The sequence below is a fragment of the Rhinolophus hipposideros genome, assembly GCF_964194185.1.
Source record: "Rhinolophus hipposideros genome assembly, chromosome: 11".
Lineage (NCBI taxonomy): Eukaryota > Metazoa > Chordata > Mammalia > Chiroptera > Rhinolophidae > Rhinolophus > Rhinolophus hipposideros.
The window spans coordinates 5,271,206-5,343,294 of NC_138057.1; the positions used below are offsets into that span (position 1 = coordinate 5,271,206).

Consider the following 72,089-nt stretch of genomic DNA (forward strand, 5'->3'; position numbering starts at 1 on the left):
CAGTGGATTTATTAAAAGAAAAGAAGATAATACACTCCCAAAATAGTGGAAGCGGGCAGGCCAGGCGAAGAGCAACGGCCTGGAGAACAAAGGAGCTTAGGAATTTGTTATCCTCAAAATGAGGGCACGAAATACTTGAAATTTAGGGGTGGTGTTATAGGAGTTCCCAGGTGAGTCCTCAATGACCACTCCTTCCGTTAGGAGGAGGGATTCTTTTGTCTTTATTTGGCCCTTGTCAGAACTGTCATGGCGGCACAGGGGTGGAGATTTCCCCTGCTCATCATGCTAACAGTACTATAGTCTGTTACAATTAGCTAAAATTCACCTTGAGAGGCAAGATGGCACCCTGGGTCTGTTCTCAGCCACTGAAATCTAGTTCTGGCCATTCTGGTAGCAGCACCTTTTCTGAATGATCTGATCTCCTCCTTCCTTTGTTTCTCTGCACATCTTCCTTCCCTTCCTCCCCCTCTCTGCCGGTGGCCTTATTCTTTCTGCCTATGGTAACATTCCTTCCTCAAGAAATCTGGGTCTTTATGATCTTACAAGGAATTTGGGGACAAAAGTCCATCTTCTGAAACTGCTTCCTGCTAACGGGGGCATCATCCCCCCATGGGCACCAGAATTTCTTGCTATTCTATTACAGCGGGGAGGGGGCTATGGAGGCTTTATAGGTTGGTGAAAGGGGTAGCCCTGAGAGAGTACAAAGACTGGACTGGCTGCTTGGTCAAACGGCTGCTAGCATGGTTTCTCCAATCCCAGGAGGGACAGGTTGGAATCCTTGGTGGACAACTCTGGAGATGAAATTGGTGTATTCTAGAGGACACTACTTAACAAGGAGATTGAAAAGATTGGGTTCAAACATTAACAGTAGTATTATAGTCACTAGAGGCCCTGTAGGTATCAGGGAGCCAGGTTAAGAATTTGGCGTGTCTTAAGGTGATTTCTGGGAACTCTAGTAGGAGCTCCTGATGTTTGGTAAGGTGTCCTTCCCTGAGCCAATAATGGCCTTTAGTCTCTAGGACTCCTGGTACCTGGTGGGGAGTCCTAACCTCTACTGACATCCCCAGGATTAACTGGGTGGCTCCTTCCACTAGGAGGGCTGTGGCAGCAGCCACTGCTCAAGCTTCCTAGCCATCCCTTGGCTATAAAATCCAGCTGTTTGAAAAAGTAAGCAACTGGCTGGAAATCTTGTCCCAGTGGTTACATCAGTATTCCCAGTGCTGTTCCTTGCTTCTCCGCAGTGAAGAGGATGAAAGGCATGTTGAGGTCAGGTATGCTTACGGCTGGGGCAGACATTAAGAACCGCTTGATACCTTCAAAGGCATTTTGTTGTTTTAAGTCCAGTCTAATGGTTCGGCGGCATCTGACCCAGCTAGGCCCTCAGATAGAGGCTTGGCCATGACACTGAAACCGGGATCCATGTCCCACAGAATCCTGTCATACCTAGGGAGATTCTAAGTTGTTTTTTTTGTATGAGAAGGGCCAAGCTGGGAAATGGCCTCCGTTTTCTTAGTAGTTAGAGCTCAGTGTGCAGGAGTTAAAATCTATCCAAGGTATTCTACCTGCTGTGAAGAAATTTGGGCCTTTTTCTTGGAGACTTTATACCCTCTAGGGAAGTTAAAACGTGGATGGTATTGGTATCTGAAAGTTTCTTAGTGGGACTGTAAATAAATACTAGATATGATTAAAAAATACAGTGAATGTTTAAATTTTAAAAAGATTATTACAGTAAAAGACACATTGCCATTAATCCTCCTCAAAATACCCCCCTTGCTTTGAACACACTTACCCCATCATTCTTGCCACTTTCTGAAGCAGTTCTGGAAGTCCTCTTTCGTGAGTGTCTTTAGTTGTGCTGTCGTGGCTGCCTCGATGTCCTGCATCAATTGAAAATGTTTACTTTTCATGGTCATTTTGACTTTGGGGAAGAGCAAGCAGTTGCATGATGCCAGATCCAGTGAATAAGGTGGACGAGGATACACTGTAATGGATTTATTTGACAGAAATTGCTATACCAGAAGCAATGTGTGACACAGAGCCTTTCCGTTGTGCTCACAAAATACGGTGAATGCTGCCGCCAAATGCCATCCAATGGAAAGGCAGGGATCTTCAATATGGGAAGCGGTGCATTAAACCTTAGTAACAGTGTGTGACAAGTTTCAACTTGTTCAGTGCAGTCAGTTGGGTGTGAACTGGTTGAAAGAAGGTGTGTTTTAAAGTATACTGTAGGAGCAGCCGGGTGGCTCAGTTGGTTATATCGTGAGCTCTGAACAGCAGGGTTGCCAGTTTGATTCCCACATGGCCCTCTAGTTGTACCCTCCCCAACTAGATTGAAGAACGACTTGGAGCTGATGGGCCCTGGAAAAACACACTGTCCCCCAATAAAATTTAAAAAAATAAAAATTAAAAAAAATGAATAAAATAAAGCGTGCTGTAAATCATGGATCATGAACAATGCCTTAACATGAAATAGGCAAACGGTTTCATCCTCCATCGTGGCAAAGTTCCATGTCTTTCAGGTTTCTGGCCCTGTGGTGGAAAGATTGGTATTCTATCTTAATATAAGCCTGGCTGAGACAGCATGAAGGTCAGGTCCAGAAAAAAGAGGCAGACTCCGGAGCCCCACCAGTAAGAAAAAGAGTAGCAAAGTGTGATTTTCAGCTGCAGAGGAAAGTCAAGCTTTCAGTTGGTCATTCATGACTACCTGAGATTTACTAGTCTACTAAGAGTGAGATAGATGCAGGAAAGTGAAAACAATTTGGACAACAAGCTCTTACAGAAGTGAGAGTGGAGATAAAGCTAGGAGAACTGGTTCCCAGGAGGCTGTTGCTGCAGAGAGGATTGTATGATTGTGGAACTGTGTACCTTGTTGCATGAATATTGTCTTCAGGTTGGTGGAGAGGCCTAGTGACAATCTACCACAATCCATGACCAACTCATCCTCTCACTGGAGACTTCAAGCTGCCGGAGCCCTTCTGGCATTTAAGTGTCTCACCCTCCCCACAATGCGGCTGAAGCCTTCCTGGAGTAATTGTACAAACAGAGGAAGTTGGAGGGAGTAGGTGAGAGGAGTGATCTCAGAAACAGAAAGAGAGCTGACAGCAAAAGCAGCCTCCAGCCTCAGAAAGAAAGCAGAGAGCAAAAGTGGCTTGTGACTTTGTTCTTACTGAGGAAAGTTCAGTCTAGATGCAGGCGAAGAATCATCACCTTCATAGTTGCTACGGATGTCGCCAAAAAATGGGTTCTAGTTATACACCACAGCAAAGAATTCAAGGATGCACCAAATAAGCTAAGCAAGCAGTGGGTTTATTAAATGAAAACAGTACACTCCCAAATAGCAGAAGTGGGCAGGCCAGAAGAGCAACTGCCCCAAAGAACAAAGGGGCATAGGAATTTATTACCTTCAAAATGAGGGCATGAAATATTCAAAATTTAGGGGTGGTGTTATAGGTGTTCCCAGGTGAGTCCTCACTGACCACTCTTGTTCAGAGGAGGAATTCTCTTGTCCTTATTTGGCTCTAATTGGAACTGCCACGAAGGCTCAGGGAGTGGAGATTTTCCCTGCCCATAATGCTAATAACATTATAATCAATTACAATCAGCTAAAGTTCACCTTGAGGGGCAAGATGGTGTCCTGGCCCTGTTCTTGGCCACTGAAATCTAGTTCTGGCTGGTCTGATAGCTGCACCTTTTCTGGAGAATAATCTCATCTCCCTCCTTTGTTTTCCTGCACTTCTTCCTTCCCTGCCTCCCCCTATTTCCCCGGGGGCCCTATTCTTTCTGCCTGCAGCAACATGCTCAAGCATCTAGATTTTTTTTTTTTCCTGAGTGATAGTGAATTTGTAGTTATTTGGGAAAAATATCAAGATTATCAATTTTTCTTATAGGTGTATATTAGAGCTTACTAAAGGATACCAGAACATGCCACCTCAAAATATGCTTCTTTGGCTCTAGCATGATTTTGAGAAAGAGCAGACGAAGTCTCTTTTTTTGTAAGGGACATTTACATTTATAAAGGAAATTCCACCTGTAGCTGGCTCCCTCTCTGAACCAGGAAGAGGAGGAAGACTCTAAATCACGAGAGAATCTGCTTGACAACCTTACCCTTGTTTATCCTGCTATTCCTGCTCATCCCCCAAAAGTGGCTGCCTCCTCCTCCAACATCTCTCTTTTGCTTTTAGCTGAAGATGGTATTTAAGGTGGTGGCTTGGGCCATACGGGGAGTTACTTAGTTTTCCTGGGTCTTTCCCATGTATATATGAAGTGTACGTGTTGATAAACTTCTGTTTGTTTTCCTCTTGTCAATCTCTTATTGTGTGTGTATGGCGGTGAGGAAGGGGATGGTCTCAGCCAAGAAATCAGAGGGTAAAGAAAAAATTACTTTTACTCCTGTACACTGCCACGCATGGATTTAAGTTCCCAAATTAGCTGCTAACTTAGTGATAAATATGAGCTTTTCCAGGCCCAAGTATCTGACGTCAAAGACGAAAGATGAGGGCTAGCAGCTCAAACATTTATTCTGTGCCTCCGTGAGCTGTGTGAGTTATGGTTTAACAGTCCTTTTTAATGAGGATGGTTAAGAATTCCCTTGTCCCCTGTGCCCATGGAATAAGGGATCCCTGTTAACTTCGAAGAATAACGGCAAACATTTCTCCTCCAGTCTTCATGAAGGACCCCACTATGGGAACAGATGGTGAGGGGTTAACACCTCTCTCCCCAACAGCTGAGGCATTCTGGCTTCATCTGTAATGAGCAGGGGTGATTTGTCACCTGCTCCCTGGCACTAATGCCCACAAGTTGATTGGCTTCAGGCAGCTGACTTCCCAAGGGGTGGAAGCACATAAATCTACAGTGGGGGCTTTGTCTTACTGACTCATCTGTGGGGTGTGTGTGTCTGTGTGTATGTGTGTGTGTGTATGTGTGTGATCCACACACCTTCCTCTTAGTCTGGGCTGGTAGGAGGTGCCTGGGGGCAGAGGACAGGGTTATTAGTCCTCACTTCCTCCTGGGGGAGGTTCCTAGTTTCCTTTGTTAGATCTTCAGAGTAGATAGAGATGCCTTTGGTGTGCTGTGCTCAGTTTGATATAATCCACTATAGGAGCCCATTTGTATCACCCAAGTATTTGTGAAGAGATGGCTCTACAGAACTCTGACAGGTGCTACCGGGGACACAGAATTTAAAATGAATGTATCAGGGGTTGCATTTGGCTGCATATAACCTCAAATAAGAGTGGCTCACATCACACAAGCTTATGAGAAAGCAGAGTTGGGAACTGGTGGTGACTGGTGGAGAACCACAGCTACACGTCCTGGCTGAGGGCTCTGCCTCCGGCTTGCCTTCCTGCTGGTCCCAACTCAGCTGTTGGTCTGCAGCAGACACATCCCGGGTATGCATCTCCTTTCCAGAGCTTTCCCAGATGTCAAACCCAGTAACTTCCTGTCACATCTCCTTTGCTACCACCAGCTGCAGGAACACAACGCCAAGTAGCTTCTAGTCAGAAACCGTTCCTTGTCTTTGGTTATTCATCGCTTATAATATCCTGGTTTTATTTTTTAAATTGCAGTAGAATACACATAACATAAAACTTACTATTTTAACCATCTTTAAGTGTGCAGTTCAGTGGCATTCGGTACATTCACACTGTTGTGCAATCATCACCATCCTTAATCTTTAGAACGCTGCTCCTCTTGCAAAATTGAAACTTTCCCCATGAAACACTAACTCCCCGTTTAGCTGCGTATTGTTTTATGGTGATATCTTAAATCTCTCCAAGTATGTTAGAGACTTTCTAACTTACAGATTGTTTCCCAGATTACTTTTTCTACCCCTGCCCAGCCATTTGTTTATGTAAGTATTTCTCTGGCAAACGGTTGGTTCTTTGTCTTTGCACAGTGATCTGTGGATATTTGTTGCATACGGGCTCAGTGGCTGATGGAATTTTGTGCTGTAGTTTTGAACAGAGGTCACATCCTCCCAGGGGTCTTCCCAGTGAGCTTTGACTAGGAAAGAGCTCAGGGGACCCCCAAAGGACCACATGCTCCACTTCAAGGTGTGTCAGCAGGGAGCCCGGGAAGAAGATGCCATTGCTCCAGGCAAGAGGCCTCGGAGAGGGAGAAGCTGGCACCTGCCATTGGTCTTCTGTACTGCACTGAAATTTCTTACATTTTTAAAAAATTACTACATAGTTTTCTACAGTATTAGGATGCCACATTTTATTTAAATTCCCCTTCTGTTGGACATTTAGGGATTTCCATTTTTTAATATGTCAGCAATACTTCTATAAACATCCATTATACACACATGAGTATTTCTCTAGGATGGCTTTTTAGAAATGTAATTCTATTATGAAATATATGTACACTTTAAATTTTGATAGGTACTTCCAAATAGTTCCTCTAAAGTTTTATACCACTCTCCTAACAAAAATGAATGAGAATAAGTCTTCCTCCCCATTCCAGATATGTACACAAGCATTTCCCTACACTGGATATTATTAATCTTTAATATTTGTGCCCACCTAATTAGTTGAAATGATATCTCACTATTTTATTACATTTCTCTGATAATTGTTAAGGGAAAACATTTTCATTAACCATTTGTATGTCTCACTATCTACATAGCTTACTCATGTCATTTGAACACTTTCTCCACTACTAGGTTATTGTACTTTTCTTTTTATGTTGTAAAAAGTTTTTGTGCATTATTTGCTTAACTTTTTTATGGTGTTTTGCTGCATAGAAGTTTAAATTTAAATACAACCGAATCCATTAATTTATTTTCTTTACGTCTTCAGTATTTCATGTTTTAATTAGTAAGCATAAGGTGTGGTAAAAAATACAGTGAATGTTGAAATTTTAAAACAAATGTTGCCATTTGTTTTTTTTAAAAACATTGCCATTAATCCCCCTCAAAATACTCCCCCTTGCTTTGAACACATTTATCCCATTGTTCTTGGCACTTTCTGAAGCCGTTCTGGAAGTCCTCTTTCGTGAGTGTCTTTAGTTGCCCTGTCATGGCTGTCTCCGTGTCCTGAATCAATTGAAAACGTTTACCTTTCATGGTCATTTTGACTTTGGAGAAGAGCCAGAAGTCGCACGTTGTCAGATCCAGTGAATAAAGTGGATGAGGGCACACCGTAATGTTATTATTTGACAGAAATTGCCGTATCAGAAGTGATGTGTGACACAGAGTTTTGTCATGATGGAGGATGAAACCATTTGGCCATTTCATGTTAATGCATTGTTCATGGCCCACGATTTACGGCACACTTTATTTTTATTTTTTAATTTTTAAAAAAAATTCTTTTAAGTCTGGCAAAGATTTATTAGGAAGCTTATTAGTCACAGTGAATAAAAAGCCATGAACAGAAGAAATGAGAGCTCCAAATTCTGGCACTTGGCTTACAACACTAGTTAGAAGCTAATAAACATTAAGAATGTCCCAAGGGGACTCTTACCTAAGTCCCAATCTTTCCTCGACCAGGATACCCACATAGTAATGATGCCCATGCTCTCCCCAGACTGTTGACCTAGGTAGGAGGAAAAAAGACCTTCTCCTCAAGCTATTAATTAAGCATCACCAGGAGAGTCCTGCTCTTCTAGCTATAACCATGGGACACTAATGCATGACAGACAACTCCAACCTGGGCAACTTGACAAGAATGCTGCCGGTGACGAGAAGGAGCAAGCTGGGACGTGAACTTCTAGTTGGAGACCCTCCTGATAGCTAATGCAAACACAAGGCTGAGGCTTCAGAAAGTTTACTGCAGCCCAGGAATAGTTTCCTTTTTTTTTTTAAAAAAAAAAAAAAAAAAGAGAACAAGTCACACACACAAAAAAAGAGAACAAGTCACACAAAAATTCTGCCACAAAACAAAACATTTGAAATCCCATGGCCATAATGACTGGAAAGGCAGGCATTCTCCATGACTGCAGATGCTGAGCAGCCCAAGACCCAATTTCTCCAGGGGCCTAGAGAACTACGGTTGCCTGCTGGCATGCACACAACCCTTCCTGGTGGTGTGGTATCTTCCATAGGCCAGGTTTCTGCAGCAAGCCCTAAAAATAAAGCTTGGCAAAGGCTGAGCAGCCAACTCCTCTGGAATCCCATCTCTTTGTCTTTCCCAACAGGTTGTCATATATCTTCAGTGACACAGGGCCTCTGTGGGAGCCTTGGCCAGCCCTTAGGAAATGAAGTGTGTCTGTGGGGTAACCTGATGGACCCTGTGGTCTGCTAGGTTGGCTAATGCTTCATAATTGCAGATGGTCACTTCATGTCGGCGAAGCTCAGTCCATTCTCCTCTCTGGCCAATATAGAAGACCTTTGTGGTATCTGCTCCAAAGTTTTTTGAAATATGAATTGAGAGATGATAGACATTGGAAAAATGAGAAATTTTTGTAGCATATTCTAATTCTCCTGTAAGATCCCGGTTCAGACTAAAGGTCTGATCTGGCTCCCTGTCTGTATCATCAAAGGACATCTGCGGAATGTTCTTGTACAGTCTCATCTCAGAGGGGTGTGAGTCATCATCCTCTCCCATTATAATGATGCCTTTGAGCTTGACATTGCCTGTAAATCTTGGAGCGGTTGGTCTGCTCCTCCCACGGCTTGAAGACGCCGTGGCCGCTGCCCTCACGGCGCTCATTGAGGCACTGCAGACGCTCCAGGTCGACGCGCAGGTGCAGATCATAGGCCAGATCGTGCTGCTTGCGTGGCTCCTCCTGACCAGCGGCGCACTGGCAGCCGCCCCCGCCATGGCTGTTTCCGTGAGACATATCAACACTGCCGCCCACGGTGGCACACTTTAAAACACACCTTCTCTCACACCTCTCACACCCCAATGACTGCACCGAACAAGGTGAAACTTGTCACACACTGTTACTAAGGTTCGACGCACCACTTCCCATATTGAAGATCCCTGCCTTTCTGTTGGAGGGCACTCGGCAGCAGCATTCACCGTAGTTTTTGATCATACTTCATACTTTATCTTAGTCTGTTTGAGCCATTACAACAAAATACTACAGATCAGGTGGCTTATAAACAACAACAATTTACTTCTCACAGTTTTGGGATCTGGAAGACCAAGATCAAGGCATCAGCAGATTTGGTGCCTGAAGATGCTCACTTCCGGCTTCATAGACAGCCATCTCCTCATTGTGTTCTCATGTGGCAGAGGGGAAGGAGAGCTCTCCAGAGTCTCTTTCATAAGGGCATAAATCCCATTCATGGGAGCTCTACCCTCATGTCCTAATCACCTCCCAAGAGCCCCACTTCCAAAAAACATCACCCTAGAAGTTAGGATTTCAACAAATGAATTTTAGGGAGACACAGACATTCAGTCTGTAACAGTACTTTCCCATCTAACAATCATAAAAACAAATTCTCCCTTGGTTTCAACGGTATAGTTGACTGTTGAGCGACATGGGTGGTAGGGGCTTAGGGAAACCAACCTCTTGAACTGACCTTGAACAATGTGGGTTTGAATTGCACAGGTTAACGTAACTACAGTTAATTGAAAAAAATCAATGTATTAGTGGACCTGTGCAGTTCAAACCTGGACTGTTTGAGGGTCAACTGTACTTTTATAATTTTACCTTTTTACATTTATGTTCTTAGTCAATACAAATTTCTAAGAATATGAGATTCTTAAACTGAGAAGACATACCAATTTTTCTATATGGACAGACAGTTGTCTCAACACCATTTACAATATTAATCCATTTTTTCTCTATTTTTTTTTTTTTTTTTTTGAGGAAGAGGAGGAACAGGACTTTATTGGGGAACAGTGTGTACTTCTGGGACTTTTTTTTTTTTCCAAGTCAAGTTGTTGTCCTTTCGATCTTAGTTGTGGAGGATGCCATTCAGCTTCAAGTTATTGTCCTTTCAGTCTTAGTTGTGGAGGGCGCAGCTCAGCTCCAGGTCCAGTTGCCATTGTTAGTTGCAGGGGGCACAGCCCACCATCCCTTGTGGGAGTCGAACCGGCAACCTTGTGGTTGGGAGCCCACTGGCCCATGTGGGAATCGAAATGGCAGCCTTTGGAGTTAAGAGCACTGAGCTCTAACCGACGGAGCCACCGGACATGCCCTCTCTACTCTTTTGAACTATGACTTTTTTCATGTGCTAAATTCCCACTGGTCAAGTTGCTTTCAGAAGTGCCAAAGCCATACTCTGTTTTCATTTCAAAGCCATACATGCGATAAGACAGTATGTCTCATTATTCTACTCCTTCAACATTTTTCTAGGCAGATTTTATATATTTTATCTTTTAGAAGAATTTTAGAATTCACTTTTCAACTTTCATTGGGCTTGACATTGGCTGAATTTACTAATTAAGTTTGGTAAATTTTTCCTAGTTTTTTGGGGGATTATTTTGCATTACAATTTCTAATGTTCCTGTGTATAGAAAAGCTAGTGATTATTGTTTGTTGAAACCTAATGGAGCTCTTCTACTACTTCCACTAGTTTTTCTATTGATCATTTTGAATTTCGTGTGTAAGATAATCATTTCATTATTCACACTTGCTAGTGTTTTTCTCCTTATCTTATCACATTGGCCAGGACCTCAACTACTATGTGTTCTTATTGTATTTGAAAATTTAATATTATAAAGTAGACAATTTTATTTTTTACAAAATCTTCAAAATAAAGTTCATAATTTTGAATTCTGAAATAGTCATTGCAAACATCAAAAAATAAAAAAGGAAAAAGAGAATACATCACTAATGAAATTACATATCCAAGTATAGAACATCTTGAAATTTCTTTTTGGTAGTTAAAAGTTTCCAACTCCCTCTGCCCCCACCCCCACCCTATGTTTAACATTCTAAATTCTGAAAAAAAAGAATCCATAGCATTCCAGGGCAAAAATATTTTCATAAGATAGAAAAATAATTTATTGGGATATAGGACATTTATCTTGTATGAAGCAACACAGCTATACAAAGCAGTTGAATGCTGTGTTTTTGCAATTGCAAAAAAAGCACCAATTTTAGATGAGACATAGTAGTCTAGGGTAGTACTTCAAAACAATAACTGTGGAAGCTACCAGATTGCTTACAGTGAAGATGAAACTCGGTGTCTTGTTCCCAGGACCCTATGAACAAATCTCCTTTGTGCATGGAAACGGCATTGGTAATTCTTGAGGGACAATAGTGACAATGTCACTATTTATAATCACAGGTTTTTCATTTTAGTCCATAACTTCTCAACTGGCTCCATACCTAAGCTCCTGGCCTCCCACGGTCATGTCCCACACCAGACACAGAGCTACTGTTGCTGCTGCAGGCTAGAACCGGTGCAGATGGCACTGCTCCTGGCAGGGAGTGCCGATCCTGTAGTGCCACCCTGCTCAGCCTCCTGACGACAGAGACCAAACTCCACACGTCTGCATCCAACTTGGGGCACATCAGGGGCTCCAGTTTGGAGGCTCTGCCCTAGAGGACAGACTAAGAGAAGAGTTTCTGGGCATGTGGGCAGCCAGCTGCAGCAATTACTGTCAAGTTGCTCCTCAAAGTGGTATACCGATGTATATTACCAATGCTTCTTTCAATCTGAAGATTGGGTCTTTCCTCCCAGCTTTAGGAAAGGTTTCTATTATTTATTTGATAATTTTCTACCCTTGATTTTTATGTTCTCTTTCCTTCTCTCCTCTCCTTCTTTGAGTGTGTCTCTCTCTCCCCCTTCTCTCCTCTTTTTCTCTCTCTTCCTCTCTCCTTCTCTTCGTCCTTCTCTTTCCTCTTTCCCTCTCTCTCTGTCTCCAACACTCCTACTAGTTAGGCATTGTACCTGGATTAATCCTGGTTTAATCATCTTTATCTCTACTGTTTCTGTCATATTTTGACCCCTCTTTTTCTCTGTGTTCTCTAAGATTTCCTAAAAGATATTTTCCATCTAAATTTATTATTTTATAGTTTTTACAAAACAATTTTAATTTCCAGAGGGTTTTTTTTTTAATGGGTATTCTCAAAGGGCTCATTTTTCATAGTGCTATGCTTTTGTTCTGTGGATGCAATCTTTCCTAAAGTCTCTCCGATGATACTGATCAAAGAGGTTTTATTCTTTTATGTTCTCTGTTTTATGTTCTTATGTTCTCTGAATTCCTTGTTTCTGTCTCCGCCTTCCACTCTTTCTTCAGAATCCTGGTTGCTTTCTTTCATGCCACAAGTTTTCCCTCATCTCTGGCGAGCCCATAAAGGTACCTCAACAGGGACTGCTGACTTGGACTGCCCTCAGCAGGAGTGGGCAGAGAAGTGGCTGAGGCTAAGTTGGGGCTTTGTTCACAAACAACCGCAGTCCAGCACAGAGCGGCCTTCGCTGCGCATCTGCACAGGAGCTGCCCAAACCCTTCCCTGACTGGGCACATTCCTCTGTGCCTTGGGTCAGTGCCTAGCCAATTGTCCTGGCAGCTCAGTGCATGAGATGGGGTGGAGGTGGGGGGATATTCACCGTTCTGTACTCAGATCTTCAGACAGTACTTTGTTTGCAGTTCCATTCTTCTCTCCTCCCCCAACTATTGATCCCTGGGCCCACCTTGCATTCTACAGGCGGAGCAATCTATTCCTATGCTGCCCCCCACCAAACAGTAACTCCTAGTCTAGTTGATTTTCTCTGTGATTTCCTCCGTCAGTGCTCTCCTGTCTGCATTGTGTCTCAGAAATGGGCTGTGATCTTTCCTCTGCATGTGCTTATCCATCAGCATTGCTCATTCTATCGGTGTTTGCTCTCAGGTGCTTATTTACACCTGTCCTTTTCCCTTCCCTTCTGCTCTCACTGGTGCCTAGAGGTGACAGCCAGTGCACACCACAGCAGACACCAAGATGCAAGGACACCAGAGAGTGGAGGGTAAAGCAGGGAGGTTCTGATGCAAATACTGGCTGCATATGCGTACATTTACCAAGTTGAATTGTTTTGGACATTTGAATGTTGATGGAATGGGGATGAACTTGAGGTGAGGAGAGAAAAGTTTTAGTCTGACTACCAGGTGAATGGTATGGCCACTTACTGAGATAGAGGAGAGGGAGAGAGGCAAGAATAGAGGCAAAATCAGAGAACTCTCTCCACGTTATATTTGAGAAGCTTATAATCATTGTAGGGGTTCAGAGCATGTCACCCAAAGATATGCTACTTTGTATAGATGATGTATTATACAATTGTACAGTTGAAACCTATGTAATTTTACTAACCATTGTCACCCCCAATAAGTTTAATTAAAAATGAAATAAATATGTTAAATGAAATAAAATGAAATAAAATGTGAAAAAAAATCTATGCCACTTTGGAATATTGATTATTGTGAATTAAAGTGCTTGAGAAACAGCTGGTGCGAGGACAGTCTGAACTTTTTTGTCCCCTGAAAGCAGGAAATAAATCTCCCAAGTGAATGGTACCTGCCATGGAACAGGAGGGCAGAACACATCTTTACCACCAGAGACAGGAAATTTAGGGCTGGGAAGGCTGTAAAAACAAAACTTTTTACTTTCTCACCAATTTACTACCCCAAGCCCAAACTTCTCAATTTTGTCAATTCTTCACACATTTATTGTTTCTTTATCTAAAAGGTATAAAAACTGCCTGTTTTGGTTACTTCTCTGAGTCTCATATTTTTATGGGGCTCCCATATGTACAAAATTAAATTGGTATTCTCCAATTTAATCTGTCTCGTGTCAATTTCATTATTAGACCAGCAAAAGAACCTAGAAGGGAAGAAGAGAAAAGATTTCCTCTTCTATAATTCATTTTTTAAATTTATTTATTTATTTATTTATTTATTTATTTATTTATTTATTTAAGGAGGGCGCAGCTCACAGTGGCTCATGAGGGGCTTGAACCAGAAATCTTGGTGTTATCAGCACCATGCTCTAACCAATTGAGCTAACCAACCCCCCCCCCCACACACACACACACAATTCAATTAATTGCTTGGCATCTCCTTGAAACTCCTTCTTGGTGTACCATGGTTCAGAGCCCCTTTTATCTTTCTGAGACCAGACCTCCATGAACGACAACTTTTGCACTTACTGCAAGCATTGTTTATTCACTGGCAAAATTCTAAACAGTTTTAGAAACCATTCAAAAAAATAGAACAACTATTTGTAAACCTCAAATTCACGTAATGAAAAGAAAATTTGTCCAGAGAGAAATGAATTAAAAGTCATTATTTTCCTCAGAGAAGGGCTTATAGGTAAGACACAACTATATGATTAAAGTGCTCCTTTGGGCAGGTTTGTTTTTTATCCCCATTCAGGGGTCCATCAGAGATTTCTTTGTCAAATCTAATAATTTTCTGACCCTGCATGGGAAATGAGAAATTCCTTAGGTCAGGCATCCAGTGTCTTGTGTTTTGACAATGTTTGGGACTAACTCAACATGGTATAAATAATGAGTAATGACAAGCTAAGATAAGCTTCAGAATAAGCACTTTGTTTGGCAAAAGAAATTTAGTAGATTTAAGACTGGAACCCAAACCAGAATGAGTAATGAATCAAGAGTTGAGTAAATACTGTTAATGAGAAAACATCCAGCCTAAGAAAAAACTTATGAGAGTTTATTTGAGCCAAACTGATGACAATGGCTGGGAAGCAAAATCTCAACAGATTGAAAAAATGCTCCAGAAAATAGCAAGTTTTGCTACTTATTTTATACATTAGAATCAAAGGAGGAGGGTTACATGAAATCTATTAGTGGTAGATTAAATGGGTGGGAGTAAGCAAAGTGTGGAAATCTCTGGGATTGGATAAAAAGTAAATTGAACAGACAGATACTTCTTTTACATTAGTGGGTACAGGATAATTAAGAATTCACTTTTTTAAAATGAAAATTTATTGGGGTGACAATTGTTAGTAAAGTTACATAGATTTCAAGTGTACAATTCTGTGTTACATCATCTATAAATCCCATTGTGTGTTCACCACTCAGAGTCAGTTCTCTTTCCACCACCATATATTTGATCCCCTTTACCCTCATCTACCACCCACCTCCCCCTTACACTCTGGTAACCACTAAACTATTGTCTGTGTCTATGAGTTTTTGTTTCTTTATTTGTTTGTCATGTTCTTTGTTGTTTTCAGTTTTATGTACCATATATCAGTGAAATCACATGGTTCTCGACATTTTCTGTATGACTTATTTCACTCAGTGTCAAAATCTCAAGACCCATCCATGTTGTCACAAATGATACTATTTCATCTTTTCTTATGGCAGAATAGTATTCTATTGTGTATATACCACAACTTCTTCATCCAATCATCTATCGAAGGACACTTTGGTTATTTCCATGTCTTGGCCACCGTAAATAAAGCTGAAAACAAACATTGGAGCACGTCTATCTTTAGGGGTAAATGTTTTCAGATTTTTTTGACAGACACCCAGGAGAGGTGTGGATCTTATGCTAATTCTATTCTTAATTTTTTGAGGAACCTCCACACTGCCTTCCATAGCGGCTGCACCAGTCTACATTCCGACCAACAATGTATGAGGGTTCCTTTTTCTCCACAGCCTCTCCAACACTTGTTACTATTTGTCTTGTTGATGATAGCCATTCTAACTGGGGTGAGGTGATATCTCATGTGGTTTTGGTTTGCATTTCTCTGATGGTTAGTGATGTTGAACATTTTTTCATATGTCTATTGGCCATTTGTATGTCTTCTTTGGAGAAATGTCTCTTCAGGTCCTCTGCCCAGTTTTTCAATTGGATTGTTTGTTTTTCTGTTGTTGTTGCATTGTATGAGTTCCTTATATATTTTGGAATAGCCTCTTATAGGAGGTGTTGTTTATAAAAATCTTCTCCCATTTGGTTGGTTGCCTCTTTATTTTGTCAATAGTTTCTTTTGCTGTGCAGAAGCTTTTAAGTTTCATATAGTCCCATTCGTTTATTTTAGCTTTTACTTCCCTGGCCTTTGAGGTCAAATTCATAAAATGCTCTTTGAACCCAAGGTCCATAAGTTTAGTACCTATGTTTTCTTCTATGCAGTTTATTGTTTCAGGTCTTATGCTTAAGTCTTTGATCCATTTTGAGTTAATTTTGGCACATGGTGACAGATAGCAGTCCAGTTTCATTCTTTTGTATGTGGCTTTACAATTCTCTCAGAATTATTTGTTGAAGAGGCTGTTTTTTCTCCATTGTCAAAAATTATCTGTCCATATTTATGTGGGTTTATTTTTGGGTTCTCAATTCTATTCCATTGGTCTGTGTGTCTGTTTTTCTGTTAATACCATACTGTTTTGATAATTGTTGCCCTGTAGTACAAGATGAAGTCAGGGAGTGTGATACCTCCAATATTGTTCTTTTTTCTTAGGATTTCTTTGGCTATTTGGGGTATTTTGTAGTTCCATACAAATCTGATTTATTTTGTTCTATTTCTTTAAAAAATGCCATTGGGATTTTGATGGGGATTGCATTAAATCTGCATATTGCTTTGGGTAATGTGGCCATTTTAACTATGTTGATTCTTCCACTCCATGAGCACGGAATGTCTTTCCATTTCTTTGTGTCTTCTTCAATTTCTTTAAAAAATGTCTTATAGTTTTCTGTATATAAGTCTTTCACATTCTTGGTTAAGTTTATTCCTAGATAATGTATTCTTTTTGTTGCAATTGCAAAAAGAATTTTTTTATGCTTTTTTCTGAGATCTTATTGTTTGTATATAAGAATGCAATGGACTTTTGTACGTTGATTTTGTAGCTGGCAACTTATTGTATTTGTTTATTGTTTCTAATAGCTTTTTGGTGGATTCTTTAGGGTTTTCTATATGCAGCATTATGGCATCTGCAAAAAGTGACAATTTAATTTCTTCATTTCTAATTTGGATGCCTTTTATTTCTTTCTCTTACCTGATTGTTCTGGCTAGGACTTCCAACACTATGTTGAAAAGCAGAGGTGATAGGGGACAGCCCTTTCGTGTTCCTGAACGTAGAGCAAAGGGTTTCAGTTTTTCACCATTAATTATGATATTAGCTGAGGGTTTGCTGTATATGGCCTTTATTATGTTAAGGTATTTTCCTTCAATACCCATTTTATTAAGTGTTTTAATCATAAATGGACGTTGTATCTTGTCAAATGCTTTTTCTACATCTATTGATATAATCGTATGATTTTTGTCCTTTATTTTGTTTATGTGGTTTATCACATTGATTGATCTGCGTATGTTGAACCATCCTTGTGTCCCTGGGGTGAACCGCACTTGGTTGAGATATATAATCTTTTAAATGCATTGTTACATATATATTCTTTTAAATGCATTGTTACATTCAATTTGCTAGAATTTTGTTTAGGATTTTTGCATAACATAGGATTTTTACAGCACAGACAGATGGTAATCAATGGACAAGAACAACAAAGAGGGACTCTGTACTTTTCCTGCTTTGGTGAGGTGGGTTGTGTCCCCTTATGGGGGTTCTAGAAGAACTGGTTACTTTGACATTCCAAGGGTATGTTACCTTAGGTGCAAAAATACAATAGGCAGGCTCACTTAAGATAAGATTGACCTTTGTCAAGGAAGCTACAGACTAAGTATCTGACTACGGGCAGTGACCCGCATTTAGTTAAGAATTATTTTTTTAACAGGATTTTATTGGGGAACAGTGTGTATTTCCAGGACTGTTTTCCAAGTCAAGTTGTTGTCCTTTCAATCTTAGTTGTGGAGGGTGCCGTTCAGCTTCAAGTTGTTGTCCTGTCAGTCTTAGTTGTGGAGGGCACAGCTCAGCTCCAGATGCAGTTGCCATCATTAGTTGCAGGGGCGCAGCCCACCATCCCTTGCAGGAGTCGAACCGGCAACCTTGTGGTTGAGAGGATGCTCTCCAACCAAGTGAGCCATTCGGGAGCTCAGCTGCAGCTCAGCTCAAGGTGCCGTGTTCAATCTTAGTTGCAGGGGATGCCACCCACCATCCCTTGCAGGACTCGAGGAGTTGAACTGTTATCCTTGTGGTTGAGAGCCCACTGGCTCACGTGGGAATCGAACCTAACTAGGGCTAGGAATTTTTATGTTCAGACTATTATATGTGTTGGGCCTGGAGGAGGCCAGGAGCAGAAACCATCTTAGGCCTAAAGAAATTACCCAGAATGTGCTGAATAGAAGCCATCTTATCTTGGAAGCCATCTTGTCTTTCTCCCTGGTTGCTTGTACCTGCTGGCTTGCATTTTTCGCACGGAGCCCATGATCAACAGACCTGAACATTCCTGGACAATGGCATGGGAACCAGGATATGGAGCAAAAGGACATGGTCATACCCTGAAACCCTCAGTTGTGATAAACAATGCAACGAAAAGCCCCTGAATCATTGAAGAGGAACAGCCTCGTTTACCTCCCCCTGTAAAACTCCATACCCCTACTTGGGGAGTTTACGGTCCTTTCTAATCTGACCTCTTGCATGTCAAACATGCCAAATAAATTCTAATAGACCAATTTTGGTCTCCCATGACTCATTCCTCTGGCCATGCCTAACGCTGTGTGGTTTATTTCAGTCTTTGAGTTTGTAGGGCCTGCTATGCATGCCTCCCCCGAGCTTGTCAGGTTTAGTATGTGGTCCTTTTTTCATCCACAATACCAATAAGATCAAAGATGCAAACTGTTGTCATTTTGAGGTGTTTTGTTTAGAAATTATGTTTTAAATTTTTTTTTTAATAATACTTAAAAGTTAGGCAATTTCTGGGGGCAACCAGTTAACTCAGTTGGTTAGAGCACAGTGCTCTTAACAGCAAGGTTGCCAGTTCAATCCCCACATGGGCCACTGTGAGCTGCACCCTCCACAACTAGATTGAAACAATGACTTGACTTGGAGCTGATGGGTCCTGGAAAAACACACTTAAAATAAATAAAAGTTAAAAAAAATAAAAGTTAGGCAATTTCTCATAAACATCCAAATTTAAAGGTCAGGCAATTCGGGGTATGTGTGGGCATAGGAGTGGCTATTCATTTAACAAGATGCTATGTAGGTTGTCATGGGGCCTGTCACCTCTGTACACGTGGACTTGGCCTCACTTGAATTGGATACTCCCTTACCCACATATCCTTGTATAGGAGGATTGCAAAAGAAAGAGAATTGACTATGAAAGTCTTCTAAGGAAAGAAGTTGAAACCAGCAGGATTTAGGCTTAGATTGAAAGTACAAGAGAAATTCACCCCACAAATGAGTGAAGAACATTAAGGAAATGCAATAAAATCAGGCACTGTAGGTGATTTCAAACCCTGAATATTAGATGGAATGCAAAATTTGTCAGACACTTTCATAGGCAACAACGAGAATAGCACTGTTCATAAATCTTATATAAACTCAATTCAATAAATAATATTTCAGCATCTACTGTATGCCTAGCACGAGGCTGAGCCCTGGGGATGCCACTATCTAGAAGACAGGCTCTGCTCCAATGAAGTCACAAAATAAAGAAACTGTATAAATGTTTAGAAATAAATGAATTATTTCTATAATAAAAAGACAAATAACCCAATTAAAAAATAGGCAAAGGACTCACATACACTACATAAAGAAAAATAATTCAACGTGGATTGAAGACCTAAAATAAGACCTTAAAATTATAAAACTCTTAGAAGAAAACATAGGAGAAAATCCATGATTTTGGATTAGAAAATGGTTTCTCTGATATGACACCAAAAACACAGCCAATAAAAATAAAAAATAGATAAATTGACTCAATCAAAATGAACAACTTTTGTGCCTCCAAGAACAGCATCAACAGAATATCAAAGGCAACCTGCAGAATGGGAGAAAATATTTGTAAATCACATGTCTGATAAGGGATTAATATCCATAACATATAAAGAATTCCTACAAATCAACTACAAAAATACAAACAACTCAAGAAATGGAGAAAGGATTTGAATAGACATTTCCCCAAAGCAGTTATATAAATGGCCGATAACACATGAAAAGATGTTCAACATCATTAGCTGCCAGGGAAATTCAAATTAAAACCATAATGAGATATCTGTGGGGGCTAAAAAAAATGAATACTTTTCCTCCTACCTTCTGAGTTCTTCTAGCTGGGCTAATAATAAAATTAACAAAGACAGATTAAAAGGAGAAAATTAAAATTTTAATACACACATGGGGAATTCACATAAGCATGGAAATTCCAAAGACACTGAGGCAACGTTGGGTATATAGGACATTTTTGAATAAAGGAGAAAGGAGGTGAGAAGGGGTATTAGATTTCAGAAGTCAGGATGGGCGATTTAGGAGGAAGAAGGAACATACGTGGCAGGAACATTCTAGCTAGGCAATTCAGAAACAATGTGACACAGGGGATATCTAGCTAATAGGCTTGGACTCTTCATGATTAATGCTAGAATGAAAATTCTTAAGGTGATTAAGCCAGGGTTCCCTCCTTAAAGTAGGTTTCTCTGTCTGAATCTCTTGGGCAGGAAAAGGGGAAAGGTTCTTTCTGAGGTTTGTTTCTTAATAAATAGTTAAAGTCAATATTCCAAAAGGTTGCTTCAGGATGGCAAAATTTTGGTTTCCTTTACCACTTTACACTCATTAGGATAACTATAGTAAAAAGACGGATAATAACAAGTGTTGACAAAATTGTGGAGAAATTTGAACACTCATAAACTGCTGGTAGGATTTAAAATGAAGCAGGTGCTGTGGAAAACAGTCTGGCAGTTCCTCAAACCGCTAAACATAGAGTTACCACATGATCTAGGATTCCATTCCTATACCCAAGAGAAATGAAACCATATGTCTTCACCAAACTTATATATAAATGTTCCTAATGTAAGGGTGACACTGTATCTTCTATTCTGAGATTTAAGCCTCTAGTGTAATTTGAATTAACAGTGTAGTTTAGCTTGGGACTTTTTGAAAGCTTTTTTTTCTTTTCTTTGCTTCTCTTCTCTCCTGCCAAACCTTAATGACTCTGTTTACTATACATTCACTGTGCATGCCTGTTTCCATGATTCTGTTTACTCCAGACCATTTTCAATGACTCTTTTACTCCGGACCAAGACCACCTATTCTCCCCACCCCCCGCCTCCCTGCCCCTTTTCCTTTGTTCTGCCTCTTCTCTCAAGTGCCTATAGAATCTTTTGGCTGTGCTGGGACGTGGGGATGGCCTTTGGACAAGAGTCTGCCATCTTCCCAGAATGCCAGCATTTTCAATAAACCGGCTTTTCTTTCCACCAACCTCGAGTTTTGGCTTTTGTGCAGCAATAAGTTGGACCTTTAGCATAGTAACACTATACCAGCAGCAACAAGTGGAAGCAACCCAATGTCCATCAACTGATGAATGGATAAACAAAATGTGGCATATCCTTGTGATAGAATATTACTCAGCCTTAAAAAGGAATAGTCTTAATACATGCTACAATAGTGATGAACCTTGCAAACATAATTCCTGGAGAAAGGATTTAGTTACAAAATAACACATTATGTGATTTTGTTTAAATGAAATGTCCAGAAAAGGCAAATCTATAGAGACAGAAAGTAGAGATTAGAGGTTGACCAGGGCTGGGGACAATAGGGGACTTGAGTGGTGATGGCTAAGGGATGTAGGGTTTCTCTCAGAGGTAATTAAAGTGTTTTAAATGGATTGTGGTGATTGCTACATAATTCTTTTACAAACCACTGAATTGTATAATTTAAATGGATGAATTGTGTGATATGTGAATTATATCTCAGTAAAGCTGTTGTAAAATAAATGAATCAGGGAATTTGGTTATAGCAGGTGCCATAATAAAGGCAGGTTCCAAGTCTAGTGGGACAAGGGAAGGAGTGTGACTGTCTAACCTAAGAGGGCAGGGAGGTTTCATAGAGGAGGGGCTGCTTAATTGAGAGGAGCTCTCCAGATATACACAAGCAAGAGGAAAGCTTTTTTGGCAAAACAGCAAACACAAAGGCCTGGGAACATGGCAAATCCAGACCATTCACAAGCATTTAGTATGGCTGAAGAGTAGGGGCTAAGAAGGACACGTAGGGGATGAAAAGCCAGGTCTCAGGGGGCCTGTCTAGATGAGGTTAGGGAGTTTGGCCTTTATCCTATCTAGAAAGATCTCTCTGACACCGGTATGAAAGATATATTGGAAAGAACTGGGTATTCACCCTTTCTTGTGTTGTCCTACTACACTTGGCATCAATTACAATAATATGCATTATCGTTATTAGCATTTATATGCCGGGCCCCTCCATTAATTTGTGACGTCCTAAGGGAAAAAGACTGTCTTATTGATCTTGGCATTCCCTGAACCCATTCTGGTACCAGGCATAAAGGAAATGCTGGGAACATACTTCCTGAATAGCATTTACATGAGATTTCTGGAAAGCACTATTTAGGTTGTTACCTTAAAAATTATTTGGGAGATTTTGCATGCCTCCTATATTTTATTCACATAATGATACTAAGTATATAAAAACACCTTTAGATGCCAGTTAAGAGGTTTCTCAATAGGTAAGAGCATGAAGGTCTGAATTAGACCAATGGCCATAGGGATGAAGAAAATGGACTTCCTTGAGAGACATTCAGGAAGTAGAGTCGATAATCCTGAGGGAACAACTAGACATGGGCATGAGAGAGAGGTAGTCCTCTCGGCTCAGCCCCAGATTCTTGTTGGGAATGAGTAAGATGATAGAAACAGGATGTGTCAGGAAAAGAAAAACCAGGAAGAAGCAGGTTGGAAGTGTGGGTTTAGAGGAAGTGGGAGATAGGACGTCAGAGGTCATGTGGAGTTCTAGGTGTCAGAGGACCAAACAGATTTGAAGCCAATGAGAAAGCTAGGGAAGAGGATGAGGACACCAAGTGTGAGCTGAAAAGCTTGCTTGGAATACAGTCCTGTAGTATACTAAATTGAAAGGCCAGCAGAGAGTGGGAGCCAGTAAAAGTCTGGAAAGATGGTTAGGAAGGAGGGTGGAAAACTAAATGCAAGGCCAAGGAAGATGGAGTTTCGTGAAGGACTCAGCATTAAATGCCGTGGACAGGTCATGTAGTCTTAATATAAGGTAGAAATGTGACTGCTGGATTTGCAACATTTCTAAATATGTAAATGACCTTTGCCAGGACAGTTTCAGAAGATTATAAAGGGCAAACATTGAACAAGGAGAGTCAAAGAGGGAATGAAAGGGAAGAAAAACTTAAGAAATGAAAACATTTCTCTCACTTGTGGGTATTTATCCAAAAGATTTGGAAACAGGATCTCAAACAAATATTTGTGCACCCATGTTCATTGTAACATTATTCACAACAGCAAGAAGTGAAAGCTACATAAATGTCCATTGACAGGTGAATGGATAAAGAAAATGTGTTTTATATATATATGGTAAAATACTATAAAGCCTTAAAAAAGGAAATCCTGTCATATGCTACAACATAAATGAACCTTGAGGACATTACTATGTGAAGTGAAATAAGCCAATTACAAAAAGACAAATGTTGCATGATTCCATTTACATGAGGAATCTAAAATAGTCAAACACATAGCATCACAATGCAGAATGTGGTTACTAAGGACTGGGAGCACGGGAAGTAGGGAGTTGCGGTTTAATGGGTATAAAGTTTTGGTTTTGCAAACTAAACAGTTCTAGAGATCTGTAGCACGACAAGGTGCATACAGTTAATACTATTGTAATGTACATTTAAAAATGGCTAAGATGGTAAATTTTATGTTACATATTTTTACCACAATGTGACAAAAAAATTGAAAGCATCTTTTAGTTTGAATGTGAAAACAATGTATGCTCACTCTTGCAAAATTCAAACCATTCACAAACTATTTAAACCAGTGCACTCCAATAAGTACAATGTAAGCCACACATGTAATTTTAAATTTTCTAGGAATCACATTAAAAAGAGTAAGAAGAAATGTGAAATTAATTTTAATAATACTTTCCCCTTAAAATAATATATCAAAATGTTATTTCAATATGTAATCGATAGAAAAGGTTATTAAAAAGTTGTTTTACATTCCTTTTTTTCCACTAAGTTTTTGAAATTCAGTGTGTATCTTATACCACATCTCAATTCAGACTAGTCACGTTTCAGGTGCTCAATAGCCATATGGAGACAGTGGCAGTTGTAATGTTAGTGCAGATTTGGACTATAAAAGATCCTTGTGAGGCGGCCGGATGGCTCAGTTAGTTAGAGCACAAGCTCTTAACAACAGGGTTGCAGGTTCTACTCCCACATGGGCCAGTGAGCTGCGCCCTCCACAACTAGATTGCAGGACAACGACTTCCAGCTGATGGGCCCTGGAGAAACACACTGTTCCCCAATAAAAATTAAAAAAAGAAAAAGATCCTTGTAATTACATTCTTGAGATAACCGATATTAATTACCACCTATTCCTTCTCATATTTCAAAAGTTATTAAACGCATAGTCTTCTATATTGTCTTACTTCATAACTAAAAATAAACCAATATAGATTTTTAAAAATGTTTTTTCAAAGGGAAGAAGTAGAGACTGGGTAAAAACTATTCTTTCAAGGGAACTTGGCTGTAAAGTGTCAGAGAAAAAGTGGTTAAATAAGGTGATACAGGAAGGAAGGGAGGGTTGTTTGTTTTCTGATTTTTAGTGAGACACTTGAGTGTATTTAAAGGCCAAGGAAAGGAGACAAAAATGTAGGATGAGGCAGAAAATACAGGAAGGGGGACGTTAAAAATTTGAGAGTCCATCCTTACCCATTGGTTTGGCTGTCACTTTATCATAAACAGAATTCCCGTGTATATTTGTATTTGCTCCCAGACTTCCTATTCTGATCCACTGCTCTGTCTATTCATGTGCTGGTACCATGCTGTTGTAATTACTGAGGCTTTATAATATGTTTTAATATCTCGTAGCACCACTATTTCCACCTCATTGTCTCACCCCCACTTTTTTTTGCACCTGCCCCCTGCCTCCCCCAACTCTGATTCGAGCCTTTGCTGTTCTTAGTCTAGTTGTGGAGAACGCAGTTCACTCGCCCATGTTGGTGTTACGAGCATTGTACTCTACCCATCTGAGCCAGTTCGTGGTCAGCCACCGGCCGGCTGCTCCCAGCAGCCCAGCTCCAGGTCAAGCTGTTGTTCACAATCTTAGCTGTAGAGGGTGCACCGCACTGGCCCATGTGGGAATCGATCCGGTGACTTCAGTGTTAGGCGTGCAGCGCTCCAACCACCTGCGCCACCCAGCTGCCCGTCTCCCCCCTTTTTAAGATTTTCTTGCATCACTTATACTTGTTTGTTCATTTTTCATGTGAATTTTAGAATCAATCTAGTCCAAAAAAAATCTCAATGATGTTTTTAATTGAGAAAATTAACTTTTAATTGGTCAATTCAATTCACATAGGCTATTTCCTTCCATTCTAAAACTAAACTACACCTCAAACTTTACTTTTAAAGTACTCTTACCAGTGAGAAAGTAATGATGAAGAAAGATTCCTGAGACGAGAGGCAGAAAAACAGAGTCACAGAAGTTAGAGAAGAAAGCTCCAAGACGACGGCAGTGATCAGTAATTCCAAATGCTCAGAGAGAGTGAATAACATAAAGACAGACACGTTTCAATGGACTTGAGCACAAGGAAGGCATTGGTAACCTGGACAAGAGCAGTTTCCATGGAGCTGTAGGGGCAAAGGCCCAATTTCAGAGGACTGACTGGGAGAAAAGGGAATGGAGACTGAATGATTCAGGCATGCGTGTTGTGTGTGTGTGTGTGAGTGTGTTCATTGCAATGTGATGGCGAGGGTTTGGGCATTGGCTGTAGGTGCAAAACTGGTGGGAGGGTGAGTTTTAAGATGAAAACGATGTGAGTATGTTCGTAGGCTGAAAGGAAATCACTAGTAGAGAGCAAGAGGATGAAAATACAGGAGAAGGAAGATGGAGTGAGGAGAAAGAGGTGGGGCTGAGAGCACAGGCAGGAGGATGAACCATGGACCTGGGGTCATTTAGAAAGGAAGAGATTGTCAATGTGTTTGCAGGTGTGATATGGAGAGCTGATGGGATCTATTTTATATGTCAGGTAGGGCCAAGGTCAAATATTAGATGTCAAGGGGCACTAATGGACCAGTAAATATGGTGACAGCATTCGTAGTGCCACCATTTGCTTGCTTATAATCCTCAGGGCATGCATCAAAATGTAGGATCAACTGGAGATTGACTCAGGGTCAGGAGAATGCAGAAGGATACGAGCTAAGGGAGTAGAGGATGCAGGTGGAAGAGAATTGGTGTCATCAATCAAAGCATCTAGGCTGCTGGGGTGTCAATAAGGCCAGAAGAGGAGCGAAAGACAGGGACAAGAGGACACAGACAATACATAGGGACAAAGAGAAAGAATCAAGGGACACGATGAACTCCAAATCAGGCCTGGGAATATGGCAGTGCGCTATGGAGCAAGTGTTTGTGGTCCCCTCCTACCCCCGCTGCCCAAATTCATATGTTGAAATCCTAACTCCAATGGGATGGTGGTAGGAGGTGGGCTTTGGGGAGGGGATTCGGCCATGAGAGTGGAGCCCTCGTGAATGGGATCAGTGCCTTTTAAAAGAGACCCCAGAGAACTAACTCCCTTGCCCCTTCCACAATGTAAGGATGCAGTGTGAAGACGGCCATCAATGAACCAGGAAGTGGACCTTTATCAGACACCAAATCTGCTGGCACCTTGATCTTGAACTTCTAGCTTCCAGAACTCTGAGTAGTAAATTTCTGCTGTTTATAATCTGCCCAGTCTATGTTATTCCGTTATAGCAGTCCAAATGGACTAATACACAGTGTAAGAAATATGGAAGGCTAGGGGGTTGTTTGAAGAGTAAACATGAGAATTTACATTTTTATAATTGAGCTATTCCTAAGAACTGATAATTCCTAGGATTTAGCTATGAACCAGCTAGATGAATTAAAATGGAGATGAATGTATCTGGTGTTAAGGAACCATAAGAACTAGCTACTGGAAGGACTTGTGGATACTGAAATCACTCCAGATGTTTCAGAAGTCAGAGTGGAGAGAGATACTGAGAGTCACATGTCACAGTTTTGATGAAAGTCAGGAAGAGGCCACATAGCATAGCAATGTTTTCAGAAATTAAAAAAAAATATGTTTTGCAACAAAATACTGTGCGCCCTCACATATACATGACTGAAATAAAACAAGAGTTTTGCAGATATAATTCTACCATTTACTAATTTCTGTTCTGTTCTAGTCTATTCTTTTCTTTCCATTCTATTTCATTCTGTTCTGTTTTATTTTATTTGAAAATAAATGATGGGCCTGTTGATGGGATTGCAAATTGGTGCAGTCACTATAGAAAACAGTATGGAAGTTCCTATAAAAAAACATAAAAATAAAGCTACTGCATGGCCCAGCAATTCCCCACTCCCACCACCATCTAGATGAATTACAGCGGGTGACAGGAAAACATCTAGAGAACGTGAAAAAACCACACCCCAAATCACATTTGGAAAGAGTATTCCTCATATGTAGAACTCCCCAAACTCTCTAATGACACCCTCGTTTTCACGTTTTACCTTCAATTAACCCATTGCAAGGTGGACTAACATGAGACATTTCCATTTCATTTCACATTCTAACAAAATGTTTTTCTCACAGGGAGATGCATATAGAAGGTAGGTCTGTATAGAATGTCTGTGACTTGGGTGGTTACATCCGAGACAGCCCTCCCCAGACCCAAATGCCTCTCCTGCTTACGGGGCCTCTGTGAGCTGATAACACCATCCTGACAGAGATCAGGAATCTCGCTGAGTAAGCAGAGGGTTGCTACGCTTTCTTTTTCTGTCTTTACTCTGATAGTTTGAGTGTATTATGAAACAGTACACTCGTGACGTTACCCTGCAGAATATGTACAACAAAATGAACTAACTAAATAATGCAATACGATACTGCAATAATTTACAATCACACTTTTTAACATTGAAATAGAATACTGGGGGACAGGAGGATGAAATTCACGGCAGCAGGTAGAGAAGGGAAGGATAAAATGAGTGTCTGATTTCAGAAATGGTTTTCCTTTCACCAGAACTGGAAAGAAAACCTAGAGCTTTGGATAGTGGTCTTGTCCAACCAGAAAAAAGTTTAGGCGCATGTACTCACTTATTAAACATTAGATCTATTTATAAATTATGCCCAGGCATTTTACGGACATTGGTAAAATTTACCCAAAACATACATGTAAAATAACGAGATGAGAAATGACTATACATAGAGATTCTAACACTGTCTTTCTTAGAGGATCTTGTGCAACCGCAGGGGCTGTTCTCTCTCCTGGGAGGACAGGCAGCGAATGGCTCAGAGGGAGAAGCAGGCAAGAGCTGGCCTTTCCCCACAGGCTCCTTTTCTTTGGTTCCTGGAGGCAGGCGGCGTTCCTGACACTGCTGCACGTGGAGGAGCAAGCACAAGGGCCGTGTCCTGGGCACAGGGGATTGAGTCCGCTCCCAGATGAGGCGGTACTAACACTGGCCAGCACTCCTTTTATGAAGATCACTATTTCCAGGTTTCTACAGGACACAAAGGCAGGGAATGAGTGACTGGAGACTGTCCTTTATTTTACAAAATAGCACCACTGACCTAGTTAAGCTTCAGTAAGCACTTAGGCAAACAATGCGTGCAGATAGAGACAGTGTGATGTTTTTGTTTTTATTGGTTTCAGGTGTATAGAGCAACACAAAGAGTAGACATTTACACCTCTTACAAAGTGCTGACCACCGCTGCCCACGCTCTGATACCGTACAGAGCTGTCACAATACCACTGACTGTACTCCCTACGCATAGAGACTGTGATGTTCCTATGAAGGGACAGCCAGTTTACACAGCGGCCAGCCCTCTGCGCTGACACTGCAGCTACATTAGCAGAGGAGGTAAAACTGATTTCTTTGAACTTTTTCTTCTTTAAGTGAGAAACGGGAGGGAAGATGACCAGCTTACATTTCTAAGACCTCTGATTTAAAAAATCTAAAAGTTTGATAGCACAGGTGTGCTTATAAGTTTCTGGGCAGAGGGATGCTTTTGTATACTGCTTTTTATAACTCACTTTCTTTTAATTAAAGGGAAAAGTGTTTGATAGTTGAAGAAACCTCAGAGCGTAGTCACTGGGGAGTCTCCGTGAGCTCCTTCCTTTGTCCCTCTAGCACCCTTCTGACATCCTTAAGAGCACCATAGCTTCCTGGCAACAGCAGGGGTGCCAGTCCTGCTGTGGGTTCTCTCTGCCTTGTGGACTCAACTATTGTCTAAGAAGCGCTGGAACTTCATAGCAGAGAGTAGAATCATGAACCAAAGGATGGGTACACATAAGAAATGATGGTGGGCAGTTGAGGCAAGTTTTGTAACAGGGGAAATGCATTTGCTTTGTTTTTGTGAGTTGAGACTGACTTTTCCAATTTGAATTTAGGTATATTTTTTTCCTATCACACATCGACTGAATCTTAGACCCTCAGATAAACTATAATTGTACCTACATGTCTTACCTGTCATTATTGGATGGTCAATTTATCAAAACACATAATAGATAAAATACTTCACAAAAATCATATTATTAAAAGAATTAATCTAAATCCTTCATTTCTTTTACTATATTAAAACCATTTTTAAAATCTTGCATTTTACCTGCCCGCTATCCTGGTAATGGACATTTGTCACCATTTGAGTACCATGTTGGCCCTTCTAACCGGTAGATGGGGTAACGTCTGAATTAATTCAAGTTCCCAGTTTCTTTCATCTCCTCCCTTACAGCTGGGCTTTGTTGTTCCTTTGTCTTTGTAACGACTCTATTGAGATATAATTCACATACCTTTGAGGGCAGGAAAACTGTTTTCCCTATATCCATCTTAGGTTTGTTGGCTGGGATTTTGTAAGTTAGCCTAACAACAGACATACATGCAGCAGTACTCCGAGACAAGTAACTCAAGTAATCTGGGCTTGTATAGCAATTCTACAAAACAACTATAAATTTTCAGAAAAGAGAGAAAGCGAAGAAAAGGACTTTGTGGGACGGTAAATATTACATGGAGAAATTGATGGAAGCTAAGGGCTACCTGCAATGTCGATTCTTCTGCTGGGTGTCAGGGCTAATCAGGGTCTTAAGTTGTTTCCAGTGATTAACTTCTGTGCTTCCTAGTGGAGAAAGGGTGGGTGGAGGAGGAGATGCCTTTGCAAATGTATGTTCTGCTTTGAGGCAAATAGAGGAGGGCCCAGAGCTTTTCTTGCATCTGCTGCTTCTCAATTGCCTTCAGCTTAAAATAATCCTTATGTCAAAGTGGTCTATTTTGGGGTGGCATGTTCTGCTACCCTTCACAATAAAATTCATCCATTTACAGTATATAATTCAATGTTTTTTAGTATATTCATAGAGTTGTGCAACTATTTCCACAATCTAATTTTAGAACATTTTTGTCCATCCTCTATAATAGAAACTCCATACCTATCAGCATTCAATCCTCATTCTCCCACCAAACCCCCCAACCCAGCCTTACATTCCTACCAATACTTTAGGAGGGCTTCAATTTCTCCACAGTCTTGCCAACATTTGTTATGTCTGTCTTCTTGATTATATCCATTCTAGTGAGTGTGAGTGAAGTGATGTCTCACTGTAGTTTTGATTTGCAGTTCCCTAATGACTAATGACGTTGAACATCTTTTCATGAGCTTGTTGACTATTTGTGTATATCTTCTTTGGAGAAATGTCCATTTAAATCCTGTGCTCATTTTTAAATTGGGCAAATAGCCCAATTTAAGTCTTTTACTTATTGAGTTGTAGGAGCTCATTTTCTGTTGGATATAACTCTGTCATCCGATACATGATTTGCTAAAATTTTCTCTCATTTTCTGAGTTGTCTTTTCACTTGCTTGATGCTATCATTTGCAGCATAAAAGTTCTTAATTTCAATGTGGTCTGATTGATCAATGTTTTCTCCTACTGCTTGTGCATTTTAGTATACTCATGAGATATATGAACTTACAGAGTTTACAGTCATACCTAAGAAACCATCACCTAAAACAAAATCATGAAGACTTCCTCTTGTTTTTTCCTAAGAGTCTTACAGTTTTAGCTCTTACATTTAGGTCTACGAATCATTTTCAGTTAATTTTTGTACATGGTGTGAGGTAAGGGTCCAACTTCATTTTATTGCATGTGGATGTCTATTCCCTCACCCATCCACCCCCGCACCATTTGTTAAAAGGGTTATTCTTTCCCCATTCAGTGCTCTTGGAGCCTTTGTCAGAATCATTTGACCATAACCATGAGGTTTATTCCCAGCCCTCCCTGATCTATAGGAGCTGGGCCTTTCTATCTCATCTGTGCATAGATCCATGACTCAGTTGCTAAGACCCAGTCTGCGGCCATGTAGGGTCTTCAAATCCCTTTCCTCCAATTCTGTGGGGTTCAATCCCTGTCTGCTGACATCTCTGACCTTAGGCCTCAGTTCTGTTCATTGTGTCTCCACCTATTTTAGAAACTAGTCTCTGTGCTTGAGGCTCTAGGGTGTGCACTCCTGTCTGCCTTTTTTGCATTGTCTGCTTCGAGGCTCCTCTGGGACACGGGCCTGTGACAGTGAATACTCCACTTGTGTGGCATGTTATCCAGGTGGACACGCTTCACCTCCCACTGAGCCTGGATCCCCTGACACCATTCACTGCCAGGCTGCTGGGACCCCAGTTACTTCAAGTCACTAGACCGCTTCACTGGGTGACAAACCACACTGGATGACTTGGTGGCTTAAAGTAACAAGCATCATTTCATTTCTGCAAAATTCTGTCGGTCAGGAGCTGGGGTAGGGTTTGGCTGGATAGTCCTGCTCCCCGTTGTGTTGGTGGGCAAATCAGCTCGGGGCTGGGACCCCTGGGGCTGGCCTTACAACCCTGGTGCCGCCAGGGTGCCTGAAGCTTGAGGGCTAGCTGGAACTCTCTCTCCCCAAGTGGGTCTTCATATGGTGCTCAGGGCTACAAAGGGAGAAAGAGGAGCCCAGCTCTCCCACGGCCCCATCTTGGCAGTCACATTTCTCCCGCATTCTTGTGGTCAGAGCCTGTCCAGCACCAATCCAGATGCAAAAGGAGGGACTCGACTCTACCTCACACTTCTACAAAAGCAAATGGGGTGGGGGATATTGTTGTAGTCTTTTTTGGAGACACAATCCACCATCCTGGACTCCCACACTGGTATTCCCTGGGGATGGCCCCTCTTATGGCGGGCTCAGTGACCAGGGGGCGAGCCCAGCTTTCAAGCTTCTGGCCTGGATCACTCCCAGGTTGTCTCGCCCATAAAGACTGCAGCTGGCTTACCCTGCCTTGAGACAGAGTAGAAATACCTTGGGAATCATTGAATAAAGATTTGGACAATGTTGTCTTTATCTAATTTTTTTTTCTCATAAAGAAACATGATTACCGTACCGGTTTTGTCTAGGTAAACATTTTTGCCTAAGATTGTGTTCCAAAATTGACTGCCAATTTTACTACTGTTTGCTGCTCCCTAATAGGACCTCAGTAAAATCCCCACGGAACATGTTCAAATGTTATATGAAATAAAAAACATGCAATTAGGCATCTATTCTCCCAGACTGGAGGTTTCAGGGGACTTTACAACACAGATGGGCCCACAAGAAATAAAGTTGCTTTTTACAACCAGAAATGTAAACCAGAAAAAGCTCAAAGATGTACAAATATAAATCTTTTGTTTTCTATATAAAGTGATGAGAGGCACATATGGTAGCTGGGCAAGCCAGGGGGAAGATTCCTCGTTGGGGAGGTGGGGAGGCCTTGGACGGGGTCTGTCCCTTTGCATGGGGTGTTACATAGGTGAACACACCCACACCCCTGCTCTACTGCTTTAGCTATGGAGAAAAATACAGATTTCTTCACCCGAGAGGTAACATAACAGATAGCAAATTCTTCAATAAATGACTGGGATGGATTTTCTACAAAGAAAGATAATTCTCTTGCTCTGTCAATCTGAGTAAGTGATCTAAAGAATGTTGGCATCTGGGAACATTTTAGCTTAACAGAAAAGGCGTGAAGTCTACAGATAACTCACAGCCTGATATATTTCTTCTTGTACCAATGAATTAAGTACATAATGACAAACTGAAGATGCTGTGGACCTTGAATTCTCTGTGGCAAGAACTCGGGAGGGCAGAAGGGCTTTACACCTTAGGTTTACATAATGCAGCTGGATGAACACTGACTCTTAGACTGGGGTCCAGCCAAGCAGGCCATCCAGAGACTTGAATAGAAGCCCACACCCACCATGACTCAAGGAGAGTTGGTGCCAGCTCCGCCACGTCAGGTCTATCGGATGGGTTAAACATACCCATAGGCTGCTGGCTGCTTTTCCTGGACAGGAGAGGGTGTTGATTAAGTGCATTTGATTAAGAGGGTTTAAGTGGGATTCTGCAGGCCAGTGTCTTCTCCTTTAGCAAACACATGTGACTCTGCATAATAAATATCCCAACATATTCTCTTCCAAGAGCAGCCACCATTAAAAAGAAAAAAACAAAACCTTACATAGAGCTGATTTTCAATTGAACAAAAGGTTAAAAATTAGGTTGAATTTTCATATCTGTAAGAGTTCTACTTTATGTGAAGGAATAACTATTTTCTGCATAAAAAGTTTGAGTGTCAATGAGGTCATTTTCAGTCTCTCCCTCTCTAGATCCTTCTCTATTGTCTCCGTTCTGCAAAAATGGGCTACAAAGCCATGTTGCTTGGAAAGGAGAGGCCAGGGGGAACCAGATAAGAAGCATCTCTTTGAGGTCACTCCACATCCGTCAGCTCCGCACTGTGGGCCGGAACCTCAAGGGTCTACAGCTACAGACATCAGGGAAGCAGACGAGCAAACAGATGGAGTCCCCACCAGAGACCACCAGGGTCCACTGCACAGGTGGGGGACCGGGGCCTTAGACTTGCTCACTACCCTGGTCACATGTCACACAGGTATTGCTGGAAGTAAGTTTTGGGTCCAGGGACCTGGTTCTTCTCCCCTTGCACTATCGTCTTTCCCTCCTCCATGTTGCAGAATACATTTATTCATCTGAAGGTAGAGAATTCCCTCCTGGAGACAGACAGACAACAAACATGATTCCTACCCCTGTAACAGCACTTAGGGAAATTAAAAAATTTAGATAAACCCCTGAAAAACCTCACTAATACCCCCTCCTACTTCCCACCCCACTCACACTGCAGTAGAAAGCCCTCCTTCTCTCCAAAAGGAGGAAAAACGCTGGGCTCACAGGCTTGATTTTCCCCGGCTGGACCCAGAATGGTGACTCAGAGTTAACTCTCTTCAGTAACAAGTGGAAATTCACCAGAAGAGGAAAAAACAAAATGACAGGCCCGGGAAAAGAATCAAGAAGCAAAGATGAGAACTTTGTAAGGGGCAGGACACAGTTCCTAGTGCGACTACCAAAATGTGGCAAGACCCCAGAACAATACCTGAGGAGTACAAAGAGAAGCCACTGACACTGAGGGCAGTGCGTGAACCCAGCTCACCCAGGGCCATCAGCCAGGACCCGGGCCCTGATCTGCTGACGCACAGCGCTGCACCAGGCCTGGGGGAAAAACACTGCGAACCCTCGCTTCAAATGTCCAGGCGGGTTTTTAAAAACTGACTTGAAAAACAAAAACAAACCTCAAACCTGTAAAACCAGCTTTTAATTTTCAGCTTCTCACTCTCCTTTTGAAAAAATAAAATTTCTTATAGGTCCTTTTAGTTTCTTAGGCCGGTCTTAATGAAGCACCACAAAACAGGTGACTTCAAACAAGAGAAATTTATTGTCTCTCAGTTCTGGAGTCCGGAAGTCTGAGATCAAGGTGTTGCAGGGCCACACGCCCTCCAGAGACTCTAGGGGAGGGTCCTTCCTGCCTCTCCCAGCTTCTTGGAATTCAGTCATCCCTTGGCTTGGGGCCACATCCCACCAATCTCTGCCTCTGTTTCTCACGGCCTTCTTCTCTCTGTTCCTCTTTCTCTTTTTCTATCTCTTATAAGGACACCAGTCATTGGACTTAGGGCCACGCTAACCCTGGATGATCTCATCTTGAGATCCTTGACTTAACACATCTGAAAAGATCCTTTTTCCAAATAAGTCACATTCCCACATGCAGGAAGGTTGGGTCTGGGCATGTCTTTTGGAGGACCACCATTCAACCCATTACAAAGATCTATGTTTAAATGGTCAGATTGAATACAGTGTGAATTTGGCAAACTCTTAATACAGAATAGTATGCTTTAAGAGTAGTTTCCAAATGCTACTATTTGGCTGAGGTTTAGAACCTAAACCTGTATGTGCTAGTCTGTTCACTTTAAACAAAGGTTTAAGACTAGAGTCATACTTTCCACTCAGATCAAGGAGTCCAAGCATCTGGGCTTGGGGGGGTTGTCCAAATCAGAAGTGATGCTCCTCTCAGATCCTCTGAAAAGTCTGCAAAACCTACTACCAGGCTGCCCTATGTTGCAAATCAATTTCTTTCTTTCTCGCCAAGTTGACAGATATGCCAAGTCACAGATGACTTCTGACAGGCCCACCATCAATCCCCATTTTGTGATAGATCACCCATATGTAACTCCAGAACTCAACTACCAACCCCACCCATGCCGTCTGACACTGATACATTGGAACGAGTTCCTCTGAGGTGCAACCTAATAGGACCAAACTTCGGGATGACCCCTTTGGAAATCAAAGCCAATGTTCCCTTGGAGATGCTACTGCTTTTCCCAAATAGCTACAGCATAAATGTTCTTTTTATTGTTTTTCCAGATAGTGATTGTCAGAGCATTCTTGTTCGTGCTTGTTAAGGTAGTATTTCTTGATTAAGGCTACCCAGTAACTCATGTTTTACCTCCGTTGTGAGCAGTGACCTACATCTCTCCAATCAAGGCTTGGGACGTGGGGTGCCAGGCATGAGCTGGAGGCTCTTAACACAAAAATAATCTTCACGGGTGTGATGCCTCGTGTGTGGAGGGGACATTTTAGTTTAATATTTCCTTTTAAAGGCTGAGACTTTCAGCGGAAATAAATCTCACTGAGTCTGCATGCCTGCTGCTGGAAGGAAAAAAAACTTTTGGTTTCTCTCTGCCTTTTAAAATCTAATACTGTGAACCAGCTGTCTATTCACCATTCTTTACTGAAAGCCTACTTTGTGCGAGGCATTGTGTGAGGTGCAGAATGCTGCCTCAAGGACTCTCCCATTTAATTAGGGAGAGAAGGAAAACAATGGAAGATGTGGCAATGACCTATGGAAGATAAATCACACATCAGGGTGAGGAAGGGCAGCAGAAGGTGAAATCCCAAGAATGATAAACAGACACGCATTTTCACTTGTACAATGATGGCATCATTAAGGAGGGTGAACATCCAAGAGGTGGCCCACCTATGGCTGCGATATTAAAACTGCCTCCAGACGCTAGGTCAGAAGCCGAGTTCATCGCTTCAGCTGGATGGTGATGAAATTGGACCCAAACCAGTGAAAACTTAGAAACAACTGGAGGAGTAAAGGATGATGATTTCATGCACACATTAATCAGTTTTGTTTACAGGTCCACCCTGGAGATATTGCACGTTTGGCTCCAGAGCACCGCAATAAAATGAATTATAATCTTTCTGCTGGTGGAGGGTCTTGCCTTCAATTCATAAAAAATGTTACGTCTGTTAAGTGCAATAAAGCAAAATGCAATAAAATGAGGTATGCCTGTATTTTACTTTTACTAAGTTCAGTGACCTCATAGAATCAATCAATTAGCTGACATTTTATTGATGATTGGAATGCGGGACAAGTGGATACCTGCTTTAATGAAGTAAAAGTATGGCTGAGCTGCACCCCTGGGAGCTGGAGGACTTCTCAGGAAGGATTTAATTAAGTCCAAATATGCCCAGGCATTTGCAGGAGCTGGGTCATGGAAGGAGGTGCTGCAACTGAGTTAAAAAAAGTGAACTGGGAGAGTTCTTTGAGGTCCTGAGGACTCACACATGACTGGGGTCCCTCCTTCTGAGCCCATGTTTCCTGTTACTTGCACCTTAAATCTCTAACCTCTGAAATGCTAACTGTGAGAAAGAGATGTCCCCCGCCCCACCGCAAAAAAAAAAGAAAGAAAGAAAGAAAAAGAAAAAGGAGCTGGGGTCTAATAAGTAAGCCTGCAGAATCACAAGGAATTCCAACTTCTAGATCCAGAGTTGTTAATAAGATGAAAGCTGACTTTTTTCATGAAATCCAAAGGCTCAATAAAAACAAGTTAATAAGTCAAGCTGAAATGATTTTTAGGTTGTAATTTGAATGTCTGCTCTGTAGCGATGAGAAACTGTACGATTCTTATATGCAGGACGGACAAGATGTTCAAAGGCATTTGCTGGTTGTGGCTTAGGCCTGGAGTCCACGGGAGGTGGAGGAATGTATGAAGCCGTGACACAGGGAACCCAGGCACCCCACAGACAGCCTCCTCCAGCCAGTGGCACAGATGTAGGAGCCTGGTTTCTCCTTCTGATGTCCTGACCACCAACCAAGGCTGCTGCAGAGACCCCATCTAGAAACAATTCTGACTAACAATGTATTACAAGACTGCTGGGCCCTGTGTGAGGTAGAGTGCTTTATGGACAAAGGTCCAGAGTTATGGAAAGGGAAGCAGCGTTTTTCATCTGTCAGTGCAGGGGAATGTCCCATGGTATCCAGGCACCGTCTCTCACTGTTTGGATCCAGGAACCATTTCTCCATGCTCTGATTGCCTTCCCAGTTAATCTCATGTCTCCCATGACAAGATAAAGGTGGCAAACAGCTCCACTGTCTCTGAGAATACTACTCTTTGAGAGCAAAATGACTGTTCAAAAGGGTGACCCAGAGGCATAGCAGAAAGGTTAGGTTGTAGTTAATATTCACTTATTTCATGAATATCTCTGTGCCAAATGTTGCAGGAGGAGTTTGCGTCTTCTTATATTCTCTACTTGGAACACACGTATTTTCAACACGAGTTGTCATGAGAGTTTCCAAATGGGTGTGCTTTAGTTATCTGACCAGTATATTTTCAAGAGATTTTGAGTATCCCCCACACTGATGGCTGCTTTCACATTACTACGACCTGTTTTGGACATGACGTCTTATGGCAAAAAGAGCCTCTGACTGCAGATTGGGCACTCTATACCTGAGTCTACTGGAATTAGGCCTCCTCTTGTTTGGGAAAAAATACCACACACTAAGAATAACTACATTAGACACTGACTGCTAGGAATTTAGATGTGAATATCCGGTTGTTATTTTAGCTCACCACTAAAGTCATTCAGATGTAATAACGAAATGGGTTATAAAAGTTGGGAAGTATGGAAACCATGGAGATGAAAGATATAATGAGAAACACAGGTGTATTGCTTAGACACCGCCCAATACATCTAGTTGCCAACCTGAGGGGCTAAATTTGGAAAGCAGGAATAAAGCCGACATGTTAAAGGAAGCTTGTTCCTTTTCTTGATCTATGGGATACAAAAAGCCACCTGGGCATGAAACAAGCAGAACTGCAAGTAGAGGTTGATTAGCAGGGTGTGCCAGTCCCCAACTACTATGTTATCTTCGCATCTCCCCTTTCTGGGCCTCAGTTTACTCATCTGTAAATTGAAGGATATTCCAGCTTTCTTTAAGCCTAAGAATACTCAGGACCTGGAGAATCTCTTGGTGGGAAAATTTTTCTTGGAAGACAATCACTAAAATGGCTGAAAGCCACAGCCATTCTGGCTGTGGGATGAGGGGCCAGGTGCTTTCCCTCCCGCTTCTCATCCAGATTCCCTGAGTGCCAAAATGACCAGTTCCTAAGAAGTAAAATCCTGAAAATCCCCAAGGAGGTGAGGAGAACAGCTTCCCCAGACTCCCAAATGGCACATCGCTTCAAGTTCTAGTGCTTGTGGCAAACTGTCCCAAAGTGAGTGCCTCACGCAGGCCTGTTAAGACACTCACAGGTCCTGTAGGGTAGGATTCAGACTGAGAGGGTGGTGACCCAGAGAGGGTGTGGAAGCTCCCAGTATTGCCCTCTGCATCTCTTCCATCTGGCTGTTTCTGAGTTGTTGCCTTTGTAATAAACTAGTCACAGTAAGAAAAGCACTTTCCTGAGTTCTGTGAGTCATGCTAGCAAATCATCAAACCTGAGGAAGGGTGTGTGTGAACCCCATGAATTTACAGCTGGTTTGTCAGTACAGGTGACGACCTGGGACTTGAGTCTGGTGTCTAAAGGGGACAGTCTTGTGGGGCTGAGTCCTTAACCTGTGGGGTCTCTACTCACTCCAGGACACCCAGCTGTGTCAGAGAGTCAGAAAAAGACACCACGCATTTGGTGTCAGAAGCATGAGAAAAACCCCTGCTCAGGTCCCCACAGCTTTTCTCAGCCTGTAGGAGAGTAAATGGACAGGTGGGTGCTCCTTAAAGAACTAGAGTATAGGAATGCCCTGCATGACCTCTGGATGTCAGGCCTTCCCCTCCTTTGTAGGTGCCCCCTCCCAACTTCTCTGTTGTGCAGCCCAAAGTCCCTCAACCTGTATGTAATATGTACACTGATCACATAGGAATCTTCTGAAAGTGGAGGTTTTGACCCAGGGCCTGAAACTGCATTTCTAGCAGTCTCCCAGGAGATGTCTCTCCAAGAAATGAGGACTGGTTCCTCAGCCTCACAGGCTGCTTCCTATGTGAGTGTGAGCTGCAGATCTTCTTGCCTCCCTCCCTCCCAGCCCCCAATTTATGCAGAACACTTTAGCTAATGCCCTTCTCTGCTATCAACTCACAGGGACAAAACAGTGCTGTGTGTGAAAACCATGCACCAGAACTTATTTTCATTTCTGAGAACAACTTCTATGTACTAATAAAGTTGGGTGGACTGTGCATGTTTTGAGCACAATGCTGAACAGTGGACAAGATTTCCACAGCATTGTGGAGCGGAGACAGAGGCACCGCAAATGCAGTGGTTTGGGAGCAGGGCAGGAGGGCGTCGGATGATGACAGACTGTCCCCCCAACTGTGGTTAACCACAGTCACCCTGGGCTGGGCCAGCCATAAAAACCTTCGTGGAGGAAACAGGCACAGTGCTGGTGTGGTGGCTGATGGAGCAGAGCCAGGAACCCAGGTTTTGGCGTGTACTCTGTCACACGGGCTGAGAGGCTGGAGGACTGGCCCAGGCACCTCTTAAGTCTCAATTTCTCATTGGTTAAGGCCAGATACTGACACCTGCTTAGCAGGCTTGGAAGGAAGGGTAACTGAGTGGAGAAAAAGAGTTTTGGCATGGAAGATTTTAGAAGGATTATCATTGAGAATGATGAAAGCACTAATGTGTGAGGTGAAGGCCCTAGAGGCGACCTGGCAAGGAGGTGTGGCCAGTGACGACTTCCCAGAGGAGACAAGAGTGTCTGAGCAGAGAAGACAGTGCACAGGAGAATGTAATTGCCCTTCCTGGTCCGCAATAATTGAAAGACGGAGGAGGTGGCTGTCTCTTAGAGATGGCTTCAAGGTTTGGGACACTGTCAAGGAAAACCAAGCTATCTCATGGAAGTTTAGGGGACAGGAATGTGCCACCCCAAATGTGCCATTTGCCACAGGATTGTTTTGAGCTGGAGGCAAATGAGAATCAACAGAGATGCAGAAGACACCTTTCCATAGCTCATCTGACTAAAAGCAGAAACTTCTGAGAAACGAGGGTGCCATTAGGTCCACCTTCCCTGGAAAGTTTTATGACCATGAAGAAGAGGTGCAGTCAGCACCACGATGGGTCTGCACAAATCTTGCTCCCTCTGTTCTTGTCACTTCTCTGCGAATCTACAGTTCTTCTGTGAAGATGCTATATAAGCCCTCAGTTGTAACCACCCCTTCGAGTAACTCATCACTGAGTATCTCTTGCATGTGCGCTGCACCTGTTACTAAACTGTTTGCTTCTCTTGTTGATCTGTCTTTTGTCAGTTAATTTGCATGCCCCAGCCCATGTACCTAAGTTGGGTAGAGGAAAAACTTTTTCCTCCCCTATAGGAGGACTTAGGAAGAGTTTTTCTTTTCTCATCCAGACAATGGAGATTTATTTACTCATTAATAGATCAGAGGGGAGATAGCAGCGGAGGGCACAGGAAGCAGCGGGACCACCTGGTGGCGTCACCTGGTGAGTGTGGTTGGTCTGTGCAGGGAGACATTTCCTACCACCATGTGCCCATGAAGAATCAGGGAACCTGGAGTCATAGAGGAGGGCTTAAAGGGCAGGGTGGCAACTTGGAGCGGTGTGTTGGTGTGAATAAAGGGGTTTGTAGAATAAACAGCCTTCAGTCCAGCGAAGGTTGCATCTGGCCTGCGCTTTGGGTGTCAGTGGCCAGCACAAGCTGTACTTTGCCAACAGCTGTGTCTGCAGGACCTGTGTACATTCCAGGGTTGCTCTTGGATGAGTGAAGAGTAGGTTACTCTATAAATGCTTCTTTGGTGAAGACTCACTAAAGCAGGGGGAGAAACATTTGCCCTTACAGTGACATTTGGATGGAATGCTCATGCGTATTCATGGATACATTTGAATTCTGGAAACTATGAAGCTGAATGCAGAGCCAGCTTGCAATATGTGGATGCTAGGAATCGCTGCTTTATTTCTTTAGTTTATTTAATTTTTTTTATCACTGCTGCAAGGTTTTGAAAATGAAAGAATCACTTTCTGCCACATTTCAAAGCATGATCAAAGGAAACTTATTTGCTGCCAACAAAGAAAAACAATGAAGCTGTGAGTAGCGTTCTTTGAGAAGCAATTTAACAGTGGTGGTGGTCACTGTTTTACGTGACAGCTGGGCTGTAGTGTGGGATGATGCAGGAATACCTCAAGTCAATCCAGAGTGGGGAAAGCTGATGTTCATGATTCTTTGTTGACTTTTTTGTCTCAATGACACACTGTTGCCTCACACTGGTCATAACTACATTCTGGTCTCATGGGCTCTTCTGAGCTTTGTCACTGACCACCAAGAGGTTGCATATCTGTGCTTTCCCCTTGGACCCAGAGAACTTTGCAACTGCTGCAGAGGTTACCTCCCTGGTTGATGAGGTTGGGCCAGAAATGGTGACACAGCTTCTGCCTGGGCCTCTCTTGGGACCCCTGCCTTGGCAGCCCCATGCTACTGCGTTGTGGGGAGAATCTGGATCTGGCTTTGCAAGAGCAGCTGCCCCGGACATGCACATGTTGCTGAGATGCACTGTCCCCATGTAACATAATTGAGCTATTTGAATTTTTCTCCCCTCCCCCCTACTAGGAGGGTTGTGGGTATTGTTGTCATGGTTTTGCGTCTATTTAAGTTTGTAACACACAAAGGATGCTATAAGAAACAGTTGTATGGAACCACAGTTACTTTTGTATTGTCTCTGGGGACATTATTTGTTATAGAGTTTCTCGAGCTTGGGAGAGCTACAGAATCACTTTGGAGGGTTTAACCCTCCAAAGTGATCGATGGGCCTCACTCCAAGGATTTCATATTCAGTAGGTGTGGGGTGAACTTGCCTTTCTAAGGAGTTCCCGGGTGACGCTGACAATGTTAGTCAGGGAATCTCACAGAAGATGTTTCAGAACTTAGCATCAGAAAGAGCTTTGCTGCCCTCTGAGGTCTGGCTTGCTTCCTCCTTGTTAATAATGAGAATTATGCAACTGTAATTCCCTTTTCCCTTTTGCTGCCAGGAGATACATTTGTGGTTCAGCTTTCTAACCTGTGAAGACCTCTGTAGCGACCTTCCAAAATTCATGTCCACTTAGAATCTCAGGATGCAATCTTAGTTGGAAATAGGGTCTTTGCAGATCTAATTAGTTAAAGATCTTAAGATGAAATCATTCTGGATTTGGGTTAGGCCCTAAATCCAAAGACTGGTGCCCTTATAAGAAGAGGAGAGGACCCAGAGACACTCACACACAGGAGAGGCCATGTCAAGATGGAGGCAGAGGTTAGAATGCTGCAGCTAAAAGCCAACGAGTGCCCGGAGCCACCAGGAGCTGTAAGAGGCAGGAAGGCTCCTTCCCTGGACTTTTGGAGGGAGGATGGCCTTCTGATACCACGCTTCAGACTTCTGGCCTCCAGAACTGTGAGAGAATGTCTGTTGTTTTAAATCACCTCATTTGTAATCTCATTCTCTCTCTCTCTCTCTCTCTCTCTCTCTCTCTCTCTCTCTCTTTTTCTCTCTTTCTCTCTCTCATTTCTATCTCTATCTCTATATGTGTATTTGTGTGCATTTGTGCGTGTGTACATCCTTTCGTTATATATTTTTGGCATCATTTCAGAGTAAGTTGAGGACAGCATGCTACTTCACTCCTAAATATTTCTGTGTCTTTAAAGAATGATGGAGACATATGGAAAGGGCACTAGCATCAAATCTGGAATGATTGAACATCAGGATAATTAATAACAATGATGGATTACAGCATTGATATGGTGGAATGCATACTAAAAAATCCTATGGAAGGACTGATGGAACGAAGAAATCGTTGATGGGTGCGCAGACTAGGGAGTGAAAGTTTGATGAGTTAATTACTAATTACTGAAAATGAAAGTGGTGTCTTTACAAAACAGAAATCTGGTAGAAACCACCTTTGCCAAGCCCTCAAAGTTAACTCCACCAGAATGGGAACAAACTGGTACCTGACTCCTGACTCCTGAACAAGCTGACTCCTGATATAAGGCCCTGAGAAAGACTAAATATCACTTTGATGGTATTCTTTCTAAAATCTAATTATGAGAAAACATCAGGCAAACCCCAATTGAGGGACATTCTACAAAATAATTTTAATTAAAAAATGACGGTAATTAAAAAACTACAAGGTCATGAAAGACAAAGGCTGAGAAACTGTTCCAGATTAGTGGAGACTAGTGTGGCTGGCGTTGGTGGTCAGTGGTGAGCATAGCTGTCTTCCAGATTAATGGAGACTGCAGGGACATGAGCCTTAATGCACTGGGCAATCCTGGATTTTATCATAGACCAGGAAGAAAAAGGATCATGAAAGACATTACTGGGACAATTGACAAAAGTAGACAATGTTCTGTGGATCACCTAATAGCATGTGTCAATGTTAAATTTCCTGGCTTTGATAACTGTATTGTGGTTATGTGAGAGAATGTTTTTGTTCTTAGGAAATCTTTATTACTTTAAATTTTTAATTGTAATATATATTATCTTATTTTGCCTATTGAACTGTTTATTACTTTGTATTTTTTTTTCTTTAACATTTTTATTATAAAAATTTGAAAATTATGATACTTTTATGGGCTGAGTTGTGCCCTCCTCAAATTCATATGTTGGAGTCCTAACCCCTAGGACCTCAGAATGGGATTCTATTTGGAGATGGGGACTTTGAAAAGGTAATTAAGGTAAAAATGAGTTTGTTAAGGTGGGCTCTAATCCAATTTGACTGGTGTCCTTCCAAGAGAGGGGGTTAGAACACAGACACACACAGAGAGCAGACCACGTGAGGACACAAAGAAAAGATGGCCATTAACACTTCAAGAGGGAAAGCCTCAGGAGAAACCAATGCTGCCCATACCCTGATCTTGGATTTCCGGCTTCCAAAACTGTGAGAAACAAATTTCTGTTGTTTAAGCCACCTCCTCTGTGGTGCTTTATTATGGCAGCCTTAGCAAACTAATATATAAAGGGCACCAAAAAATGTATACACATTTTAAGAAAGGAAAAAACTGTATTAATTGTAATAACATATACCGATAACAAAAGACGAATACAAGTCATGGTTTTTTTTTTTTTTTTTTTTTATTAGTTTCAGGTGTACAGCAATTACAGGAGGTGCTCAAAGTGGTTACCAGCAGCATAATTTTAATACATTTCTGGGTTTTCCCTCCACCCAGAAGTAACAGCTACACCAACTTTTGTTCTCCATCTGCAAATATAGTGTGAAAAAATTGCTTAGCTTTGAAATCTGAGTAGCAAATACAAAGCTAGCTAGATAAGGGAAGCTCAGTATTGTCTGTGCTAGCTAAAGGTTTTCAGGGGAAGACAAGCTGTAGAGAATTTCTTGGAAGTAACCTAGCTTTGGTTTTGGGCAAGGTTAAGAGAGAGCTTTGAAAAATAAGGACTCACTCCATTTGGGGCATCTGCAGGGCTAACCTGTGGGCCAGGACCTGTATATCTGGCAAGAATATGGGCAGAGAAATGGGCTGGTCTGAATTTCACTTTTCTGAGCTTCCCATGGCTTATGTCCAGCTCTTAGGCATGCATCAAATGAAACACTTTGTGGGGTAAAATGAAAGTGCTGACGGAGACAGGAAAGGAACATAACATGTATCATCTCATGATCAAAACAAAATATATGTAAGAATCAGTGCCAAGCTCACCTGATGGAGTTCTCTCGTTAGAAAGACAATAAAATACCAACAAGGATTTTGGTGACGATTACTCTCCTTTCTCTGGGTCATGCTGGTCCAAACTGGACTGGTTCCTATCTATGTTTGGCTCTGCTGCTGTCCAGGTTGTCCCTTCCCATCACCTTGGGGATTCCTTTGTCCATTGTTGTACCTTCTGTTTCCTCCACCCCATGCCTTTCCCTGGTTGACGCTCTTGTTTTGGTTGAGCATATTGTTCAGTCAGTCCTGGAGGAAGCATGCATGGCAACTTGTATGTCTGAAAACATTATTCTATTCTTCTGTTTGATTGATATACAAGTCCAGGATGTCATTTTCGTACAGTTCTGAAAGCATGACCCCATTGTCTTCCAGCTACTGACAAATCTGATGCCATTCTGATTCATATCTTTTGTGAGTGACCTGTCTTTTATCCCCAAAAGAAATCTTCATTTTGCCCCTGGGTTGTAAATTGCACAGTGCAGTGTTCTAATGTGGGACTATTTTCACCCATTGTGCTAGGGACCCTTCCAATCCGGAAACTCATATTCTTTCATGAGAGACATTTTCTCTAATTAGAAATAAACTTCTATGCTGTTTAAGACCCTGTTGTTTTGAGAGTAAACTGGCATTTTATTCATATTTTATTGTCTTTTATTTGTTGTAGTATTGTTGCTATCTTATAACTATTTTTCGGATATCCAAACTAACACCCGTTTGTTATATAAATCAAAGTGTACTGCAACCCTCCATGTTACAGTTTTGATTCTCTTTTGATTACAACTTTTCTGGCGCTTAGCTTGAATCCCTAAATGCATGAAAAGAACCAGATAAAATGCGCGCTCCCCATTAGGCTCTTTCTGAATGGTGTCCTGTAGGAGTCAGAATACAGAGTAGGTGCCACTATGAAAAACATCTCATGAGCTGGCTCGTTTGTCTTATTTGCCACAGGCACTGGGCTCCAAATTCTGCCCCCTGCCAATGTCTAGAGTTCTGATGAACCGCTGCCCCCTGAGCAGCTCTAATTAGAACGGCAATAGGTCTGCAGAGAACACAGGCACACGGCCCACCTGACTGCTCGCATATCTGGAAAATGAAGCACACTCCTCATTTTGCCCTGTGCATCCCAACACAAGCTGGTCATGAGGCAGTCCTTGCTGAGGATTGCTCAACTAACACACAAATATTTTAGAGCTGTCTCTAGGCACTGCGTCACCAGAAGAGGTGGCCCTTGCAAAAGAGTAAGACGTTTAATGTATACATATATGTATTTTTTTCTCTTGAGAATTATATTTGTCTTTGGCACGTGTGCCCACTGGACAATTAGATGGATAAAGTGAGTGTTCTGTAACCGATCTGAGTTTGCAGACCCTGAAGGGCCTATCGCCTGGCAGGTTCTGTGGGTTAGAGAGCCCCAAGCCGGCCATCCTCCCTGCACCTCCATCCTGGGCCTGGGGGAGGAAATGGGTCTGGGGAAGGGAAACTCCGAAGGGTGGAAGTGGGGTTTTCTTAAATGTGGGTGGAAGTGGCAGAACGAAGTGCTTTTAAAGATATGCATGGTCTGAAGGTGATCTGTTTAATTCTTCAGGTGTTTTTCATTAGGCTGGGGGAAGTCACATTTGGCCCACTGTTTAAACATTTCCCTCTTCTGTGTTAAACTTCCTTTTAGACAACTTGTCAGACACACCCTCTAGGTTAATTAGCTTCTTACAGCAAGGGGAAGACGCGCCCCAGAGGAGCCTGAAGGAGACTCAGCAAGGGCGAGCGGTGGCCTCTTACAGAGCTAAGCCTGCTCTGGGTGTTCAGGGAGGTACCATCAGCTCCAGGCTGGACAGAAGGTGCCCAGTCAAGGGTGGGTCCACCAATAAGTGTCTCCATCACATTGTGCAATGAGGTGAATGGGTCTGAGGAGTCAATGGTAAGGACAAACTCACCTTACCAGGTGTGTTGGGATGTACAGGGGAGAAACTGCTGGTCATTTCAGCAGCTACCTTGTGTGGGCTCTATTAGAAACATTGTCTACACTCTGTAGGTATTATCTATGTCCCACTGTAAATGTGGGCTTTCTTGTGCTGGGACCATCCCAGCCCGTTTGTCAGTGGAACAGATAATTACTTTCTCAAACCCAAGCCCTGACACAGGGCTCTTCAAAGAACGGGTGTCTCTGTTGTGCAATATTTCAGAGCATTTATTAGTGACGCTTCCTTGATTTATGACTCTCACTGTTTTTAAGGGTTTTTATTTACCATCTCAGATATTCATAATGCATGTAGAGCAATAGTCAGAAATTGTAGGTTTGTATATTCAGAATGTCTTGTACTAAAATGATGGGAACTAAAAACATGGGTTGGTTAGGAAAAGCAAAAAATTTATACTCCTGGCCAGAATGTGGAAACAGTTTTATTTTATGAATGTGAAATCTGAAGAAAATTATTGGTCTGGGCAAGACAGGACTGAATAACTTGTCACAGTTGCTGTATTACTATAACTATACATGTTTGGGGCATTTTGTTTATAGTGTTATTTCATTAATCATGTAAGTTCATGAGAAAACAAACTAAGAATGTCAGTGAGTAGCAGAGGGCAAATCAGAGTTTCTGAGTTAGTTTTATAGCATCTTACCTTATAAATTACAGCTACAGTGATATCCTCTGAATACACCTACTGCAATATCTGATGGCAATTAATATTGTAAGTGACAAGATTCTCTAATGAAGCTGTGAATCTGTCTTCAAACTAATTATGAAAATATGTTGAAACCATGAAGCCTGGAAGGTCTGCACATGGATGAGAATTTTTCAGAACCCTAATGAAGGTGGGAAGGAGGCTGACATTTTTATTTAGATTCTCCAATGCTAGGCCGTCAGAGCTCTTCTTCTGAAAATACCTGTGAAGTGAGAATTACCCAAGTTCCCAGAAGTACAGAAATGCAGTTCAAGTCCTTGAAATGTCTATTGGTTTCTCTTCCTTAAAATTACACTTTTCTTTTTCCATCTGTACAGGGCCTTCTTCCTTTAATAATATTCAGGTTAGCCCCTGGGCTGGGATCATTTCGGGGGTTGCCTCATCTATGACCTATCCCTTTTTCACATCAGCCCTGAAGGGATTTTAAATTTGGGCAGGAGCTTAGGGGAACGTAAAGCCATATGAGCTCTCGGGTCCCCAGAAAGTGGACCCTTCCTCCCTTCCAGACTGTCAGCTTATCCTCAGTGCAGGTCCCAGAAGGCATGACCATGAGCCCAGACTACACTCCTTTTTTTAATTTAAATTAAATACACTTTTGTCATATATTTTTTATAGAAGTGATACGTGTTCATAAAATACAGAAAAAAGCAGACAAGCAAGAAAGAATGAAATAAACTTTAATCATAGATAAGTACTGATGTATATTTTTAAAATATTTTTTATTTTCCAATTATAATTGACATACGACATTATACTAGTTTCAAGTGTACAACATAGTGATTAAACATCTGTATAACTTACGACATGATCATCCCAATAAATCTAATACCCACGTGACACCATACATAGTTATTACCATACTACTGATTATATTCCTTATGCTGCTATACATACCCATGACAGTTTTGTAACTACCAATTCGTACTTCTTAATCCGTTACCCCCCTTTTTCACCATCCCCCAACCCTCCTCCCATCTGGCAACCCTCAAAATGTTCTCTGTATCGATGAGTTTCTTTCTGTTTTGCTTGTTTGCTTATTCTGTTCTGTAGATTCTACATATAAATGAGATTACATGATATTTGTCTTTCTCTGACTGACTTATTTCACTTAGCACAGTGCCCTCTAGGTCTATTCATGTTGTTGTAGATGGCAAGATTTCATTCTTTTTTATGGCTGAGTAATATTCCATTGTATATATATACCACCTCTTCTCTATCCATTCATCCATTGATGGACACCCACGTTGCCTCCATATCCTGGCTGTTGTAAACAGTGCTACAATGAACATATAAATGCACATGTCACTTCAAAGTAGTGTTATGGGTATCTTAGGATAAATACTCAGAAGTGGGATTACTGGGTTGTTCTTTGTCTCTTATTATAGCATTTGTTTTAAGTCTAATTTGTCTGGTATAAGTATTGCTACCCCAGCTTTTTTATTCATTTCCATTTTCATGATGTATCTTTTTCCATCCCTTTACTTTCAGTCTGTGTGTGTCTTTCAGGCTCTGTGTGTCTTGTAGGCAGGATATGTAAGGGTGTTATTTTTTTAGCCATTCAGCTTCTCTATGTCTTTTGATTGGAGCATTTAATCCATTTACATCGAAAGTAATTGTTGATAGATATGTAGCTATTGCCATTTTATTATTCATAATTTTGATCTTTTTTTTTTCTTCTTCTTTTTAAGCAAGTCACTTTAACATTTCTTGTAATACTGGTTTGGTGGTGATGAACTCCTTTAGCTTTTTCTTGTCTGGAAGCTTTATCTATTCTTCAATTCTAAGTGATTCCTGGGTAGAATAATCTTCATTGTAGGTCCTTACTTTTTATCACTTTGAATATTTCGTGCCACTTCCTTCTGGCCTGCAAAAATTTCTGTTGGGAATTCAGCTGACAGTCTTATGAGAGCTCCCTTGTAGGTAACTAATTACTTTTCCTTTGCTGCTTTTAAGATCTGTTTGTCTTTAACCTTTGACATTTTAGTTATGATGTGTCTTGGAATGGGACTATTTGGGTTCATCTTGTTTGGGCCTCTCCGCACTTCCTGGGTTTGTATGTGTATTTGCTTCACCAGATTAGGGAAGTTTTCTGTCATTATTTCTTCAAATAGGTTTTTAATTCCTTGCTCTCTCTCTTCTTTTGGTACCCTATCACGCAAATGTTCTTACACTTGATGTTGTACCAGAAATCTCTTAAACCATCTTCTTTTATTTTATTTTGATTAATTAATTAATTAATTAATTAATTTTACTGTTCTGCTTGGGTGTTTCCTGCTACCTGATCTTCCAATTTGCTGATTTGATCCTCTGTTTCATCTAGTCTACTGGTGATTTCTTCTAGTGCATTGTTCATTTCAGTTTTTGTATTCTTCACTTCTGATCTTTTTAAAAAATGGTTTCTAGGTCTATTTTTATGCTTGCTATCTCTTTGTTAAAGTCTCACTAATTTCCTTAAGCATCGTTGTAATCAGTGTTTTGAACTCTTTTTTTGGTAGGTAGCTTACCTCCATTTTGTTTAGTTCTTTTTCTGGAGTTTTCTCCTATTCTTTCATTTTGGATGCATTTCTTTGTTTTCTTATTTTGGCTGCTTCTCTGTGTTTGTTTCTATGTATTAGGTAAATCTATAACATCTTCCTTATGTAATAGGTGCCCAGTGACACAGTCTCCTTGGTCACCTCCAGGGCCCCAGAAATGTCCCTCATGTGGGTTGTGTGTACCCACTTTATGTAGTTGAGCCTTGATTGCTATTGGCATTTCAGTTGGTGGAATTACCCTCAGGCTGACTGGTTGTGGGGTTTGGCCATGTTCACAGCTTACAGGCTGCTGTGCAGGGTCTTACCCCACAGAACGGGATTTGTCCCAGTATTCTCTGGTGCTTGTTGAGATCATCCTTTGGGTGTGCCATTTGTGCGGCTGACTGGATCATGTTCTGTTGTGGTCTGAAGCCAACTATGTTCTGGGGCCTCTTGGGAGGGGCTTTGGTACAGGCCCAGGTCACCCACTTCCGGGGACTACCTGGTAGGTGCTACAAAGTGATCTGTGTTTTTTTTGCTGCCTGTGTTAAACCTGGAGGCACATGGCAGAGGCCATGCTGTGAACCAAGGACAGCTGCCACCAGTACTGGGTCTGGGGTAGCTCCACAAAAAGCCAGGACACTCTGAGGCTTGCTGCCACCTGCTGGCTCTGGCAAAGTTCAGCTGATAAATCCTCCTGCAGTATGGAGTTGGGTGTGGCAGGGTCTCAGTGAGTCACCAGGGTGGAGCAAGCAGAGTTCACCAGACCAATTCAGATTCAGATTTGGCTGTGTGTGTGAAGGGGGAGGGCTCAACACAGAAAAGATGTTTCCCACCGGCTGCCTACTCTGAAGGAAAACCCCACACAGGGAAAATGGTGACTGTCCCTTTAGTCCTTGGCTGGAAGTGACACAACTCAGTCTTTCCCCATATGTCTCTGATGCCGCTGGAGTCACTGTCCCTCCACTAGAGCCTAGGGTGAGTGCCTGTGAGTGAATGAGTCTGTGCACAAGCACTTTAACAGCCTTCTGTCCCACTCTAGCAGTCAGAGTCCCCACTGTTTTTCATAGCCAGATGTTGTGGGGGGCTCCTCTTCCTGGGCTCCTCTTCTGGGCTGGGGAGACTGGTGTGGGGCTGGGTTCTTTACTTCTCCAGGAGGATCCTCTGTGGCCGAGATATCCCTCCAGATTTTCAACTGCCCCAGGGAGGTTTGGGGCCAGCGCGTTCCATGTCTCTGCCCTTCCTACTAGTCTTGATGTGGCTTCTTCTTTATAGCCTTAGTTATAAAACTTCTGTTCAGCTAGACTTCAGATGTTTTTCCAGGTTGATTGTTCTATATTTTGATTGAAATTTTAATTTTAATTTAATTTTAAATTTAATTTAATGTTCATGGGGTGGGTGAGGCAAGCATAGCATTGATCTACTTCACCATTTTGGATCTCCTAAAAAATCTTTAATAAAAGCTTAACTATAATGAGAAAATGCTTACTTATTTCAAAATGTTGGGCTGACATCTTATTACTGTTAGTATAATATCTCTTTATTTGAGGGGTTTTGTAAACATTTCTTTCAATTTGAATAACCATGATTGCAAATACCATTGAAATCTGAGTGCCTTGGCCTCACAATTTGATATTTGCCCGTGGAGCCCAGGCAAAGTTTCCTGACACTGGTGATTTCTTGATTTCCTCTTTGTAATTTTGCTTTTGACCCTTTAGGACTAGCTGTAATTTGTACTGTTGAGTGTGTGTTTCCCTATTGAGGAAATGCATTAAAATCACCTGGAGAAATTTTTTAAGTTTAGATGCCTCCTCAGAATCCTGAGGATAAGGCCTCAGCATGATTATTTTCAGGAAGTTCCTCAGATGGTTCTAATGTATACTCCTAGTTAAGACCCATAGTTACTTCCGTCTTCAACTATTTTAGTAAATCCAGTTTGAAAACAATATGTGGCATTTGCTGTTCTGCTTTTCAGAGGTGTTTTTCAACCTAAAGAATCATTGCCTAAATTTATGTAAATTCACAGAGGTCAACGGTGTCAGTTTGGTAAATTTGTTTTCTCTTTTGATGTCATTCAATAGATTAATAGAATCCAAGTTGAAAGTTATATTAGAGAGCGAGTAGTATAATTTAGTATTTTTCATTTTTATGATCTACTTATTTGACATCATAGAATCCCACTGAATCTGGAAATAATAGAATTGATAAAGTCGAACACAATTTATAGGAAACCCATTATTTTTAGGAGAAATAGTTTACAATCCAGAATGATTTCGTTTTGTCAGTATTCCTATCAGGCTGTATGTCTGTAAAATAACCATGTAAATCGATCTTTTCCTCTTGCTTCCATTTAAGTGTATCTGACACTGAAGTAAGTTTAAAAGAAAAAACTGACCTATAATCTCTAAAATAAAATTAAAACAAATACTTGTCTTTTTTTGACGTTCCTTTCTACTGTTTATAGGCATACACTGTTGTATCATATAAAACAACTGGCTTGAGATAAAAAGTGCTAGAAAGTGACATACAACAAAATCTAAGCAAGTCAGAATTTTGTTTGCTTGGAACCCTCAGATGTTCAAAATGGCTTCATGCATGAAGTCAAAGAAGAGAGGGAAAATATTTTTCTTTTTCTTTTTTTTTTTTTTAATGAGTGAAGAAGCAGCCTTTGAGAACCTATCTACAAGCGAACAATGCTGGGATTAAGATTATATCTACATAGCCATGGGAATGAAGATACATTCTGCTTAATGTTCATAAACGGAAAGCCAAGAAGTAATGAGGTAGACAGGCCTAGAAAGAAGTAACAAGGACAGTATAGGGAAGAGAGTAAAGATCAACTGTGATGGGATTGTGCTTATTAGTTGTAGTGGTAGTGAGGACCACAAACTCTTAGTGGAGAGAGTGATGAAGCAACAGGATAGGATGAGTTCTCAGTTACCTGTTTTGTACTCCGGTAGCCCTTGTGCAGGACATCTCTCTTGTTTGCTGTAGATGGGAAGCAGTTTTTTTACATTTGATAACATTTAAAAGCGTTAATTTGCCTAGGAATTATCAAGGAAGTAGAATTTAAGCAGCATGAGAGGTGAAGAGTATTCATTCCAGTAGCATTTAGTGACAGGCTAAGCCTATCACAATAAAGTTTGCTATATTATTATGACAGAACTATGAGTTTGAGGGTATCTTAGTCAAGGTTCCCCAGAGAAACAGGACCAATAGGATGTATGCATGTATTTAAAAGAAAAAAGTGACCCACAATCAATCTCTAGAGGAGTGGGGAGGGAGAGATTTGAAGGAATTGGCTGACACGAGTATGAAGGTTGGCCAAGTCCAAAACTTGCAGGGTAAGTCGGCTGTTTGGAGAACCAGAGAAGAGCTGATGCTGCAGGTCAAGTCCAAAGGCAGTCTGCTGGCCCCAAAATTTTGAATTTTAATACAAGAAATAATACATTCTGGGGTAAAAATACAGAAAATTTAAAATGTTGATTCTCCTTAAATTACTCCATACTTATAATCCCAACAAAAAATGTACACACAAAAGGACATTCAAGCTTGACAGAAGCCTCAAACCACTGGACTCTGCTGGGCCTGTGGTTTCATCACCAACAGCACATCACAGATACATGCGGATTACAGTTGCGGTGGATTTCTCAAAATATTGTAGCTCATCATGGCCTTGAAACTGGTAATTAGTGGCCATTAGACCCACCATTGGTTCTTGGTTTTCTAATGTGTTAATAGAGAAGCACATATATTACTATGACACAAATTATGTTTGTAAATTGTATTCGAGTATAATTGGTTTCCTTTGTAATTCTACTTATTTTATTTATTCATTAAATTATTCTGACATGGGGAGTGAGGCAGATTTTATTTTCCAAAGATGGTCACAGCAATATCTTTCATGCCACCAGCTCTTCTATGAGTGACTGTGGACAGACCCCGGCAGGGTGGCCTCTAATTCCTGCCCCGTGAATGTGAGCCAGCCCCAGTGACTTCTCCCAACCAGCAGGACGTGGGAGCAGCAATGGTGCCTGACTTGGGAGGTGAGGCCAAAAAAACACACGCAGTATTCTCCTGGGGCTCTTGAAATGCTCACCCTTTCTTGGGACCCAGCTACCAGCTGTGGGGAGCCCAAGCCATGTGCTGCCTTTTAGTTGGCAGTCCCAACCGAGCCCACCTTCAGCTCCAGGAGAGCGTAGAGAAGCCTCCAATCCAGCCTCCAGCCTTCTCAGTCCTGCCAGCTGAGCCCAAGACATCCTGGGGTGTCCTGTCCAAACCTCTGATCTGCAGGCCCTGTGAGCATACTTAAAGGATGGGTGGTGTCCACCACCATATCTTTGGGCTTCACCAACATGGTCCAAGGCCATGATCCAAGAGCAGCTATTAATCACAGTGTCCCTTGGCTCGGTTTGGAGATGCTGCTGCTGCAGTCTTGACCCTGCCCCCAGTGGCTTGCGAGGCCCAGTGACACTGCAGATCTGGGCATTACCCACTGCTGTGCCTGTCCCGGTGCCCAGAGCTCAGAGCTGCAGCAGGAGCAAGAGTGTACCAGTTGGTCAGTGAGCTGGTGTGTAAGGATGGTGGTGTTGATGGAAGTGGAGTCCTGGGGGCCTCACAGTTCTGGCCAAAGTAAAGTTCCACACTGTGCTGCTTTTTGACAGGAAGGTGGACGCCTTCCTGCCAGAGGTGAGTGTCTAAGTTATTGCAGGTCTGGGTGCAGACCTCTGTAAGGTGGGCACCTGTGGTGTCTCCACACTGCAAAGGAAAAGCAGGTTTGCAGAATTGCCCAAGGTCACAAGGCTAATAATGCCAGAGCCACACGCTCAGTCATTGTGGTCTCTGTAGCATGTCATCATTTACAAATTGATGAGATAATCCCAATTTATTCTCTAGGAATAAACAAGTGAGAATCCAGTAGAGTTCCATCTTATAAGAGCTGTGTCTAGAGTGAGAGTGTAATTAGAACATATATAGATGACAATTACTACTGAAAAACCCTTACTGCAAGCTTAACCCACCAGGTCCAGGGTCCTTGCAGCACAAAAGCCAGGAACAGTAAGGCAAGGCATTCCTCTACCATTGTTTTGATTTTATTCTTAGCTCGTGTAACTATATTTTTGTAAGTGAAGTGTGTACATGATGCAATTTCTCTGTGGTCAGGAAAGTTTAACCAGGACGTGGCTTGGGACACAGACCACCAACGGCAAGCCAGCCCTGCTTGGCCAGACAGCCATGGGGAAGTGGTGCAGCCTCAGTGGTCCCCAACAAGAATGGGTTTCCACCACCCTAATACTCAGCCATTCTGTAATTCCAAAGGACAATTTCCAAGCCTCATTTCTATGTTCTAGGTAGAGCCTACAACTCCCAAATCTCTGTGTCCTTTATCATGTAATTGATTAATTAATCTGAGACTGGTGTCCTTACAAGAAGAGGCAATTAGGACATGGGCAGTCACAGAGGGATGACCACGTGAGGTTGCAGGGAGAAGATGGCCGTCCACAAACCAAGGAGAGAGGCCTCAGAAGAAACCAGCACTACTGACACCTTGACGTTGGACTTGCAGCCTCCAGAACTGTGAGACAATAAATACCTGCTGTTTAAGCCACCTAGTTGGTGGTGTTTGTTTTGCAGTCTGAGCTGTCTGATACATTTTGCATCCATGTACCCCAGTGACACTCAGAGCCACCCGAGGGCAGTTTGTTTAGTCTCCTCAACCTCTCTACAGACCTCACCTGCCCCTGTCCAACCCCTTTCCCCCCAGTTCTGGCCAGCACTGTTGAGATAGAACCTTCTTCTCATTTTTCTGCACTGCTGCACGAATTCTAAAGTACCAGCATTTCAGAGACAGTGAGAGGGAGTGACAGCTCTCATGCTCATTGTTGAATTCACAATAGTGTGGGGATCAGAACAAATGTATGGTAGACAGAGTGATTTATACCCATGCTGCCACGTGCCCTCCTCGGCCCTGCTTTCCCATGTTCTGGCATACTTCATTTCATAAGCAGGAAACTGGTTGACCGCACGTGCCACCCACCACTCAGCTGCAGTATCTCTAAATTCATATCATGCTGCCAGGAAATACATAAGCCTGCCTAGTCATCAATCAGATAATTCAAGATGCTATCATCACATGGGATGCTTGTTTTCTTTTTACCAGGAAAAATGGTCCATTGCCAATTACTGGGCACTGAGGGGGCTTCGTGCTACAGAACCCAGCAGCACCAGGTGGACTCTATTCTGATGAGCCAGTTATCGATCCCCGAGTCCTTTGAAGAGGTTGACAAAGGACAATGAATACCCAGCCTCCGTACCTCTAGTCCTTTGAACTATGTAGTCAGAGGAAGCATTTGAGCATTGACGATACCAGCATATGTGGAAACACTGTGAAAACAATAATAGCTAGTAAGCTCTTCTGCTTACATTTCCAAGCTTTGGGAGTCTGAGAAACACCAAGAACCCACTCACACCGTGGGCACATGCTTTACCACCTTGGTTTTCATGAAGCCAGCTCTGTGGGCCGAGGCCTGCACAGTTGGGCCTGCACCCATGCCTGGATAATGCTCAGCTGTGTCCATCATGAAATTCTTAATAATCTTGAAAAGGGGCCCTGCATTTTCATTTTGCACTGAATCCCACAAATTATATAGCTAGTTCTGCTCTTTAATCAGGAAATAGGAGTATGGTCTTATTACTAAGAGAAATAAACCAATCTGAAAAGGCCACATGCTATATGATTCCAGCTATATTACATGTTGGAAGAAGCAAAACTGTGGACACAGTAAAAAGATCAGTGGAGGGATGAGTAGTTGGCACACAGGATTTTTGGGCAGTGAAACTGCTCTGTATGGTGCTATAATGATGGATACATGTCATCATACATTTTTCCAAACCCATAGAGTGTGCAACACCAAGTGTGACCCTAATGTAAAGTACGGACCCTGGGTGATGATGACATATCATTGTAGGTCATCAGTTCTATCAAATGTACCTCTCGTGGGAGCTGTCGATAGTGGGGGAGGCTGCACATGTGTGGGGGCAGCGGGTATGTGGGAAATCTCTGTACTTCACCTCAATTTTACGATGAACCTAAAACTGCCCTAAAAAGTAAAATCTATTTAAAAACAGTGTTTCAGTGAGTGTCTGGGGGTGGTAACATGAGGGTCATTGGAACCAATGCGTAAATGCTCAGAGTCAATGCCCGCCGGACGCGAACTGGGGTGTTGGAGGGATAGCCACTGTGTCACAGTGCTTCTCGCCTCAGCTCTGTCACCAAAGGGTGACAGGGCAGACCCTCCAGAGCACTGCTGCGTGTACAGAATCTCACTCCGGCAGTTGGTCTTCAGGAGAGGGGCCAGTGGCACCAGCCCAGACCATGTTCCGGAGGCTGAAGACACACCTTCCTGTGCAAAATGGGGAGCAGTTGTAGAGGGTTTTGTTTTGTTTTTGCTTTTTTTTAAAATACAATTTTGCCAAAGAGTCTTGAAGAGTCTTACTTAGTTTTAATTTTTTTTACTTTTTGTGGTTACTGTTACTATTGGGTTTGCTTTGTTTTTCATGCTGACATTTTAGGCTATTCTCATCTCACAAGTAAAACTTAAGTTTTAAGTTTTAGAGCAAATCTAGACAGGCTACCATTGGAATTCACCAGTCTTAAAATATCTGTGATTTATTTAATGTTGTTGATTAAAACCTGGCTTCCAAAATGTTTTCTGGTGAGACACATGCTCAGTCTGAGTTTCTGCACCACTGAACCACGTGTGATGACTTCCCCTTTCATCTTCCCGGAGAGGAAGCCAACACAGGTCAACAGCTGGATGCGGCCTTGTCTGACTCTCGTTCCTGAGTCACAGGAATCTCCTTGGGCCAACTCTGGTTGGGACTGCTCAAAGCTGAGAGCTCAATTTTGGCAGGAATGCAGAATCAGCGTTAGGAAAGCAAATGTTTCCCGAATAAATAGAGTAATGTAATCACCTTTGGGTAGGAAGTTATGAGCAGCCAGGCAGCAGAAAAGACCATTTTCCAATCTGTCTGGTTTGTGTTGCCAAAAGCAAAGAGGGTCCAAGGTGATTCTGGTCACTTAGGAAACATAAATAAAGAGCCAAGATGCCCACTTATGAGTGCCAAGGGTAACACAGACAGAGCCCCTGTGAGGGTCTTGATCTTCACAACCAATCACACCACGATCATGTTAAACAGACACTTTAGGTAAAAAAATATCTAACCTTGACTTCTCACTATCTTGTGCCACAATTCTTTACACACCGAAGGGAGAACACAGCACAGTAACATCTGGGGGCTCAGGGCACCAAAGCGTGTACAATATATTGACTTCATGCCTGACACTCAGGAATGTTGAGCTGCCCCTTGATGTCCACATTTCTCTCCTTTCTTGTGGAGCAGTCTTCCTGTGGAGACTTGGCTACAGGCCCATAGGCTGCCCTCTCCACCCCACCCACACTACTCTCTCTGGGTCCCTGTCACCCATAGCTCCACTCCCTCTCCTGGCCGGACGCTGTCTCCCAGGCAGCGTTGTGATGGGAAGTGTTAGGTCTACCACTGCCAACAGGCCGCATGACCATGGAGAAAACTGCCTTCTGGGCTCACTTTCTTGCTGTACAGCTCTCTTCCTACCTCTCTAAGACATTGAGATGCTTTGGGAGCCTTCAGATTAGAACCATGGCAGTTTCGGGAGAACCCTGAGGCACCCCCGAGCCTCTGCCATACTGGATGAGCACCTTCGCAAAAGGGAATTTATCTCCTTGTTTTAGGCAGTTGGGGAGGTGGGGGAGAGTGGCGGGCAGAGAGCTCCTCCTGTCTCTGCTGTTTCTCAATTGTCTTCAGCTCAAATTAACCTGATGCCAGAGTGGCCTATTTTGGGGTGGCATGTTCTGCTACCTGTCACCCTAGAAGTCTTGGTCATGGCCTTGTCCACTCAATACGCCCTACTCTCAGGGAGCCACTATTACAATATGTGTCATCACAGGTGTTTTCCTACCCCAGCACTCATATAAACAAAGCCTCTAGTGACATTTATGCTCACTAAGATTCCCTTCCCTGTGCAATTTGGCTGGCGTCAATTTTGGCTTGGAGTCTTGTTTTTGAAACTCAGCCATGCTGTCGCAGTTTGCAACTTTACTCAGCATCGGTCATTTAGTTGCATATCAAATCCTAGGTTCAAGGTTAGTTGTCTAGAATTGAACATTGCTGATGCCAGCCAGAGTGTGTTCCTTTGCGGGTGATGTGATCACATCTCTCTCTGGGCACGTGTGTTCTTCCTTTTATTCTGAGTGTTCTGACACTTCATAGTGACATATCTGTAAGTGAGGGTTTTCATTCATTTGCAAAATACTCAGTGGACTTTTTGACTTGGACTGCAAATTTTCTTTCTTTTTTTCAAAATATTTTGCAATAAATAATTTTAATTTAACTTAATTTTTATTATTTCTTCATTTTATTTTATTATTTTTAAAAACTTTTGTAAATTTAAAAAATTACTTTCTCTGGTCTTTTCCTAAAGTTCCTATTAGACAGATTTTGGTTCTCTCTCAATCTAATCTTTTTCCAAATTTTCCAACTGTTCATCTTTTTTGTGTATTTTCTTGAGGATTCTTCAACTTTCACCTCCTCCATTATTAGTTTTTAAATGTCAGTGGTTGTGTCTCACTTTCTAAGAACACTTTCATACTATCATAATATGTTTTTCCTATTTTTAGATGAAGTTCTGTTCCACATATCTTTGATGATGCTAATTAGAAGGTGTCTACTCTGTTGGTTGATTCACTGATGACTTTTAGGTTCTTCATTTATTCCCTTCCCATCTCATCTCCCAGGTCAGCTCCGCTTGTCTTGGGCCTTCTGTTTCTCCACCGTATTTCATCTTCATATGTCTGGTGATCATTAGTTTCCATTTAGAGTGCCTGAGGTCATTTTATTTTCTTTATTTTCTGAGATGATTTTTTGAGGTGGGTTTCCTCTACCACTGGTTTTCCTTTTAGCTCTCCCCACTTTCCACGGGGTAGAATTCTGTATTTGGGGCAGAGTTTGCAGATCAACCTGTCTACTTTGCAGTGACGGGGTGGTAATTGAGGTCAAATGTCAGAATTGAGGTGCACTGGACTTGGCGCTCCCATCCTGACATTTTCCTCAGTTATCCGCAGACCATTTCATCACTTTCTAAAAGGAAAATTCCCATTGCTTTCTGCCAGGGAAATGATGGGTTTTGGGTAGACAGTGGCTGGCAGAGTCACCTCCAAAGATATCCCTTGTTCTCGGCTCATTCCTGACATGGGCTATCTGCAGCCGCTTCCTCTAGCTGATCGACTGCCCCTTTCCTCCAGGACCCCCTTATGTATTCAGGGAAGTGCTTCATCTTCCAGAATTGTCCTAACGTTTATGTTCACTAGGATACCCTTCACTTGAATGAATTGGCTTCTTCAATGCCATTGTCTTGAGGTCTTGGAGGCAGAAAACAAGGATGGTGCCCTCCTGTAGTGGAACTCTGTCCAGGTATTCGAGTAAAAGAGTTGTGTTTTTTTTTTTGTTTCTTGCTTTTCATGGAAAGTACCCTTGCTTGAATGGTACTGCAGTGTAAACCATAACACAAATAGAGCCACTTTAGAATGGAGGCAGAACTGCCATGCCAGAGGAACTGCCTGGCACATCTTATGCCTCAAATCTTTGGAATGTTAGAACAGGAGGACTGGGCCTAAAGGAACATTGTGCCCCAAAGAACTGTTTGCAAGGATAACAAGAAAGTAGACGTTATAACTACTGGACTGATGACTACCAGACTGAAAATTAAAAACATTGTTTGGAATTAACATCATTATGTTACATTATCTGCACTAATAGAAATGCCTTCCTTCTATTGATGTAATTGTTCCGCTTCCCCTTCTCATAAATACCTACTGCCTTTGTCTCCTAATTGGAACACTATTTAGGTTTCTGTCTGAATCAGTGTGTCCTGAAAAGGTATTTGTATTAATCTCAATAAACACTTGCTCTCTCACTTTGAAAGGACTTTTATTTTTAGGTTAGCATAAATATTCCATTTCCTGCAATTTGCACTCAGGAAAATTCCCCTTGTTACCCAAGAGACCATCAGGTCCCGCTGGCCACCACCAGCGAAGTTCAGGTACAGGGCATTCTGGGAGGTGGAGGGAAGGTGAGAGGTGAGGCAGGCAGCATAGGGAAGGAACAGGCAGCCATTGGGGCCCCAAACTTACCCTCCAAGCTGCAAGTATGCTAGCTCCCTGAGTTTTCTCACTTGTGAATCAGGAATCATTCTGCCTGGGGGGTGGGGGGGGTAAAAGGAACAGCATCCAGTTCAGGATAACACTTCCTGGAAGTGCTTAAGCAAAGGTGGCTTTTAAAATCCCTGCTAAGACATTGCCTGAACTGTCCACATCTGGCACTAGTCACCAGGAGGTGGTTTATTCTGGTACGTAGTGGGCAGTCCAGGACTAAAGGGAAGAGATAACCAAGAGAAAGGAAAGATCAAATAGAACAAAGAGAAAACCAAGGAGAGGCCAGTTCTGTGGGTGTCTACAGCCTTCCGTTACTATTTATTTCTAGTGTAATTCTTGAAGTCATAGAAGACCTCAAAGAATTTTTGTTCATGTGGATCATATCTACAGGCATTTACCGCATTAGAATTAAAACCAAAAAATGTTAACCTACTTATTAATTATTTGAAAAATGGCAATAACAAGCTCATTCAATGTTAACATAAAACATTTATTAAAAATAAAAAACAACAAAAAAACTATATTTTCTAAAACAAAATCAATTTAGTTGAGAAGAGTGATGTTTGAAATTTTTACAGATCACTTTAGCATCTGGTTTAATGGGAGACAGCTGAACTCACGTGTCTGCTTCCACATTCAGTCTCTTGTGGTATCACATGTCATTTAGCTTCTGGAAAACTCTCCTGCACATTTTTGAGAGAATGAGTGTGAAAAAGGCAAGTAGTGTCTTAGGTCAAGGGTCAGCAAATTCCGGCCCACTGCCTGTTCTTGTAAATAAGTTGTATTGGAGCTAGCAAAACCCATTTTTGACCTTCTCTAGGGCTCTTCTCCCCTACAAAAGCAAAGCTGAGTACGAGATGTGATCAAACAATATGGTGAATGTTTAAATTTAAAAAAAAATTATTACAGTAAAAGACACATTGCCATGAATTCCCCTCAAAATACTCTCCCTTTCTTTGGACACACTTATCCCATCGTTCTTGCCACTTTCTGAAGCAGTGTTGGAAGTCTTCTTTTGTAAGTGTCTTTAGTTGCGCTGTCATGGATGCCTTGATGTCCTTAATCATTTTGACTTTGGGGAAGAGCCAGAAGTCACACAATGCCAGATCCTGTGAATAATGTGGATGAGGACACACCATAATTTTTTTTTTAAGGAGGACAGGGCTCACAGTAGCCCACGTGGGGATCAAACTGACAACCTTGGTGCTACTAGCACCACGCTCCAACCAACTGAGCTAACTGGCCACCCCCCATAATGTTTTTATTTGATAGAAATTGCCATATACAAGAAGCGATGTGTGACACGGAGCATTGCTAGGATGGAAGATGACTTACGGCACACTTTGTTTATTATTATTATTATAAAACTGACTATAATTGCCAGAAGCAAAATCTCAATGGATTGAGAAAATGCTCCCTCAGGGCACACTTTAAAACACACCTTCTCTCAGCCATAGCTCACCCCCCTACTGACTGCACCAAACACGTTGACACTTGTCACACACTGTTGCTAAGGTTCGATGAGCCACTTCCTGTATTGAAAATCCCTGCCTTTTCGTTGGATGGCACTCGGCAGCAGCATTCACCGTATTTTGTTATCACAATGGAAAGACACCATGTCACATATCGCTTTGGTACAGCAACTTCTACCAAATAAAAATATTATGGTGTGTCCTCATCCACCTCATTCATCAGTTTCTTAGGCTGGGTGCATTTAATTATGCACGTTTTCTTATTTGGCAGTTGGTGAGTTTTCTTTTCTTTTTTTTCATTCACTTTTTTTTCTGATTAATTTTCCTCCCTCTCATTTTCTTATGCATGAGGGAAGGAAAATTCTTTCCAGAGGTTTCTAAGCACATCATAACCCAGGGTTTCTATTTTTGGTGGTACATTTAGTTACATATATAAAATACAATCAGATGAGAAAATCAAGTGATAGTATTTATAATAAACTATAGCGTTTTAGATAAATGTTGATAAATGTGGGAGCATTGTGGTTTCCTCTTAACCATCTCCTTTTTTAGAACAAGGATTCCAGACATTTGTTCTGTAATTTTTTCTCCTCTTTTGCAGTTTGTTTTTACTTAGCTACTCTAGGCTCCATTCACACTTTTTAGATTTAAGAGGATCAACATAAGCCTTCTAGAGAAGTGGTCAGCTCATTGACCTTCAGCTGGACTGTGTGGTAGGATATCCAGGTCTTCAGTACACCATAGGATTCTTATAGGTTCCCCGTAGTCCCCAGTCCATGTTTTCCAAATTTGAATCCCCTTTAGAGGGGATTATTATAATATTTTTGACTTGTATTTATTATAATATTAAATATTGTGGCTTTTCAAACATGCTTCCTGAATTCTGTGATACTCATCTCATCAAGAGGTAGAATCTGCACCCCTCTCTTGATTCTGGGCAGGCTCATAGAGTGTGGTGGAAGTGGTGCCATCTACTGGGGTTACAGGATCAGAAATGACCATGCAGCTGCCATGGAACTGGCTTGAGGCTGCCGTGCTGGGAAGGCGATCTCAGGTGTTCCCACTGACAGCCCCAACTCCTTTCCCAGCCTACAGTCAGCCACGTGAATGTGCTGTTTTAGAAGTCTGACTCAGATTAGTATTCAGATGACTCCAGCCCCCCAATGGAAAGTGCCCAGCTGAGCCTTTCCTGAATTCCTGACACACAGAATCAGGAACAAAACAGTTGTTCTAAGCTGCCAAGTGTAGAGTGATTTGTTACAAGGCAATAATAACTGCAACAATTATATACCAATTTCATAGAACACCTTTTGCTCATAGTTCTTATGAAACCTTATAAAATGTGTGAAGTGAATGGAAACAAAATGAAAGAGTAATATGTTATGTTTGTTCCAACTCAGTCTGGCTCTAGAGGTCACTGTAGTCCACACAGCTATGATGTGTGTTCTGAGCCTGCACACCTGAACTGTGCTGGACATGTGATGATTTTATCCATCTTTTTCCCACTAGAACTTGTCTCAGCCTGCTGTCATCTTTCTTGGTCTTCTCTTGCCTAGAATGTGTCATTTGCACGTTGTATCTGTGTCTGTTCTTGTGATAGTTCAAGGAACATTGCTTGGTGGCCACTCAATCACAAACACTCATGCAGACGTGGCACTGGTATCTCCTAATGTTACTGGGTTACCAGGGTCAAGTAAATGATTCCAAACATGTAATGATATATTTTTTCAAAGATTATCATTTAAATGATGCTGTAAATCTTTAAAGTTCTTATGAAGAAACTGTGAATCTCTGAAATTATGTCCTTCCCACTCGAGTTGGAGAAATGCTGCCCTGGAGGCACCTGGAGAAAGATAAGATTTTAAGCTAACCACCAGGGGTTGGGGGGCCAGTACCTTGAATCCTTAATCCATTTGGGGCCCTAATCCCCTCAGTAGCCTGATGCAGTCCACACACTAAGTCTGCATTCTCCCAGGAGTGCACTCAGAAACAAAAAGTCGAGAACAGGTCATTTGTTTGGGCAGGGGAAGCCCTGCACCATGAAGCCCACTCCCCTGGGGGTAGACAGCAGTGAATCCTGGGGGAAACCCACCCAAGAGGTGAGGTGAGACAGCCAGCTGTTTACAGCAACCCCCAGCCCTTGGGAGGATTCGGGATGGACACTTCAATTCCCACCCCTTCTGCCGTTTGTGGCCTTTCATGGATCCAAAGATACTGTCCAGCAATTGGAAGTGAGGTCCAGGGATGCGGGGCATAATCTGATGGAGGCCACTGCGAGATCCCAGCTCAGGATCATGCTTCAAACAGACACTTAGGGTTACAAGGGAGATTCATTTTATTGGAAATCATGGTGAGAGGATGGGAAGGAAGTTTGTGACGTGGTAACACAGGTGCTTCTTTGTTAATGCAGTGAATAAGCCCCTGCAGTGGGTCTGATGGTGACGGTAATGTTCAATGGTGATGAGCTTACCCAGTGATTCAGGGTGAGGGGACCTGACTGAGACTTCTACTATTGACAAAGCACCAAGCGGCACTGATGGTCCTGTGGGTTGTTACCCTGTAAGAAATAGAATATATGAAGGTCTACCTGGGAACATTTGGGGATGTAAACTCTCACAGTGGCTGGGATACGTGCTTGGCCTTGGAAGGACTGGCTACCCTCCCAAGGACCAAGAAAATATTTACAGGATGTGGAGCCTGGCCTTCGCCTTGGTGCAGGTGGGCTGAGCTCTGATACATCTAATCTCGTACCAAGGACTGGCCCCGGCTCCTAGCCAGATCCGAGACCAGTTCCTTGTGTTGCTAACACGTATGCTTATTGGCTCCTTGCTGCTGTTGTTAGTGAAGTCCTCAAAACCCCAGAAAGCGGAGGAGCAACAGCAACAGTTGTTCCCAGGCCGCCTGGGCAGCTGTAAGGTGTTTCGCTCAAGGGCCGGTGCTGTTTCTGCGCATGCTGTTTTGCCCGTGTTGATTTTTTACCGGTGCTGTTTCTGCGCATGATGTTTTGCCCGTGCTGATAACTTTACTTGATTGGGATTTTGCCCTGCTGATGAAAGGCCGTTGCTGTTTCTACGACTCTAATTGACCGGGCCCTGGTGGTATGATGAATTGCCTCCTTGCTTGTTAGTGGTATGATAATATATTCCCCTAATCTCTGTCTTGTCTTACTTACTTTCACTTTGTAATAAAACTCTTTAACCCCTTCATCCCGGCTTGTGGTGGTGTGTCTTGCGTATCGGGCCTTGAAAATAAGTCTGTGCACAGCAATCGCTAATACTTATCAATACATACCCATAGTCATAGTGGAAGGAACTCTAAACAGCAGTTCCAAATTAGTGAAAATAAAGATGTAAATTTTTTTCCCATCCAAGTTCTTGGGCCCCAGGAGTTCTGTCCCTGGACTTCAGGGCAGAGCCTGGAGCCCATGCAGAAGTGACCACACAGATATAAGACACACCTTACAGGCAGCAACATCCTACATGCTATTCTGGCTGGGAAGCCACCCCAGTGCAGGTGCACCCCCGATGGTTTCCCTAAAGACAGTTTCATCCTGAGGTCCAACTAGTGCTTTCATCATCTAATGGACCCTGACAGGGTCACACCTGCGTGGCTCTCATGTCTCCAGCTTCAGGGGTATACATGGATCCTGGTCTGGGGTTCAGACTACTCTGCATACCTTGGGAGGGAAGGGACCACTCACTTGCTGAAACCCGCCTGACTGGGAACAGCTGGTCAGAGCAGTGACAGACACAGGGCACCATGGCTGTCCTCACACACACACAGATGTGAAAGCAATCAAGAATTCCAGAACAGTGGGAAACTCTCCCTTTTCAGGGAGCAGCAGAGGCCCATATGGCCCAGGGACAGAGGTCTGGCTCAGGGGACTTCCCACTGCACTACACAGAGGGGGCCCCATTTGGGATTCTCCTCTGTGGGGAGGAGGAACTCCTCGGATCAATCCTAAAAGCAATGGGCAGTTGTTCAGTGACGTTCAGAGGAACACACTGACAGCTGGGTGACGGGGGCTCAAGGGAGGACTCACATTTTTAGCAAAGTCCGCAAAAGCATGTGAAGTTCAATAATGGAGAACAGATTGAAAACCGGGCTGAGAGGAGAGGGAGTGCCAGGGGTCGCAGTTCAAATAGCGTTTCTGGAGAGTTTCTAACGAGCAGGTTTCTCGGGTCTGACTTTCACATGCTTGAACTATGCAACCAGACAAATATTTGTGGATCTCCTCCAGCGCTGCAGAGCCCGTCATGGGAGCCGACAGAGGAATGCTGCTGCATTCCAGTCTCCCCACCAGCCCCAATTACCCTGCAGTTCACCCTGGCTCTCTGGAACCACATTCCCCAAAGGAATCTGTGGTGTAACCTAGGCTGTCCACCTCCCCGGATCATGCTGCTCACCTCCCCTCCCACAGACCACCTCTGTGACTTACTCAGTTTGTGCTCAAGGGAGGCAGAGCTGGGGGCAGCTAGGATTTGGGGGATGAGATCCAGGGTCTGGACACTTGGCTGAGGGCCCAATGGGATCAGCAGGAGGATAGGGGGTGCACACATCTTTGCCTGCATCGTATGCAGTCATCATAAGGTGCTGCTGGCTCAGAGAGAATTCTCAGAGCTGGATGGATGGCTCAGTTCTTTGCTCTGCGATGCCTGCAGCTCAGTAAACCTGGAAATGTGGGAATTCCACTGACCTGACTTTGGAGAGAAGCCCAGTGTGACATACCCTGACTGTTTCTGCCAGCCTATTCCTGCTACATTCTGGCTGCCTACTGACTGTACTGTACTGCCCATTCTAAGACACACAATTGTTCACGATCTGACATTTCTGAAACCCAGACACAGCCAACAGCCAGGAGGTGAACTGTGGTGTCATTACAGGAGCAATAGCCATTGTTTGTGCCCATGGTGACACTAACAATTTAAGGTTTAGCTTAAATTTGGGTGTCTCTGATATTTACTATAAAGTCACATCATGATGCAACATTGAAAGGGAAAGTAATTTTCAGCATGTAAGATTGCGTGGACATGCACTACCCGATAATGGAACTGAAGGCAGACGACAGAATCATGTCTCTCGTGCCTGATTTTTGTTCCCTACGTAGGCATGCAAATTCCCTTCTTAAGAAACCTCCAGATGACTTCCAGCAACAGGTAATCAGAAAAAGAGACAAAACTTTGGATTCAACTAAATAGGAAATATGGATGAAACTATGGATTCTCCAGTGGATTTCAAAACTGTATTGGTGATTCTAACGGTGGTAGAGGTCAAGAATTTGAGTTGATTATGACACGTGTCTCTCAACTCCAGGCACCCTGGGCTCTTCAGAGTCCGACGCTGACTACGTCTGAGAGTCCACCTTTCACTGCAGTGCAAGGCCCGCGGGAGACAGGGATTGTGTCTACTTTTTTCACTGCTGACATTTCCAGTGCCTGGTGTGTAGTAGGCACTCAGTAAATATTTGTTGAACAAGGGAAGGTCTGATAATGAAGAAGAAAACATCAAGGTCTAAATTAATGTGTGTTTTTGTCAGTTTGGTGCAAATCTGTTGTTTTTTTAATACCATCATCCTTTTCTATGTTTTGTAAACATTTTTTATGTTTTCTAACAATAGTACGCTCCCCACCCCACACACTTTCTTTGGGGCACTGCTCTTCACCACTCCATGGATTGGGTGGGGCTGCCTATTACAACTGGATCCAAATATGCCTTCGGGATACTTGCTCCTGAGAAAGAGAATCTTGGGTAGACACACAGGGATCCTCCGTGTGCAGGACTCCAGCTTCCTGAGCACCCAGGGCATCCTTCCCATGCCTGGTGTGCAAGCTTCCCCGTTGTTTCTCAGAGATACCCACGGTTCCCAAGATGAAAACCCATTTTTGTTCCGTTTAAATTAATCAGAGTTGGTTTCCACTGCCCCAAATGAAAATCCTCGAAGAAAAACACTAGATTACAAAATAATTTGCATTTAATGTGGAGTTTTTCTTTTTCCCAAGTAGCTGGTATTAAATTTGTGACGCATTCGACATGTTAGAAACAACGAAATGTCTCAGTGCTGGGTGCACGCTGGTCTCTGGGCCCTTCACCATGTTTGGAGACGCCTGCACCAGCCTTGCCCTGCCTCCTGCTCCGCCCCCAGAAACCCCCCCTCCACTGTGGCCCCTGGAGCAGGTTCTGCAATGAGCATCTGACAGTCTCATTCCAGTTTGAATTGTAGCAGTGGGTTTGTGGGGTTCAAAGTCAGGGGGTGTTTGTCCTCACACCCTAGGGCTCCGTGGACCCTCTGAAATTGTAGGCACACTTGTATCTGTGTGCACATCAGTTTGAGGAATGTGTCCGTAGTTTTGTTCAGATTCTCAGAGGTTTGTTCCCCAACTCCTATGGAGGCCCATTGCCTCCAGAAAAGAATTCGTATTCCTTCATATGTATATGAGCCCTTCTGCTGCCTGACTTTCTCCCTTATATTCTGTAAATGCAACAACTGTGAAGCACTTGTAATTCTTAGAATATGTTGGGATATTTTATGGTTTCACATTACTGTACATACAGCAACTTCCGGAATGTTCTTCCCATACAATCTACTTGACCCTTGCCAGCTGGCATCCTCTCCTCATCCTTCAACACTCTCTCCAGGCATGACTCCCTCTGTAGAGCTTCGAATAACCCACTGGGGAAAACTGGCTTCTCCGTGATCCAATTTCTTTACCATTCACAGATCTCTTCCTGCCCTCGCGGGTCACTGCAATAAGTGTTCACGTGCTATTGATTCTCCTAGTTCCAGATCCTTCCTATATGACTGCATTGTTTCTCATTGCTGCTGGCCACATAGCAGGTCTCAATAAACATGCATAAGATAAATGAATCTTCCCAACAAGTATTAATACTTCCCCCCCACCGCCAGAATTCCCAGATCATTTTGACTTCTCCATCAAGCCTGTGTGAGTTATTTGCATGTGGTCTTTACCTGCCTCTGTAGAGTGGAAGTTATTTGAGGCAGGTCATGTCTCTGGTTCAGCTTTGTACCCCACAAAGACCCTGACTGGGGTCTGGAGCAGCACATCTGCTAAGCACAGGCTTAGGAACGGGTCTGAACAGGACTTCTCACCCATCCCTGAACATTTCAACATGGTACAGGAGACATGCAGCCTATCTGACTTGATTTTCAATTGCCCTGACTTTTTCATATAAGAATTTTTTTAAGAAAGCATGAGATGAGTACTTTTCTCTTCCATTAGAGTATTTGTTATAATACTATCTGTCAGTCTTCAACCATTTCAAAATCAAGGGTTTTTTGAAATCTCCATTGAACTTAACGACCATTACTTCAGTAAGAAATCTTCATTTTAAAGAAGATTGAGAGAAAAACAAAGGAAAGGGGAAAGGTATACTTTAGGTTCAAAGATAGTCTACTGAGCTGCACAACTATTAGCTTTACTAATTGTGCCCCCATCACCTGCCCGCAGACATGGCCATTAGGCATTCCTTTCTTTGAAACAGGACCAGAAACCCTTGAGGTGTAGACAAAATTACTTTTAAGTCTCCTGTGTTATTTGGCCCAAGATCTTTCCCCCGCCCTTCTTAGCATGCCTGTGCAGCAAGACAGAAAGAGACGAAAGTCAGGCCAGGTGACACTGACTTTGCCCTTGGCAGTCATCACCAGGCAGGTCTGAGAGCGCTGTGGTCAGAACCCTGGTTTCCAGGTCTGGGAGGCCAGATGCCCTTTCCTGGAGGTACCTAACTCACCAGCACTCACTGGGGAGAGCATTTCTATGGTACTAGTGGTAGCCAGCTTCCATGATGGCCCCCAGTAAACTCTACCTCCTGGCTTTCATACCCTGTGGAGTCCTCTCCAACATGGCTCCAGGTGGGTCTGTGTGATCACTGCAATACAGTACAAGTGCTGACATGTCGCTTACATGGTTAGGTCAGAATAAAACCTATGACTGCTGTCTTGGTGCTGGGTCCTCTCTCTCCATCACCTGCACTGGGGGACGCATGAGGGAGGAATCAAGGCCTCCAGACCACAGCTGGTGAGAAGCTGACACCTGGTGACAACAGTTTAAAAGTGGATCCCTGAGTCCCGTGAAGCCTTCAGATGAGACTGCAGCCCCGGTGACAGGTTGATCACAGCCTCATCAGAAATCCCGAGCCAGAGCTGCCCGGGTGAGCCACTCCTGAGTTCCCGAGCTCAGAGACTGTGAGTCTTGGAGTAATTTGTAGGCAGCCATAGTTAACTAATACAGTCCTTATGGAAAATTACAGAGGTTTGCATAATTATTTACATTAATGAGTATCAAAACTACTGTGAGATTATTATGACCCTCTTCACAGAGTGAAAATTAGGTTCAAGAAGATTGACTTAACTAAGAGCACATTGACCTGTGAGCCAGCTACCATTAGAAATTAGAGCTTCAGGGCGGCCGGGCGGCTCAGTTGGTTAGAGCGCAGTGCTCATAACACCAAGGTCGCCAGTTCGATTTCCACGTGGGCCAGTGAGGCGCGCCCTCCACAACTAGATTGAAAACAACGACTTGACTTGGAGCTGATGGGTCCTGGAAAAACACACTCTTCCCCAATAAAAATTTTAAAAAATTAGAGCTTCAAGTTTTAGCCCCCGTGGAACTTTTTGTGTGTGTGAATTTCTGTTTGTTATTGTTTGAAATCAATGAGAAGAAAACGTCTTTCTTAAAATCCCATGGCAGGCCAGGTATGTGGGGCTGGCTGCTGTTGCTCATTAACTACATCCAACAAATCCTTAAAAACCACAAATGAGGATGTGTGGGAAGCAAATCCTTTAAAGCCACAGGAAATATCTGTGCGGTGGAGACTAGCGGTTGCAGGGGACTGACAATGTGTGTGCACTCTGCTGCTGATGAGGGCATCTTGTATCAACTCAGAGTGTAACTCATGGACTGCTGGAATTTGCTCGTGTGGGGGAGCCACAAGGA

General features: G+C 42.5%; 1 pseudogene across 1 annotated transcript; it reads right to left on the minus strand.

Annotated features, from left to right (window-relative positions):
* Window positions 1–8,162: 8,162 nt before the first annotated feature.
* Window positions 8,163–8,775, minus strand: LOC308504987 (PITH domain-containing protein 1-like; annotated as a pseudogene). Its single transcript has one exon. The product of its transcript is annotated as a PITH domain-containing protein 1-like (transcript).
* Window positions 8,776–72,089: the final 63,314 nt, after the last annotated feature.